General features: G+C 32.8%; 2 protein-coding genes and 1 long non-coding RNA gene across 3 annotated transcripts; all 3 read left to right on the top strand.

Annotated features, from left to right (window-relative positions):
* The first annotated feature begins 4,897 nt into the window (after window positions 1-4,897).
* LOC127731586 (uncharacterized) lies at window positions 4,898-12,775 on the top strand. The gene is made up of 4 exons (XM_052240336.1): window positions 4,898-7,760; window positions 8,247-8,348; window positions 9,648-9,746; window positions 12,539-12,775. The coding sequence occupies exons 1-4, from the start codon at window positions 4,916-4,918 to the stop codon at window positions 12,646-12,648; spliced, it is 3,156 nt and encodes a 1,051-aa protein (XP_052096296.1). The 5' UTR covers window positions 4,898-4,915; the 3' UTR covers window positions 12,649-12,775.
* Window positions 12,776-24,874: 12,099 nt separating this feature from the next.
* LOC127731657 (uncharacterized) lies at window positions 24,875-46,850 on the top strand. Its single transcript, XM_052240416.1, has 4 exons — window positions 24,875-25,065; window positions 28,230-28,388; window positions 32,754-32,980; window positions 41,178-46,850. Exons 1-4 carry the CDS (start codon window positions 24,933-24,935, stop codon window positions 42,303-42,305), a joined length of 1,647 nt encoding a protein of 548 aa, XP_052096376.1. The 5' UTR covers window positions 24,875-24,932; the 3' UTR covers window positions 42,306-46,850.
* On the top strand, window positions 37,856-39,878 carry LOC127731992 (uncharacterized). The gene is made up of 2 exons (XR_007995960.1): window positions 37,856-38,805; window positions 38,968-39,878. It is a non-coding gene; the product is annotated as an uncharacterized LOC127731992 (long non-coding RNA).
* Window positions 46,851-54,047: the final 7,197 nt, after the last annotated feature.

The raw sequence follows: 54,047 nt of genomic DNA, 5'->3' as shown, positions 1-54,047 counted from the left end.
CAATATTTCACTGTGAAATACTGTCCATGAAAATATTTCTTATTAATCAAATTATTACAAACATTAGAAATAGTACACAAGCATGCAGCATGCACATTTTTAGATTTATAACTGAAATCATTTTGTAAGGTAAGTATTTTATATTTCAAATTAATATCTATTTTAAGATAAGCTAGTTTCAAATTTGCATAGATACTTTATAAATGATTAATCATAGATGAAAGAATTGTCAAATGTATGTTCCATTGTACTACATTACCGGTATACTGTATGAATATAAGTAATGTACTGACAATCACTTATTTATGTTCAAATTGAATGTACTAATAGTATTTGTAAATACAAGATTGACGAATCTTTTTTGCAAAGGCGTTTTGGAGGTACAGCAGTACAATGTAACTGGAATATTAATTTGTGTTTATATGTTATTATCAGTCAAATAAAATATCATTATCCAACATGATATATGTTGATAACCTCCCCTTCATGAGACCAAATTTCATGACAATTTGTCTATGAAATATTGTTTCAATACATACAAAATATAACCTCCCTTTAACAGGACAAAATTTCATAGTATTCATCTGTGAAATATTGTCTATATACAGACAAAATTTCACAATGAAAATTTGTCCTTCTCTGGACATTTTTTCATAGATGAGGACAATATTTCATGATGCATAGTCATGAAATATTGTCTTGGAGGACAATACTTCATAGGACAATATTTTGCTTTACATATCCACCCATTGTAATTCAAAGTAATTTCGTAATTTCTCATAAAATTACTTTATCCTGCAATCAACCTTTCTACTTTACAATATGGGTGTACAGTTAACATGAAGCGATAAATATATATAGAAGACGTTTATAGTCTCCTGGTATCCTGCATCTGTTGTGAGCTAACGGTGATATTAAAAAAAACGTTTCAAATTACTATTTACGTCACAACTCAATTTGAGGTCCTCATTGTGATCCACATTTATTAATTCAGGTTGATTTTATTAAAAAAGGCTCGTCTAGTTCGTAAAGTTGAACTGTTGGGAAATAAATTTTAAAAATTTCATAGCTGACTAAGTGGTATGGGTTTTGCTCATTGTTAAATGCCGTCCATCGTTGTCATCTGTTAAGTTTTACAAAAATCTTCTCCTCTGAAACTACTGGGCCAAATTTAACCAAACTTGGCCACAATCATCATTGAGCTATCTAGTTTAAATTATGTGTCCAATGATCCTGCCCGCCAACCAAGATGGCCGACATGGCTAAAAATTGAATGTATGGTAAAATGCAAGTTTTGTCTATTATTTTGAAAACCGTTATAAATAAAGAAAATCTGACAGAGCAAAAATGTTCAGAATGTTCAGCTTTACCTATTGTTCATTTACGTCAAAACTGTCAGACGATTTCTTAAAGAAGTTATTGCCCTTAAATGACAAATTTTACCATTTTTTTTCATTTTTGTCTTTTATCTTGAAAACTATAATTGATAGAGACAAACTTTGAAATGCAAAAATGATCAGCAAGACAAGATCTACAATTAATACAATATGGTGGTTATCGTCTGATGACTCCTTATTAGAGTTATTGCCCTTTTTTGTGTTGTACTTTATATGGTAAAAATTATAATAAATTTATAGAAACTTAAATAAGAAAATTAATTAGCAAGACAAGATCTACTAACAAGTCAAATTTTGCCGATAGAGTTAATAGACTGTCACTCTTTATAGGAGTGATTGCCCTTAAATGAAGATTTTTTCTACCCTCTTTTGTGTTTTGAGCAAAAACTAAAGAAGATAGAGAGAAACTAAACAGACTAAATGATCAGCAATACAAGATCAACAAAACAGAGATTTTTGTCATGAATTCTATTCTCGCCTACAATGTTGGAGTGTGTCATTTGTTGAATATGCATATAGACCAAGGTGAGCCTCTAGTTATATTTTAAGCGTAAATTTCAAACTGTAGGATTAAAACAATATTGGTACATTGTAGGAAAATATATGATTTGTTTCAACTCTCTGAAAAACAAGAGAAAAGCTCGATAAGCCTTGCTTTTCTTGCTGTTTCTAAAGCTGGAACAAATAAATTTGATAATTTCCTACAATGTTCAAATATTGTCTATGTATCCTGATATGGCCATTGATATTTCAATATCTTTAACAGACGATAATACACTGTTCAATGCAAATATATATCATCTGTTGTAATTTGGTTAAAAGCTCAATAGAGCTTATGTTATGTCTTTGTTTTCTAAACTGTGCAGTCTTTATAATAAAACTTATTTGTTGTATCCTACAGGGCTTTATAGTCATAATAGACAGGTGGAAGGACCTTTGATTGAGTTGTTAAATGTGCAGGAATTCAGGATTTATGATTACATTGTATCATGTGTAAACAGACTCATTATTTTCACAGGAATTCAGCATTTTCTATTTATTTTCTCAGGAATTCGGGATGACACCCTTCTTACCCCCTCTTTATAGTAGTAGGCAGGTGCTGCCTAATGAGCTCCCAAGGGTCATTTTTTAACAAACAATATTAAAGTCAGACTGTTTCCCTGTATAAACCAGTCAAAACCGTTTTGAAAAATGAAATTATTAGCCTACCTACCTACCCCAATTTTTTATTCAGCATGCTAGAGGAAAAACCAGTATTATTTTTTCACCAAAACACTTACCCTACTTGTAAACATAACCATGACCTAAAATTCATTCTCAACTAAGGTACACATGGTAAATGAAGGCTGAATTTTTTTTTCCACATAGTACCCTGATAAGTGAATAATCCCCATAAAAATAACATAATTGGTTTATGATATATTATTATTGCTAAATTTCCCTGTCAGAACTTGATGCATTAATATTTTTAAATTTTACTTAACAATATTGTTCAGAAGGAAAAAAGAAACTATTGATGAAATTGCTTTTTTTTTTTGTGTGTGTTAACTCAGCCAATTCCATTTTAGTTCACCTGACTTTGGGGTTAAGAAAGCTATTCTCTTCATTTCACATCCATTTTCAAAATCTGCTCCTTTGTAACTACTAGATCAATTTGAACTAAACTTGTCCACAATCATCAGTTGGCTATCTAGATAAGAAAGAATCCTGCCTACCTAACAACATGGCTGAAATGCAAGTTTGTTTATTGTTTTGAAAACTGCTATAGATAGAGGAAATCTGACACAGGCAGAAATGTTCAGAATGTTTAGTACTGTCAGATGACACCTTGTAGGAGTTATTGGCCTTCTGTGACAAATTTTACCTATTTTTATTTATTGAAAACTATACTAGATAAATGAGAAACTTTGAATATCAAAGTGATTAGCTGGACAAGATCTTCAAATTTGTCTGCATGACTGAAAACATAGGTCAACTCCTGGGAGTTGCCCTATAAATGACAATGTCTGCCAATTTTTGTATTTTTGGTCAAAAATAAAGCAGATAAACAAAAACTAATCAGAAAACAATGTCAATAGAACAAGATCTACAAATTTATCAAGTTAACTGAGTTTGTCAGTCAACTTCTTATAGAAGTTATTGCCCTTTAATGAATTTTACCCAATTTTCATGTATTATGCAGCGACTATAATAGATGAAGCAAAACTGATGAGTAAGACAAGATAAACAAATGAGTCATCACTGCCCAAATTATAAGTTAACTCATGAAGACAGTAATTGGCTTTAGATGACAATTTTTACCTTTTTTTATGTTGGGCAAAAACTATAGAAAATAAAGACAAACTGCTTACAGTAAAAATGATCAGCTAGACAAAATCTTCAAATATGGTCAACAAAGCTGAAACTGAAAATTCACTTCTTATTGCCTTTGAATGACAATTTTTACCATTTTTTGGGGGTATTTTAGGCAAAACTATAGTAAATGGAGAGAAAATGAAAATAGAAAGAAGGATTATCAAAACAAGATCAACAAAAAAGACATCTTAAATATGAATTAATTTGGAGATCTGTGACCATTGAAAACTAGAATAAAATTCATGAGTCTGATGATCCAGCCTGCCATCCCACATTGCCATTAAGGTAGTCAGTGATAAAATGCAAGTAGTGTAAAACATTGTGAAAATAATATAGATAGAGGAAATGTATCAAGGCAGAAATACTCAGAATGCCAAGATTTTATCAGTTTTGACCATCAAACATGCTTATTTTCCGCAAATTTTGGATGCTTATCATTAACAACTTTGTAAAAAAAATGGGTTACATTTGGATGCTAAAATTATTATCAGCCTTTGCTGCTGTATTTTGTATGCCACTTAAGCAATTTTAGAGGAAGTTGTGGTACAAGAACATTGAAAATTACTTGAAAATATCAGTTTTTTTAGTATGTAAAACTGGTTTAAGTTTACCTCCATCACATTTCGTGCCTGTACCATGGGTTGATCCTTTTTTTTTTCATCTTTGTTTTTGTGTAATTTTAAATCAGAGAAGTTGGTGTTAATTTTTGGTGGTGTCTGCCTCTCCAATATTTTATGGTAATTCCTATTATCCTTGTGTATTTTGATTAAATTCATGAATGAATGAATGAATGTTGTAAAATGCTGTAGGAATATAACTTTAATCCTCTATCAAGGTAGTACGGGGATATAAACAAAAATGAAATCATCATGCTTTTTTTCTCTGCTGTAGTACAAAATATAAACAAATTTACAGTACATTCCTATTATAAAAAAAAGGAATAATCTGAGTGATCTTCCCTTATAAGGTCAAGTTTAAATCAAATTTCTATAAAAAAAAAGATAGTCTGTATTTGTAACACAGTCATAATAATAGGATTAAGTCTGACATCTGAAACTGACAGTAACTTGTTAAAATAGCATTTAAAATCTTAACTTAAGATATTTCTGTGTTTTGATTTCTAAATTTTTCTTCTTCAGATAATAAGACAGTCTAAAGCTATAATGTCTAGCACCAAATTAGAATTAAATGCTTTAAACAAGTCAGATGATATAACCTTGTATCATGACAATTTTACTGCTGAAAAGGCTTCACAAAACAATGGAACTCAAGATTCATTAAAGTATGAGAATAATTCAGACATGTCATCACAACAAAGTTCAGATTTGCATTGTCAGACTCTAGATAAGGAAGAAACAAAACAAAATAACAAGGGACAGTTATTCAAATTAATGACATCAGGAGAAATTAGTGACAAATTCAATGAAAAACAATTTGAGGAAACAAAAGAAAAAACAGGCTTCTTTTCAAATGAAACATCAAAAGAATCAAAACCTCCAGTAGTTTTATTTACAGAAATACAGAAAAATGAAAATAAGAATTCCTTTGGTAAATCAGACACTGAATCAAGAAATGATTTAACTGAACATGATTATCCAATACACACAACAGAAAATAATGATCAAATTATAAAACAAGCAGAGTCATTACATGAAACATTATTATTACCTAATTTAGATGGACAGTATATTAAACCAGAAAGGAGTCAAATAGTTGATGGTCCACAAGTGCATTTTGCCTCTCCATTATTTGTCTATCATGAATACACCATAAGTGAATGTTCCAGTAGAACTGAGACCATGGATTCTGACAGTAGTATGGAGATTCCAGAATTAGAAATCAGATCTGATGAATCATGTACAGAAAACAAAAGAAGGGACATAAATAATGCTCCTATAACAGTATTAGAAGAATCTATGGAACTTAGTACAATTACTCATAAATCTGAGGAAATAAGTGACACTTCTATGAAAGTGTCTGAAGATGATGTTCACTCTGCTATGTGTAGTGATAAATTTGAGAATAAGAGTACAGGTAACACTTCTGTAACAATATCTAAACATACTGTTATGCCTTTAATATATAGCGATAAGTTGTCAAAAGGACGTGTACAAGTTGTTCCAATATCTTCATGTGAAAACCAGATGGTCAATGACTCTGAATGTCTCAATCTCTCCAACGATTCTTCCCAGGAAGACAAAATTATTTCAGAAGTAAGAAATATTTTAGAAAATCTAATTGTTCAGTGTTGTGACATAAACGATGAATTTTACAAAAATGATTTTGAAGTCAAATGTACAACTGAACCAAACTGTACACTTGCCATGCTCGATGTATCATTTGAAGAAAATGGACTCTCACAATTTTCACAATACGAGAAAAAAGAATTGGAGACATTTTCTGACTTAAATGGCCAAGAGACTAGACAAGTAATAGCCAAAGATTTTACCAAGTTTGATATTGATGAATTGGATGAAACTATACTTTTGAATTCCAACCAACAGCAATCATCAGATGATATTAACTTTGAAAACTCTGTATTAGAAGAACTATCATCTACAGCAAACTGTAAGTTAGTGGTGATAGAATTGAAACCTTCTGTCAATTCAGAAACTGAAAATAACATATCTCAAATGGGTGATTTGGCAAACATTTCAAACATACCAAACTACAGTGATAAAGCCAAGATTTTGAAGGAAGAAAATGAAGAAAAAGTTAATAAGATTTTGTCTCCAAAATGTCTTCAATCAATGTGTAAAATTGAAGAATCAGAAATTGAAATGAGTTCCTGTGATAATCAAGTAACATCTACAAGTTCACATTCACAGCAACATGATGAGGAGCAATCTAATTCACAATTTCAAGTATTTGATAGTGAAAATGAAAGTACTGAATCACAAACTGAAATGAACGAATCTTGCGTTCATATGGAAAAAATAAAACCATTAAATCGATTAAATGACAAGACAAACAGCCAAAAATACATTTTACATGAAAATCTTGATATATCAGAAAGAGAAGCAAGTGTGGATCAGTGCATTATCAATTTTGATAATCCAAGAAAAGGAGATGGAGATTTAAATAACAACAAGAGTGATGTACAAGAACTGTGTACAGAAGCACAAAAAGAAGGAGATAATTGTTATAGCATTAGTATCAAAGAAGTTGAGCAAAGTAATAATGTTACAATGGAAATTGCTGATGCAAGTGAAAGTTTGAAGATAGATCATGAACAGACATGTAATGGAAATGATGAACATTTGGATCAAAAACAAAATATTCTAAAAGAATTTCCAGTTGATTTTACAGACAGAAAGCAAAAATCAGATTTAATTGATGATGTCAGAGTGGATGACACAACAAGCATTGAAATATCGACAAATGTTTTGAAGAATTACATTTTGGATAAAGACCAAGAAAGTAATGTACCTATTACAGAAATTGATATTGAATTCAATGATTTATCTAATTCTAAGAACCAACAGCAGGAATTTAATCCATGTTTTGAAAGCTCTGAATCAATAGTAATTAACAAACAATTAGATTTGCACTTAAATGCAGTCATGGAGGATGCCAACTTACAAGTGCAAGAAAGCTCTAGTATCAATCAAAATGATGAGGAGAGTCTTATTAAAGTAAAGGAAAATCATTTATCTTTAAATTATCTCCAAAATAGCCTGACTAAAGGTAGATTAGACAGAAAGAGATCTGTAAAGGAGACAGGAATTGAAGATGAAAAACCATCAGCAAAAGTGTCAGTATATCATTCCATATCTGAAGGGCTTGATCAGTATAAATATGCTGAAGTCAGATTAGTGGACAAAGAGGGAATACAGCATGAGGATGGGACATTACCTGAATCTGTTGATATTAAAATTACTGAAGAATTACATTACAATGATAAAATAAAGGAATGTTGTGCTAAAGAACAAATGGATCAGACAGTGCCTGATGAAAGTGACTGTGGTATAAAGCTGGCAACAGAAACACTTTATTCTCAACATATGGGTAAGATTAATCTTTTCTTTATAATATTTTACTTATTGTAAAAAATATATAATGCTGTACCTACTAAATTTTTTTAGTTCTTTTTTCATAAGACAAATTGATAGATGTTGTGCATGCTTATGACAAATTCAGTCTTCACAATTAACCACAAGCCAGGAATGTAATAATGTTTTTGTGTCAGTGAAATTTTCCTGAAACGAGGTCTGACAAGCCATATGATTTAAAGAAATTTCTTGAAAGAATAGTTTTCCTGCTTTTAAGTTAAAAAGTTTTTCATGAAGTTTCATGTCAAGGGAGGTAAATCTGTTGATCCAGTTTCAACATTTTTAAAATGTTTGCATCATTATTGAGAATTTAGTGTACTTTGAGAAATGAAGTATATAAGTCATGAAACAGCTTTTAATCTGTTGTATAGGTTGCATAACTATGTTGATTATATGTATTAGTATATTTCAGCTCTTAAGAATTGAATCTTTATATCTTTAGATAAAAAGGAGGACACTGACATATGTACTCTGGAAATGAAGGGAGATGACATCAGTATTTTACCAGAGATGTCAGGGGATTATATTTGCAGAGAAAAATATGGTATGACACCTAAGCCTTTTGAGCTCAACTAATTGAAAAGATTATAATTTGTATAAGCTTTAGAAGTTTTCTGAACAATTGGTCTCTTGTCGTATATGTTTGTTGTATAATTTTGCAAAAATCGCAAAAATGATCAGCAAGGCAAGAACTATTAAAAAGGTTAAATTTTGCCGATATAGTTAGTAGACTGTCACTCTTCATAGGAGTGATTGCCCTTAAATGAGGATTTTTTTTACCCTCTTTTGTGTTTTGAGCAAAAACTAAAGAAGATAGAGAGAAACTAAACAGACTAAAAGATCAGTAATGCAAGATCAACAAATAGAGATTTTTGTCATGAAGTCTATTCTCGTCTACAATGTTGGAGAGTGTCCTTTGTTTGATATGCACATAGACCAAGGTGAACGACACAGGCTCTTTAGAACCTCTAGTTTATAAAATATTTGCTCTTTTTGGAGATAGTTGAACTTTGTCATTTTTGGAGTATATACTTGCATAAGAGGTGAATAGTGTTTCCGGATAACTCCTCCTACAGTGAACCATAGACCTTTGTGCTCCCATGCTCAACTTCGTGTATTTTAAAATAACACTTTGCATCTACGGGGGCATCATTTGTGTCTCCCAGACACAATAATATCTCAAAGAAAGTCCTTCATTGACTTTGTTATAGTACAGTTACCTCAAAGTTTGCTCTACAGGAGTTATGGCACTTGGTTGCTTTAACAATGACAGATGTTTATAAATGTAAGAAAAACCTGGGTTTCTTTCAGTTTAATAACTATAGTGTAGACAAACAGAAGTGTAAACATTAAAAATGACCAGCAAGACCAGATGTACATGAAGGTTAAATATGATTAATTCTGTTTCTCAGATACTATAAGCAGTAGGTCAACTATATTTGGTGTATGGAATGATTGTTTTATCTGACCTTAACCTCATTTTCATGGTTCATTTGTCAATGTTAAGTTTTCATGGTTTGGTCTCTTTCTTGGATACTATAAGCAATAGGTTAATTAAAGTTGGTGTATGGAATGATTATAAGGTTAATATGTCTGTCTGGCAGGGCTTATAGGACCGTGATTTCATTGTTGTGGAGCATTGATAATGTTGGGTAAATCCAGAAAAGGAAATTTATAAAGTGTTATTTTCATTTGTTTAAGTTTTTGTGATACTTGTTAGAAAACCTTTGATTTCACCTTTAGACGTTAGGCTTACAAAGTAAAATTAATCATAGTCAGTGAAGCAGGCAAGATATTTCAGCATGTGCACTCTTGTTTACAAATAAATGTTATAATTTTTCAGATTTTGTTGACAACTCAATGGTTCAGGCTTTTAAGTGGAAGTATGTACCTTCTATAGACCTAGACTCAGTTGTACCTAACTGTGATGGAGAAAATGAAGGTATGTGAATATTTCATCCAGGATTACCATCTTTTTGGGGCAACTTTTTATGCCCCACCTACGATAGAAGAGGGGCATTATGTTTTTCGGTCTGTGCGTCCGTTCGTTCGTTCGTCTGTTTGTCCCACTTCAGGTTAAATTTTTGGTCAAGGTAGTTTTTGATGATGTTGAAGTCCAATCAACTTGAAACTTAGTACCCATGTTCCCTATGATATGATCTTTCTAATTTTAATGCCAAATTAGAGTTTTGACACCAATTTCACGGTCCACTGAACATAGAAAATGATAGTGCGAGTGGGGCATCCGTGTACTATGGCCACATTCTTGTTTCCTTTATTTCAAATTTATTTTTTCAATTTCTATGCTGCTGTGGGGCCAATCTGAATTACCAGTAGACTGGTGCAGGAGACTGTTATAAGATGTATAGAACTATATGTCCTCATTCTACGAGTCCTAACATATAAGGAAATTCACTTATATGATCTCATCTTGATACAAAAAAATCCTGTAGGCTGTAATGGTCTAATTATGAATAGTTAAAATGCCTTTAAATTTAAATTGGTTGTTGGATTTACAGTTTTATTTAAAAAGGAAAGGTAATTTTCTATAGGATCTGATATGCATTTCTTATAGTTCATTAACATACAGTCTTCATGAAAAATTTTCAGATCACAAGCCAACTAGGCCTGTCGTGCCTGAAAAAACCATAAGCCCTGATTTTAATTTACAGGCCCAAAAAATATTGAAGAATTTTAGGGCTTTTGAAATATGATTGTCAAAATAAATAAGACAATATTTAACATTTATTCTCTCTATGGTGCATGGCTATGCATGTGCATTTCTAAATTTTAAAGCCAAACAATCATACTCTTGATTTCATTAACCTATCGTAACATTGTTGAGCCTCTGATTTTTTTTCATTGATTTTAGGTTTGTATTTTCCAGTGTAGTACAGATAAACCTTGCTTGTGTCATGCTGCGTAACTGCATCTTTTTGAAATCAGAACCAGTTACAAATTTGCAATCACTAACATTACTTTCTTTACACCAAAGACAAAACATTTTGTCAGCATCACTGTCATGAAATAGCCATGGGCACCTATTTGTCCACGTAGTTTAAAATTTTCTTGTCCTTTTTCTTCTCATACTTCCACCTAGTGTCTTCAATCTACATTGCTGATCGTTAAGCCACCTGCAATGAAAGTTACGGAAGGCAAGACATGTGTTGCTTTTCTGACTGCATCAACAATTGTTCAGTTTTCTGCTTTTCTGACTGCATCAACAATTGTTCAGTTTTCTGCTTTAATCAGTTTTATTAGAACTACTTGTGATGCCAATGATATTTTCTATTAAGTTGCAATACTACCTTTACATATCAGTTTGAAGACTTTTTTTAGGACATGCCCCCTATGTCATGGTCCAGCGGCTTTCTATTTGTAAGCAATTTTTCAATGTTAAGTTTTCTGTGTAAGTTAGTTTGATAGGATCTACTTGTGATAGATCAATGATATTTTCTATAAATGGTTATAGTTTGTTCTTATGTTTTGCTGTAACACCACTGTCCCAGGTTAGGGGAGAGTTGAGCGCTCACAAACATGTTTAACCCTGCCACATTCTTTATGTGCCTGGCCTAAATCAGGCGCCTGTAGTTCAGTGGTTGTCATTGGTTCATGTCTGTCATATTTGTTTTTCGTAAATTGTTTTGTTTTAAGTTAGGCTGTTAGTTTTCTCAATATAATTGTTTCATATTTTTCATGTCTGGGCCTTTTATAGCCGACTATACTGTATGGGTTTTTGTCGAGCCTGCGACTTTCGTCGCAGAAAGCTCGACATAGGGATAGTGATCCGGCGGCGGCGTTAGCTAACTTCTTAAAAGCTTTGTATTTTAGAAGGTGGAAGGCCTGGATGCTTCATACTTTGTATATAGATGCCTTATGTTACGAAGTTTCTGTCTGTCACATGTCCATTGTCCATGACCTCATTTTCATGGTTCAGTGACTACTTGGAAAAAAAGTAAAGATTTTTTTGTAATGTTAATTTCTCTCTTATAATGAGTAATAGGATAACTATATTTGGTATGTGCGTACCTTGCATGGTCCTCATGCCCGTCAGACAGTTTTCACTTGACCTCGACCTCATTTCATGGATCAGTGAACAGGTTAAATTTTGGTGGTCAAGTCCATATCTCAGATACTAGAAGAATAGGTCTAGCATATTCGGTGTATGGGAGGACTGTAAGGTGTACATGTCCAGCTGGCAGGTGTCATCTGACCTTAACCTCATTTTCATGGTTCAATGGTTATAGTTAAGTTTTTGTGTTTTGGTCTGTTTTTCTTATACTGTATGCAATAGGTCTACTTTATTTGGTGTATGGAATGATTGTAAGGTGTACATGTCTAGCTGGCAGGTGTCTTCTGACCTTGACCTCATTTTCTTGGTTCAGTGGTCAATGTTAAATTTTTGAGTTAAAATATATATAAATTAGTGGTTTTAAAAGCGTCTGGAACCAAACAAAATTTTTTTAAACCCATCTTGCCGGAAACCAGCCATTAACGGCAAAATCTTAAAATATGCAGTGGCATCCTGGCCAAACCTTCGCTTCACATCAGTTTGCTATTTCTTGTTTTCAATTGAACTAAAAAGAAAAAAACACACAAATAGATACTTATTTTAACCAAGCCTGTCGGGCTCCTGGTTTTGACATTTGAATTATTGAGATGTTTACATTTTATGGCTTCTTGTTAAAATTAAATTGTATAAAATGATATCTATAATTTCATTTTCTTTTTTAGCTAATCCATTATTACCAGCACCTATAAAGACATGTAAAAAGCCATACAGACTGGGTTTATCAAAAAGACAGAAACTTAGCAGCTTACATCCTAAACTCAAAAGAGTATGAAAAAATGTTCCATAGAAATCAAATTTGTATCATGATTTAAACTTTTTATATTCGTTTTTGCTATACTGTGACTATAGGTTAGTCTTTTTTTTTTTTTTACTTTATTAATTATTTCAAAAGATAAAAAACACTTTTGTATAATATAATATACAAAAAAATTAGCTAATTTTTGTATTTGATATTTACCTTTATTATTACTCTAAAGAGATTAAACCTTTTTGATTAATTTATAATAATTTTCTTGTTGGGTGTTATATGCTTTTTTAAGGATCAGAAAAAATGAACATATTTGACATAAATAATATTTACTGTAACTCATGTTTATTGTTTCTAGTCTAAATACAATAAGTATTTGTTTGTTCTGGACAAGGCACTTGGAATTCTGTTCAGACATAATGTTTCTTTTTTAATTTAATGAATGCACTTAAAAGTTTTCCCATATATGGCAGTATCAAGAGTAGTTAATGAAATTTCCATGTTTAATTTTTTGCTACAGTCTATTCAGGAAGAGATATTGATACGTTGGTTTATTTCTTAGTCCAGCATAATCAGTATCCAATTAGCAGAGTTCATGTTTTCAAATGAAAATAAAAAATCTTGTATGCCAATGCTATAGGGTATGAAGTTTCTTGCATCCATGAGTCAGTTTCACAGTCAGATCAAGTGAAAAATGTAAAGTGTCATTATTTGTCAGAAAGGGACATCTGACCATCAGCATTTATGAAGTTATTGTGATTATTGGAAGATTTTAGTGTCACTGCTTCATGGCTACTATAAGTAAAATGAAATTAAAAAAAAACCTTTTCTGTCAGACAGTGGACACCTGACCTTTGCCTAATCTTTATATCTTTCATTAAACAGTGTTAAAATTGTCATGTTACATTTAGTAGTTCTTGATTTCATAGTCATTCTATACATAAAGTCCTTTCTATAAGTCCTGATCAATAAGCAGATGAGACATTACCGTATGCCAATTCATTTTTACATGTTCCTTCTCTTTCCATTTCTTTCTATTTATTGAAATTTATTGACTTTTATTAGATCCTTTAAAAAAACACTTAATAAAATTTTAAGAAAAAGTAACCTGTGATCTATGACTGTGATATAGTTGATTTCTGTTGTTGAATTGTTAATGATAGTTAAATTTAATGTTTTTGTTCAAGTTTATTCATGACAATATTGTTTCTTATGTAACCTGCCATTTTTCGTATCTAAGAAAGCTTATTCAGTGTTGTTAACTTTATAGCGTCATTAAAAGAATCTAAAGTAAATCTATAAAGCAAATACTTTTTGACCTAATATTGCTTCTAAATAGCATTTTTTTAAATATTTTCACCAGAGTTATCGTTCACATTACATCATTTAAAATGGCAGGACAAGAACATATTGCTCATCTAGGCATAGCTGTGATATTGTAATATAGAGAATTGTTCAAGTTTTTTTCCATCTTTTTGTTAATAATTCAGTGTTTGTTTAAATTTAATGTATAACTTACATGTTGTAACTTAGTTATAGGTTTGTAATACTCATAAGATAATGATTATGAGCTTTTTCAACAATAAGATTTTGCATTCTTGTAAGATCTATACTTTTAGTCAGTCTAAGTAGAAATGCAAAACATGGGAGTTAACTCTATCAACTTTTTATGGAGGATATTTATGTTATTTATTTAAACCTTAATGATACAGATAGTGGAATTGTGCAAATGTTCATCTTGGAAAAACCTGCAGGGACTTATTTTGGATGTCAGATCAGATTGCTGCAGATAACATTGGTGAAATAGAAAATTATAGGACTGTAACAAGTTGAATTGAAACCATCTGTCCATCCTTTAAAATCACATTTGGTGATTGCTGAATGAGCAATTCTGGCCAATTGGAGCCTTTAGTATAAGCATTTGAATTTGATAACAGAGAAAAAAAAATAGAAATGAACAAAGCAAATTTACAAGATTCTTTTTTTATGAATAACAAGGCTTACAAAGCAAGTATTTTCAATGGTTGACCCCAATGTTGTTATTTGTTTTGTTTAATAAAAATCCTGTACAGTTGCTTCACTTTGTTTTGCCTTTTATTGCCATAATGCTGTACTCCCAAAACAATTCCTGCATCTACCCAGCATACCTCTTTTTTTTTTCGAATGTTGCTCACACTAGGCATTATTCATCACTAGGTAAATTGAAACCAATTCTGGCCAGTTATCATTAGATGTGAAAAAAGGAGATGAAGGGTATATGTGAGACTGTCACCCAAGAACACTTTAATGTTGCTTAAAGAACCATGAAATGAGGTAAAGGCTGGATGCCCCCTGTCAGGTGGACATGAAAATCTTACAATAATGTTCTATAAACATAATTTAGTTAATGTGTTACTCCATGAAAAATGACATATTATTGACTGAAAGCAAACCCACAATATTGATCAATGAATCATGAAGATATGGTGATAGTCCCAGTACCCCTGTCAAAAACATGCACATAATGCTACAAATCAAATGTAGTTAACATTTTACTCCAAGAGAAACTTAAGGTCAAGTTGAGGTGACCCATGTCGAACTAAAATGCACACTTGACAATAAGTCTCTACTCACTCTTTAGCCATGTGTAGTTTATCTACTACTCAAAGTTGGCCAGTGTAAGTTCACGAACACTCAACAGCCCTTGTTATATAAAAATTAGGATATGTGGTATGATTATCAATGAGACAACTATCCACCAGAGATAAAATGAAGTGGTAGTAAGCAATTATAGGCCACTGTAATGTATATACTTGTAAATAATCACATATTTATAAGAGAGAAAAAAGTTTTTCAAATGCTTAAATATTAATCCTTTAAGATTCACTGATAGCAAAGATGTCAAATGGAGGAATATTTAGTGCAGCAATTTTGTCATGTTTTGGTAGTGGGTTATAAATCATTAAAGCAATATCCACATTCGATTGCACAGTTCTTAATCAATATTTTATATCAAAACATTCTACATGAAAAATGATGCAAGTAAAAAACAAAAATGTTCGAAAAAGTAAGATTTACAAAAAAAGTTAATATGAACAAAACAAAACTGTCAATTGACCCCTTAAGGAGTTATTGCCCTTTAAAGATAATTTCACACAATTTGTTCATCATGTTTGCTAACATTTAAAAATCTTCTCTGAAACTACTGGGCTAATACTGAATGTTCCTTAGGGTAACTGGTTTATAAATTGTATCCGAAGTTTTGATCCATTAACAAACATGGCCGCCATGGCTAAAATAGAACATAGGGGTCTAATGCAGATTATCTCAAAAACTATAGCAGTTGAAGCAAAAGTGACAGGAGTTAAAGTGATGAATAAGTCAAGATCTATCTGCTATGAAATTTTCAGACCAATAGGACAACCCATTGTAGGGTTACTGTCCGAAATAGTTTATTTTTTATGAAATTTTACTGTTTTTGGTTATTATCTTTAATATTATAATAGATAGAGAGAAAGTGTAAATAGCAAAAATGTTCAGCTAAGTAGGATCTACAAATAAGTCAAATGATCAAAATAGTCAATTGCCTCCTTAAGGAGTAATTGCCCTTGAAACGTTTATTTTTTACATTTTTTCGTGCAAGTCTATTACTTTTTCAAAAATCTTCTCTGAAACTACTCGGCCAAATACTTCCAAGCTTTAACTGAATGTTCCTTAGGGTATCTAGTTTATAAAAAAGTGTCCAAAGTTTTGATCCATCAACAAACATGGCCGCCATGGCTAAAAATAGAACATAGGGGACAAAGGCAGTTTTTGGCTTATATCTCAAAAACTACTACAGTTAGAGCAAAAGTGAAAGGGAGTTAAAGTGATAAATGGGTCATGATCTATCTGTCATGAAATTTTCAGACAAGTTCGACAACCCGTGGTTGGGTTACTGTTGGAAATAAGATTATTTTTATTAAATTTTACTGTTTTTGGTTATTTTCTTTAATATTATAAAAGATAGAGAGAAAGTATAAATGGCAATAAATTTTCAGCAAAGTAAGATCTACAAATAAGTCAACATGATCAAAATAGTCAATTGACCCATTGAGGAGTTATTGCCCTTAAAAATTTTTTTTTTTACATTATTTGTGAAAGTCTAATTACTTTTTTCAAAAATCTTCTTCTCTGAAACTACTTGGCCAAATACTTAAAAACTTTAATTGAATGTTCCTTAGGGTATCTAGTTTATAGATTGTATTTAGGGATTTGATCCATTCAAAAACATGGCGGCAGTTTCTAAAAATAGGACATAGGGGTCAAATGAAGTTTTTGGCTTCCATCTCAAAAACTAAAGCAGTAAGAGCAAAACTGACATAGGTGAAAGTGTTCAACAGGTTTAGATCTACCTGTTAAGTAATCTTCAGACCAATAGGACAACTTGGGTTACTGTCCAGAAATAGTTAATTTTTAGGAAATTTTACAGTTTTGGGTTATGTATTATATTTAATATTATTATAGAAAGAGAGAAAGTGTAAATGACAAAATTGTTCAGCAAAGTAAGATCTACTAATAAGTCAAATGCCTGAAACTGAAATTACAGGTGAGCGATATCAGGCTCTCATGAGCCTCTTGTTTTGTATTGCTGACCATCGTTTTCTGTTTACAGTTTCTCTCTATCTTCTGTAAATTTTCCCCAAAACAAACGAGTTAAAAAAAATAGCGTCATTTTAGGAAAATAACTCAAATTTCATCTTTGCTGACCTATTTGCAGATCTTATGTTGTTGGTCATTATTGCTGTTTAAAGTGTCTATCTATCGTTTTAGTACTAAAATAATGAACAGTAACACAAAAAAATAGTACAAATGTATGGAAATAACTTCTATAACGAATTGACTGAAACTTCGACCATGTTGATCTATTTGTAGAACTGTCCTGTTGATCTTTTTGGCTATTTAAATTTTTACCTATTTATTCTAGTTTTCAAGATAAATTTGATGCAATAGCAAAATATTTGTACAAAATAACATTTAAGGGCACCAACTACTATAAAGAGTTGACCAACAATTTCAGCAATATCGACTTATTATGTAGATCTTGTCTTGTGGATCATTTTTGCTATTTAACGTTTCTATCTATTATAGTTTCAAGATAAAAGGCAAAAACGCAAGACATTGGTAAGAGCAATAAGTCTAATAAGGAGTCGTCTGACGATTTCGGCCATGTTGACATATTTGTAGATCTTGTCATGCTGATTATTTTTTTTTTCTTTTTAAAGTGTTTATCTATCTATTCTGGGACAACTGTGCTATAGTAGTCTCAAATTTAAATATTATAGTTTACAAGTTAATAGGCAAAAATACAAAATAAAATGGTAAAAATCGTCATTTATGTTCAATAACTCCTACAATAAGTCGTCTGACAGTTTTTATGTTAATGAACAGTAGGTCGATCTCAACATTCTGGACATGTCTGACACTGTCAGCTTTTTTTTTAACTATAGTCGGTAATATTGTCGGCAGGCGATGCCATCGGACACATTTTAACTAGATTCCCGAATAATGTCTGGCCAGGTTTGGTCAAATTTGGCCCAGTAATTTCAGAGGAGAAATTTTTGTAAAAGTTAACCGACGACTACGGACACCAGATGATGAGAAAAGCTCACTTGGCCGTTTGGGCCAGGTGAACTAATAATGAAAGCTTTATTTTAAGTCGGCATGGTGCAAAAAACAAGTAGACATAAACATAAGCTCTACTTATCTTTTGAATCACATACAAGACATTACAATACGAACAAGCATGCAATAAGCTAAATACAAACACATATGAGGCACTGTTAACATTGGATGTCTGATATAGCTAAACATATGTGAGCATGATTAAAAGCTGGCAAAATAAACTGCAGAAAATACTAGTGTGAACGAGACCGGCATAAAATATAATTAACAAATACATTAAGACCTTTCTCTTTGACATATTGACCCCCACTTTCAATAGCGTACATCGCCCATGTAAATGAAGAACTTCCATGTGAGTGAGCTTCGTTCTAACTATGCAATGGAAACTCAAATTAACATCAGGAAATCATTTCTTTCGGACTCGCAGACAATACGACCATAATTTGCTCCCGATTTTTTCTTGTTAAAGTTAAATGGAATGATAAGTAATTGTCCAATATGTTAAACAATATATATAATACCGGTAATAGATAGAGAAAATCAGAAGAGGCTACAATGATCAGAATGTTGAGATCTATCTACATCAGGGTCTGGATTGGGGTGGGGGTCTCTTCAGTACATTATTTTTTACATTTGGGACAATTTTTCTCTTTTCTTTTATTATTTTGTCCATTATTTTCTATTAGTTATATTTCAACGCCCCATTATTCTCTTTTCTATTTTGCCTATTTTTCTGTAATTGTTTTTAGCAATTTCTTCTGCACTTCTTGACCAGCATTCTCTATTCTGTACACCCCATCAGACCCTCCTACGTACTATTTCTACGAATATAGTCAGAATACTTGGCTTGTTGGAATTTTTGCCTCTGAATGACATGTTATTTTTACGAATTTTACCAAGAAATTGTATATTTACCGAGTTTTAGCATTTTTTCCAATTATCTTGCAAGTCCCACAGGCATAATACACTTGTATGAGGTCGTGATGGTGAACGGCCTGTTATTTACCGAATAGAGATTAATGGACCAATACTGCTGAAACTTGATGCTCCCCCCCCCCCCCCAAAAAAAAAAGGAAACATAAAAAATAGATAAAAATGGGAAGGGGGGGGTTAAAATATAAAGAACAGATAGAGAATAATTCATCCATTTATAAAGAATAGTGAAAAATGGCTTAAAAATCTTAAGAAAACAGACCCTTTCACATAAGATTCGAGTACGATTATCGTACTCTTACTCAGAAATCAACCAATCAAAACACTGGATTTGGTGTTTCGAGCACTGAGTAAAGTTTTATGACCGAGGGCAGGGCATAAAGTGACCAAAAATGCTAAACTACTGTTGCCTCTTATTTATAGGAGTTACTGTCCTTAAATAACAATTAAAAAAAGATAGTGTAAGTATTTCTAGCCATTTCTTAAAACTATAACAAAAAGAGAGAAACTGTGAACATAAAAAATGATCAGGAAGAAATTTTGGACTAGAACATGCATGATTTAATGAATACTACATCTATTGGTTCCAGCTAGAAGAATATACAAAATAAGTCAACACGATTAAAATTGTCAATTTATTCCTGGTTGGCCCTGAAGTATAATAGGTTACCGTAAATAAAAACTGTAAATAGCGAAAATGATTTGCAAGATCAAGGCTCTCGGGCATAAGACTTGACTTAACACTCGAGAGTACAAAATGTATGCTCGAAACACCAAATCAAATCAAGTATTTTGATTGATTAAACTCTAAGTCTGTTGTTTCGTCAATTATCTTGAAACTTAAACAGACAGAGAGAAACAGCAAAAATAAGCAAGATAAAATCTAAAGATGAAATTTTCACGGATCCTTTATTGGAATTACTGTTCTTCACTTGGCAGCTGCTACTCGGAATTTATAAAACGTCACTAGTGTCTGAGCAGAAAGTTGATGAACCAGGGTTATGTCAAAGAACGTCTCGTCCTTTTTCTTAAAAAGTTCATCGGAAGATACCAAGAACTTGTTGATACATATATTCCGTATCAACTTCACAAATAATACTTGAAGGTCTTGAATTATAGATTCTAGGTACTGACGTTGTTTATCATCTTAATTGCGTGTTATAGTGTTCTTTTATTTGTCTTTGTAAATTATAAACCTTTTCTGTTTAGTCAATTTTTGGTAATATCTTTTTGGGGTGGCCCGGTACTTATACATCCCGCCATTGTGTTATTGTGCTATGGTCATTTTTTGTATTCCTGTCTTTGATTTTTGCTAATTTGCTTTGTCTATATGCCATTTTGGTTTTTTTATGACATATTCGGGTTTTTTTTATAGTGATTAAGATTATAACACAATGTTGAATGCTGTACCCCTATTTTCGACATTTTTACCTGTTATTTCTGTTTGTTTTGTTCACACATTGTTGTCAATATAATGGAATTTTATGCGACTGTGATACAAGTGAGAGGTTTATCTAGCTATAAAACCAGGTTTAATCCACCATTTTCTACATAAGGAAATGCCTGTACCAAGTCAGTATTATGACAGTTGTTTTCCATTCGTTTGATGTGTTTGATCTTTCGATCTTGCCATTTGATAAGGGACTTTCCGTTTTGAATTTTCCTTGGAGTTCGGTATTTTTGTTATTTAACTTTTTTCTTACATTATCGACTATACTTTTTTTGTTCGCTTATGATCTTTTAAAAAGCTATATTGTATACTTATGGTCCGTATTTTCGGTAGACGTCTAGAATGCTTCCATCGAGACAGTGACCTTTTCCTGTATTCATATAAGATCGACATAAATCAGAAGCTTTATAGAAAGAATTTCCCGTTTCTCTTATAAGATGTTTATCTCGATGATTTGTTCCAAGCTTTTTTGGTGTCTAAGTGGAATGCGCTCAAAAAAACTTGAAACAATGATACAACAGATCCAATTAACACTGATTCACATCTTGACTGACATCTAAAAATTGACAATAAGGATATATACGGTTGAGGTATATGACCTAAAATGATAGTCAATATGAAAATAAGGAGATGTGGTATGATCGCCAATGTAACAACTATCCACCTAAATTCAAATTAAGTGGATGTAAGCAATTATACACTTAGGCAACCGTACGGCCTTCAACAATGAGAAAAAACCATACAGTATAGTCGGCTATAAGAGGCCCCGACATGAAAAATATGAAACAATTCAATAGAGAAAACTAACGGCCTAATTTATAACAAAACAATTTACGAAAAACAAATATGACAGACATCAAGCAACGACACCCACTGACTGATCGACTACATGCTCCTGACTTGGCACATGCACATATAGAATGTGGCGGGGTTAAACTTGTTTGCTGGCGCCAAATCTTCCCCCTAACGGGCGTAACAGTGCAACATAAGAACAAGCTATCAAATTTGAAATCCATATATAAGGTTAACTTTGTATAAAAGCAGCATACGCTTTCGAGTCGGTGTTTGACCATAAAAAATCTACTCACAAGCAGCATATCTGTCCTTGATATACCTTAAGGTATGGAGTCTTAACCAGAAAAAAATTTTGCCTCACTAGAAATAATCGTCAAGCTACGCCACTGTAATGGAAGTGTATTATATATAGCCCCTTCTGCAGCTCGGTAAATGTGACGAATCTTTTCAACTGTGCCACTCGGCGTAGACATAGCCATGGTCATCGTCATTATACATCATATACGCTTCGTGCTGTCAACTTAAAAGACCTTTTACCTTTTATATAAAAGCTGGTTGGAATATTTCCAAATTCTCACGAATTTATATTCATTTACACTTTCAAAACTTAATTCTTATTTGTACGAGTTATGTGTTGGAACCCTGTCACAAGTCTCCATTCTAATCAACACGGACTTGCAGCTATCATCTTGGATATTGCCAATCACAAACTTTTCAGACCAGTTGGAAGTAGAAAATATGAAACGGAGAAACTTTCCTTTCTAAAACTTCCTATTGATACCAAAGGTCGTGCTGCCATAAACTTTTGCAATATCCTTCATCATTTATATAAATCAATGAAATGAAAAATACCTCCCTATTTCAAAGATCGGTCTCTACCAATCATCTCTTATACCTATACCACACCTATTGCGAACAAAATTTTCAACTACAAACACGAGTTGCAAAATCTCTATATCCGTGTTTCCCATTCATATATTATTCCATTGGTCATGTTATAACGACGACCCTAACATTGTCAATAACGCTTTTCTACGAAATGTGTTAGCCAAAGGGCCGCTATTCCGTGAGTTGAAATCCATAAATTGAAAACACAACTTTAAATTAATTATAGATTCAGTTGAGAATTATATTAGACAACAGACAAAACGTGAAAAAGAAGACGTGCAAAATCTTTTCGATTGCATGGGTTAAGGCTGTGATATCGTTGATACAAATCAGGACAAAAACGTAAAGGGTGAATATGAACACTTTTGATACATCTATCTTCAAAGATACAAACGTTGATAAGCACTTATCCTATACTTCCAGGACAAATATGTTGTTGTTTGAACACTTTTGATACATCTATCTTCAAAGATACAAATGTTGCTAAGCACTTATCCTAATTCCAGGACAAATATGTTGTTGTTCCTGCAGACAAAACCCCAAAACAATATCGCTTTTATTTGTACAATAGACAAAATTCTGAACAATCATAGTTCGGTTTTATGTTTATGTTGGAACTCAACCAAAGATGAAGTACTTGGTCTTCCTTCCCCCTACATCATCGGATACATAATTTACATAAGTGTCCTTAAAAAAACATCATAATGCTGGGTCTGTCGAATGCTCCAAAATACCTCTTTCCAAACTTTTAACCATGATATATTTTATCAGCAATCAAAACCGGGCTTCAGAGTTACGGTGAAACTACATACTTTAGGGATGGCGTGAATCAGACATGGATACCAAAACTTCAAAAGAACTGTTAGAGTACTAACAATTGAAGCCCCCACCATCTGGCCTCATGCAGCAGTATACATACATCAAGACTTATATACACTTTATTTGTGTGCAATTTGTTTTAAGAAGGGATACACCATACTTTGTAAAAAAACCCTCTTATTTGAACAAAAAGTTCACTGAAAATTACATCATCAAGATCCAGGATCGTTTTTTTGGCAATATATTAATGATTTTTGGACAAGTCTTTATCAACAGACCATTGAGCTTCCTATGGGAACCAACAGTGCCTCTGTGCTTGCCAATTTGTACCTTTATTCTTATAGGAGGGAAACTTCGAACAGAAGCTTCGTTAGAAAATTGAAAAAGCTGGACAATGATGAAAGTTTCTATAACACAAAAGTGGAAAATGTTAGTGAAATTGAGGATACATTGCTGAGGGCTTTGATTAATGAGAAAAGCATTTTCTTATTTTTTTTTATATACAATCTGCTTTTGCAAATAGAATATTTTCATTTGGATCTCGGAATGTCTTGTAGTTTAGTCTGAGTTGGATACTAAAATCTAGGACATAATGTTATATTAGTTACCCTCTTCGACTGATCATATCTTAGATATACTTGAACTTCATGAGTGATCAGTGAGTTCAAGTGGGAAAATGGTTCAAACGAAACACACAAATATTCACATTAAAGAAAAAATATCTGCTATTTGTCTGTCCCCGCCTACAGTGAGACATCATGGCTGCTGTCGAGACCACAGACTATTGATGCATATTGACCCCGGTCCCTTTTTCGGCGTTTTAAGATTTTTCTTTATTATTTCAACAAACTACAGTTATGTATAAGATTGGTATATCAGAGAAAGATCACAAAAAATAAGGGAAAACTATTTTAAATATGAAAGAAAATGGAATAAAAACATATTCAGTCAATTGCTGGCATTCAGTTTTAAAAGTTGACTTTTTGTGGACGTCGCAAGGCGACGTTTCCATAGATTTTACATTTTGGAGTGAATACTTCATCTGTTGATATATATTGTGAACGCTTTGTGTATATTTAAATAATATTTACCTATGTTGAAAGACTTGCATATAATTTCAAATCATAAAAATACAAATTGTTTAGTCTCTACGAAAACTAGTAATTGTTCTGTTGCTATTTTTGCTAAATTGGTGCCATTTGGGTACTCGGAGCAATTTAGGCACTGTGACGTTATATATGTTAAACGTGACAAGACATAAAACACATAAAACAGAAAGTACATCATGCAAAGCATATCATGAGTAAATACTGGTATCAAGCACAGCAAATTATAGCGATTAATAAGCAAATCAAAGCATGTAAAAGCAAACATAAAATGCAGACAAACTGACATTCATGCAGCAGCTATTAAGCACTAAAAGAATTTCAAGCATTTAGAACAAAACTAAAAAAGTATGCAACAAAAATATAAAAGCCAGAGTCACATGATAAAATCGATATATATATATTAATCATATTGTGTGCACAGTTGGTAACAATCTAAGGATAGTTCTTCCTGAACATGCATGAAATATTTGCCACCGGATTGGACGTTAAGCAGCCAACAATCAATCTATTAATCAATCAATCAATCCAAGAATCCAAGGAAAGTAGCATCAAGTGTCCGGAAATTTCAATCAAAACCGTTGTTTACTCTTTTATTCTGGTTTCCTCTCCCCGGTCCGTCAGCTCTCTCTTGTCCACTATGGAATAGTTACCAGTCCATATGAATCAACGCCATGGCAGCTCGCTCAGCTCAGTTTATGAATAGAATGGGTCAATTTCCTGGTCCAAAAAAATTCAAACAGTATATTATTTGCCATATTATTCTAGGCGTAGTACTCTTTCTGGTATACTATAGAGTAAATGGCGGTAAGTCGGTTTATCTCGCTATGCTCGACCCAACAAGTGGACATGCTGATTTTTGGCTTTCTATTATTTAGTCCAGATAATTATGACGTCTTGAAAGTCTATTATATTTTTTTCGTTGACGCCTTACATCGACGTCGCAGGAAGGCGTCAAAGCAAAAATTTAAAATAGCCTTCCAAGACGTCATAATTATTTGGACTATCTATTACTTAGGGATCCCAACCCTTAATATAAAGCTATCTTAAACTTGCCTTATAAGCTTACCCTAACACTAGCCCTAACCTAGACCATCCCCAAACCTAGTCTATACTACATTGTAACCATATCCGTATCTACAAATCCCTTGGAGTATGCATGCACAGTATGGCCTATGGGACCCTTTCCAGCAGAACAACAAACACCGACTGGAAATAGTACAAAGAAGAGCAGCAAGATACGTCACTAACAGATATCACAACACCTCATCTGTTAGTGACATGCTTACCTCACTCAAATGGAAAACCCGTGAAGATCGGAGAAAAGCCGCAAGACTTGCAATGATGACATACAAACTTGCCAACAAGATGGTAATGTTAATACAGAAGACACTCTCATTCCACCAGACAGAATATCCCGCAATTTAAACAGCAACGGTTTCCAATTTCCAATATGTAGAACAGAAGTGAGGAAAAATCATTCCTTCCAAGAACAATAAGGGACTGGAACGCACTACCACTCACCACCACCAGTGCAGGTAGTCTTGAATGAGACGATTTAGACCGCCGTCCAGGATGTTTTTAACCTCACTGTCACTGTAAATAAAATGTATAGCACAAATCTTCACATTATTTTTTTATAAAACATTTACATGCGCATCCAAAAGTGGCAAAATAATCAGTATATAATATTGATGGTGGCAGCAAAATGGTAGAATTAGAAGTACATTGTAGGCCTTCTTTTACGTAGCAGTTTAGGGGTATCTATACTTAGAGTTTATTTATGGTTAAGGTTAGTAAGAGAATGGTCTAAATTAGGGTTAGGAATGGGTTAGGATTTTTGGATTCTGTGTCTGGGGCAATTTTCTTATTTGGCTGCCCTTACATTTTAGGATTCTGTGTCCAGAGCAATTTCCTGATTTTGTTATCTTCAGTCCGCAACCAAATCAGAAAATCGCTCCGAACACAGAATCCCAAAAGGATCTGTTATCTGTAGGTGTAGCTCTTGACACTAGAAGTTCCCACATTTACTTTAAATCGTCATTTCATGATTCAGCCACTGGATGAAAAATATATCACATGATTTTCTCATAAATTATAAAATATAAGTCGAAGCACGTTAAGTCGAAGTTGAAGGGACTGGTCAAAAGTATTCGACTTTATCCCAGGTTGGACTCATCTGAGGTTGAGTATGTTGTCTAGATATGGAATGAATGAAATATGGTATGAGATTTGTGTAAACTAGATATAATTGAGATTTCCAGTCTATGAATTATATAGGCATAAAAATTAAAAATATAGATTTACGAAATACATATTGAAAATTGGCTTATTTGGTCATATGTATTAGTTGATCAACTACACAAATGTTATAAAGATATGGGCTTGATATTAAGACAGCAATCTAGATTTGAATAAAATAGAATACATAGAGGTTGTATCTCAAACACAGACCTGCCAACTAGTCTGATTTTCATGCCTCAACCCGAATCCCGATATCGGGATCGTAAAACAAGTCAATATCCTGATTTTCACTAACTCTACCCGAAAAAATTATTGGTTACCGATTTTGAAGTTTTTCTGATCAATTTCTATTAATCTATAATTTTACTTGGCGACATATTCATGACGAAGTTTTACACGACCCTGCGCTAATCAACGGTCACAAGAGGTGTCATAATTTGTTGTTACAGGTAATCTGCTTATCTGATGGGTCATAACAATCCCAAAAATTAATTAATTTGTTAACAAAATCAGTCAGTCAGCGTTTAATTTTAATCATTTTATCATACGATCACAATTTGCAACGTTTACCGTAGTATTATGACAAAATCGTAATTAACTGAAAGACGAAAACTGTAATGAACTCATTAGAAAACATCGTTTATCTTGAAATCCGTTAAAATTTTTGAAATCAGACGTGTTTCTGTCCAGTTCTGATTTAAAATCGACGCCATTTTGTATTCACTTCTACTGTGTATAAGCCTCCGCCGGTAACAGCACCTCTGAACACAAAGAAAGATAACTAAAATTTTATCCATTTTCTCATTAATACTGATAGACTTACTCAAAATCTGTCTTCATCCTACTAACTTTAGGACAATTAGGTTTAGGTCCTTTGAGTCATGGTGCAAAGATAAGAAGGTCTTTGGAGGGGGAAAAGGGGGTCTTCACTTTGTATCCTTTATTTTTTTTTAGGCCATTTTTCTCTATTAAGTTATATTGCCAATTAATAAGTACAAGAATCATGCAAATAAAAGAAATCAAGGCTTATTAGCTCATCATCAGTATACCAAAAGAAAAAAGAAGAAATATGAGACTATTTCAAGAGTAAAAAAACTGCACACAGAAACGCCGCAAAAATTGTATCCCTTAAAAATCTGGTCGCGCACTAAATCCCCCATGGAGATTTTCAAAAGTTGGCAGGTCTGGAAGCATTATAACGATAGCTTCTTAATAAAAAAAGCTTAAATGTAAAGGAAGTTAACTGTTATCATGGTTATTGTTCTTAATTGACTATCATGCATTTTTTCGTGAATGTTCATTCAAATATCTACCTAAAAAGCTTCATATATGTGTTGAAGCTGATATTTTATAATACATTTTTATATATTTTTCCTGCTTTTATTACAAATTGTTGTTTATTGTAAACATTGTTTGTCTTACTTTCCAGTTTTGAAAATGACTTAAATTTCTCAAATACAATATTTTGCACCAACATTATCCTAATATGTAGCCTATTAACCAACTCTGATCCCTTACACATATTACCTTCCTAAATAACGCTTTGTTAGTGGCATGTCACATGACCTAATGTAAGAAAGATTATGGTCAACAATTTTTGGCAGGTTTATTATATAATTATCTACGGTTATATTCCCCTAGCAGAAGTTGACGTCTCTAAATATTTTGTTTCAAATTATCAACAAACTTGAACTTTGAAAAACAAATTTGTTAATCCTCTTTTGCAGGCATAATACCTTTTTTTCTTCACAACCGGTTACCAGTTCTGAAGAAAGGTCCAGGGACTCCAACATTGTATTATTTCACCAGTGCAGATAATGATGGTGTCAATATTAAATGGTTTCATGGAGCTAACAGCAGGCAAGCATTACGCAAGGCAATGAAAGGTATGAAACATATGAATTTAAAGTCAAATGTTACTTTGAATAAAAAAAAAGTTAAGTATATTTAATATACTTGCATGGCTATGTTCTACTTTAAAACATGTGTTCATAAACTTTCTCGAAAAAAAATCCTATATCTTATCAAAATCTTCAGAAATGTGCTGCTATTGAATTATTGTCTTCCTGTACTCTAATTGCTCGATAGCTTTTCTTTATGCAGTGAACCTAACCGTGAGACCTCTCGATAGAGCCTCAGCAACTGCACTGCGCAAATGCGATGGAAAAACAGTGATTAAAAGAATGTAAACAAACATGCACTGATAGGTAAATAGTGTTAATTGATTCTGAAATAACAATTTAATACACCAAATCATTTAACTGTTATGAAAAAGTTTGATTAGCAAATAGAAACGCAGGGAAAATTTATTTTTAAACAAAATAAACACAGCAATTGCTGACAATCAATTTTTAATAATTTTTAAACAACGGGTTAATATTCTATTTATTTATTTTTAAACACCATCTTGTATGGAGGATACTTATTTTTCATTCATTTTCAGTGTAATATATCTTAAAAATTACTGTATAATTAATACTATGTATATATCATAGGTTTGAATGTTGTTTTCAATATAGACTTGTATTATAATTAAGATCCATTTATTACATCAGTGATCCGTTTATTTGGCAATCGCCAATGGCAGTCAGCAGAGATTAAGAACATTTGTTGTTCGACCTGTTAGTCAAATGCGTTTTGTTAAAATATACTTTTTCATTTTTTTGGTCTTTTGGAAAATGTTGTTTGTGCTGTATTTAGACCCCTCTAACAAGAAATTTGTTTTGCATGCACACGTATAAAAATTGCGGTTTTTATACGACCGCAAGTCGTATATTGGTATGACGTTGGCGTCGTCTTCGTCTGGCGTCGTCCGGCGTTGTCCGAAGACACATTGGTTTTCGCACTCTAACTTTAGTTTAAGTGAATGGATCTCTATGAAATTTTACCATAAGGTTCAATACCACAAAAGGAAGGTTGGGATTGATTTTGGGGGTTATGATACCAACAGTTAAGGAATTAGGGGCCAAAAAGGGGCCAAAAATAAGCATTTTTGTAACTTCCAGACATAACTTGTGTGTTAGTGTATGGATCTCTCTGACATTGTACCACAAGGTTCCATATCACACAGGGAATGCTGGGATTGATTTTGGGGGTAATTGCCTCAAAATATTAGGAATTAGGGGCCAAAAAAGGGGCAAAAAACAAGCATTTTCTAGTTTCATGACAATAACTTGTGTGTAAGTGTATGGATCTTTCTGAAATTGTACTACAAGGTTCCATATCACAAAGGGAAAGCTGGAATTGAGTTTGTGGGTAATTGCCCAAAACGTTTAGGAATAAGGGGCCAAAAAGGGGCCAAAAATAAGCATTTTTCTAGTTTCCAGACAATAACTTGTGTTCAAGTGTATGGATCTCTCTGAAATTATACCACAAGGTTCCATATCACACAGGGAATGCTGGGATTGATTTTGAGGGTAATTGCCTCAAAATATTAGGAATTAGGGGCCAAAAAAGGGGCAAAAAAGGGGCAAAAAACAAGCATTTTTCTAGTTTCATGATAATAACTTGTGTGTTAGTGTATGGATCTTTCTGAAATTGTACTACAAGGTTCCATATCACAAAGGGAAAGCTGGAATTGAGTTTGGGGGTAATTGCCCAAAACGTTTAGGAATAAGGGGTCAAAAAGGGGCCAAGAATAAGCATTTTTCTAGTTTCCAGACAATAACTTGTGTTCAAGTATATGGATCTCTCTGAAATTGTACTGCAAGGTACCATACCACAAAGGGAAGGCTGGGATTGAGTTTGGGGGTGATGAATCATAAGGGGGTTCAAAAAATTTGGGGGGGGGGGATTTTTTTTTTTCTCCTTTTTTTTTCTTTTAAAATTTTCCATTTTAAGTTGGTTATTTCTGTTTTATATTTTAAAGCAAATAATAATGATATGGTAGGAGATACACACCAAACAGGATGTGTGAATTATTATATAATAAGTATTGTGCAATAGCAAGAAATTTTCAATTGCACAATAGCAAGAAATCTTCAATTGCACAGTATTGCGCAATAGCAAGAAATCTTCAATTGCACAGTATTGTGCAATAGCAAAAAATATCCAATAGCACAATATTGCGCAATAGCAAGAAATTTTCAATTGTACAGTATTGCGCAATAGCAAGAAATATTCAATTGCACAGTATTGTGCAAAAGAAGATACTTCGTATAAATTGCTTATTTCTTGACCAATTTCAATGGAGTTTTATTCTTGAATTCTTGGGGTTCTTTAATATGCTGATTCTAACCGTGTATTAAGTTTTTGGATTTTGGGCCTCGTTTTTAAATTGGTCCACATTGAGGTCCAAAGGGTCCAAAATTAAACTTTGTTTGATTTCATCAAAAATTGAATTATTGGGGTTCTTTGATATGCCGAATCTAACCGTGTATTTAGATTCTTAATTTTTGGTTCCGTTTTCAAATTGGTCTACATTAAGGTCCAAAGGTTACAAAATTAAACTTAGTTTGATTTTAACAAAAATTGAATTCTTAGGGTTCTTTGATATGCTGAATCTAAACATGTATTTAGATTTTTGATTATGGGCCCAGTTTTCAAGTTGGTCCAAATTGGGGTCCAAAATTAAACTTTGTTTGATTTCAACAAAAATTGAATATATGGGGTTCTTTGATATGCTGAATATAACCATGTATTTAGATTTTTGATTTTTGGGCCCCATTATCAACTTTGTCCACATTGAGGTCAAAAGGGTCCAAAATTAAACTTTGTTTGATTTCATCAAAAATTGAATTCTTGGAGTTCTTTGATATGCTGAATCTAACCATGTATTTAGATTTTGGATATTGGACCATAATAGGTGAATGTCCAATTAAAAAATTTTAAGTTCTTAGACCACATTCATTCTGTGTCAGAAACCTATACTGTGTCAAATATTTAATCACAATCCAAATTCAGAGCTGTATCAAGCTTGAATGTTGTGTCCATACTTGCCCCAACTGTTCAGGGTTCAACCTCTGCGGTCGTATTAAGCTTCCCCCTGCAGAGCATTTTATTATCCAATGCAATCATAGGTTTGAACGTTTTTTTCAATTTAGACTTGTATATATATGCTCCAAAACAGGCCCTTTAATTGGATTTAATTAAGTATTCGTATTCCCTATGCCATGTATATGTTTGCTTTTTTGTTTCTGCTTTTTTCTATGATGAGGGCCTCAGGGAAGATTAGTAATATAGCTAACTGTGTAACCCTCTTAAAATAAAGAATTGTTGTTGTTGTTGTTGCTATTACTGAGCAATTATGACTACATGTATTATCATCTCACTTATTTTTCACAAGCTCCAAGTGTCTGTGTTGATTGTTTATTAAGGTCCCGTTCAATAAACTTTGGCAATAAAACACGAAACTTAATTAGCAGGGAAGGTTTTCACCGAATGAAATAATTTTTGTCGATTATGTGTTCTTAGTTCGTAATAATTGTAAAATATCTTGAATTGAGGAGTCAGTTTAGTATATATATACATGCATTAATTCAAAAACTTCAAGAAACTTGTTTCATATGACTCTAAGAAAAAGTATTGCTGGTGCTCAAACCTGGAAAAGAAGATCTTAAAAATGAGGCAAATTTTGCAATTTTCCATTTATGCAAGAGGCTTGAATGTCTTAAGCAAATATGTGAGATGAAATCTCAATATATTATTTCTGATATTTGACTGACTAATATCATGTGAACAATAAAATGTTATTCCATATTGATAGCACTTTAGTAGGTTTTCTATATGAATGGGATTTTGAATAAATAAGCATATTCACCTGCCGAAAAAGTATATTCACCGTGCAAAACGTCGCATGCTTTTACGTGCATAATTTTTGTAAAAACGTTTGATGTACAATTGATATAAGTAAATAATTGCCATAACATATATTTCTCTCGGAATATGGAATAAAACAATTACTGTCTTTTGTTTCGGTAAATATGTGGTTTAATTTACTTTTTGACCGTTGGCCTCAGTGAATATCAGTTTTTCAAAAGTCAATAAAACTACATATTTACCTCATCAAAAGACAGTAATTGTATATTATTTGATACATTGAGAATAAAATGCCATTTTCAGGGGTCTAAAAAGATGAAGTTACTGTCTTTTTTTATTGTTTGATGCTATAATTTATCAGTAAATACTGTTATATAATAAAATAAAAAGTGTTTTAATTGCATTTCATTGATTTAAATTGTATTGCTGATGTTATCAAATAAAAGCAATGTGTTATTCACTTTATAATTAAACATGTTTTTAATATCTTATAGGTGACACACAAATGGTTGAAGCAGATGTGATGCTTCAGGGCCAAGGAACAGATAAACAGAGTTTAGAACCAATAATGGCTAAGTTACCTGATACTAGTAGTGATATTACACTGGAGGAATGGTTAACATTATTTGTTACTACCAAAAAGAAAGGATTAAAGTTAGACTTTCAGTCAACAGATGCTGTAGAAATTACTTTGGAGAAACTGAAGGCAGTAAAACACAAAGTAAGATTATTTAAAAATACTGGAAACCAACCAACTTTTGCAACTAATTTATTATTGTGACTTTGGTGAGTAGGAAAATAACATAAATATGTCAAACTTGTATCTTCCCTTATTTAGATACATCAAGTATATTTGAAAATTGCAAAATTGAATCGCCTTGAACTAGACTAGAAAGAGCTAAATGCTAAATAAAGTATCTGCGAAAAATAAGTTGGTTTATGGTTGATAGTAAATAAAAAATTATTTCGCTGACATCTATTGAAATTTTACTCATGAATATTAGACTTTAGTAAATTTTAAAACAATTTGGATAAAAAATGGCAAAAAAAAAGAAAAATGTTTGGTATTTTTTGCTTTGTACTGATCTATTGAGGTAAGCCATTTGCAACAGATTTTTATACGACCGCAAAAAAATTTTGTGGTCGTATATTGGTATGACGTTGGCGTCGTCGTCGTCGTCGTCCGGCATCGTCGTCCGAATACACAATGGTTTTCGCACTCTAACTTTAGTTTAAGTGAATGGATCTCTATGAAATTTTACCATAAGGTTCAATACCACAATAGGAAGGTGGGGATTGATTTTGGGGGTTATGGTACCAACAGTTAAATAATTAGGGGCCAAAAAGGGGCCGAAAATAAGCATTTTTGTAACTTCCAGACATAACTTGTGTGTTATTGTATGGATCTCTTTGACATTGTACTACAAGATTCCATATCACAAAGGGTCGATGATGGGATTGATTTTGGGGTTAATTTCCTCGAAATTTTAGGAATAAGGGGCCAAAAGGGGGCAAAAAACAAGCATTTTTCTAGTTTCATGACAATAACTTGTGTGTAAGTGTATGGATCTTTCTGAAATTTTACTACAAGGTTCAATTTCGCAAAGGGAAAGCTGGAATTGAGTTTTGTGGTAATTGCCCAAAACGTTTAGTAATAAGGGGCCTAAAAAGGGGTGAAAAATAAGCATTTTTTAGTTTCTAGACAATAACTTGTGTTCAAGTGTATGGATCTCTCTAAAATTGTATTACAAGGTACCATACCACAAAGGCAAGGCTGTTATTGAGCTTGGTTTGGGGGGAAGGGGGGGTGATGAATCATAGGGGGGGGGGGTCAAAAAAGGGGTAATTATATTTTTTTCGTTTAAGGAATAAGGGGAAAAAAGGTTAAAAAACTAGGGTTTCCATTTTAATAGACAAATAATTGAGTAAAGAACATTATTTAAAAGCAGTGTAAGGTTGGTAATTCAAACTCATTTAAATATCTCACCTGCACTATGTTTGAATTATGTAAATTGGAAATTTGCCAATTATTTTAGTATAATAAACTTCATTGGAAATTTGCCAATATAAAATTTTGCTGATGAAGGTTTTTTGTTTACCTTTAGTCTGACTATGATGTCATTTTCTATTTTAATAGCCTTATGATGTAGTTAATTTTTTTTTAATACTTTTATGATGTATTTTAATGCGCTTTTATGGTTGCAAATTTATTGTTTTAATACAATAAACTCCATTGGAAATTTACCAATAGTTTGTTTATTTTTAGCTATGACTATGATGTCATTTTCTATTTTAATTTTAAGGTTACAAATTAATTTCAGTTTTAAATATTATTGTAAAATGTTTGCCCAAAACATTTATTAATAAGTGGCCAAAAAAGGGGGCAAAAATAAGCATTTTTTTAGTTTCCAGACATTAACTTGTGTTCAAGTGTATGGATTTCTCTGAAATTGTACTTAAAGGTACCATACCACTTAGGGAAGTGGGTCAAAAAATTTTTGTGGGGGGGGGGGATTTTTTTTCCCTTTTTTTTTTCTTTAAAATTTTCCATTTTAAGTTGGTTAATTCTGATCACAAAGAGAAAGTTGGAATTGAGTTTGGGGGATAATTGCTCAAATGTTTAGGAATAAGGGGCTAAAAAAGGGGTTAAAAATAAGCATTTTTTTTTAGTTTCCAACAATTAATTGTGTTTAAGTAATTGGATCTCTGTGAAATTGTACTGCAAGGTACCATACCACAAACTGAAGGCTGGGATTGAGTTTGGGGGGGCGTGATGTGTGAAAATTTTCCACTTAAAGTTGGTTAATTATTTCTGATTTAGATATAAAAGCAAATAATAATGATGTGGTTTGATTTTATCAAAAACTTAAATTGAAGTTATGTATATTGTAAATTTAGGTTACATTGGAATTTAAGAATTGGCTTTGGGGTAGGGTTATGGCTCAAACCTTTAAATAATAAGGGAAAAAAAGGTGAAAAAACAAGGGTTTCCAGGTTAATAGATAAATAAGTACAAAACATTATTTAAAAACAGTGTAAGGTTGGTAATTCAAACTCATTTAAATATCTCACTTACACTGCTTTTAAATTATGTAAATTGGAAATTTGCCAATAACTTTATTGTTAATAAATGCATTGGAAATTTGCCAACAATTTTAGTATAATAAACTTCATTGGAAATTTGCCAATATAAAATTTTGCTGATGAAGGTTTTTTGTTTACCTTTAGCCTTGACTATGAAGTCATTTTCTATTTTTATAGCCTTATGATGTAGTTGAATTATTTAATACTTTTATGATGTGTTTAAATGGGGTTTTATGGTTGCAAATTTATTGTTTTAGTTTAATAAACTCCATTTAAAATTTGGTAATAAAAAAAAATTTTGTTTATTTTTAGCTATGATTATGATGTCATTTTCTATTTTACTTTTATGGTTGCAAAGAAATTTTTATTTTTAGATATTACTGCAGTGTTCCAGCTTGAATCTCAGGGCAGAAGGGTGCTAGTTGTCTGAAAGGGCACTTTAGCGTTATAACCCAGATTTTAAGGGCAATGTTGGACAGTGTATAAATTACCTTGAATATTGCTAGGCTCAGCTGGAGAACATTAGTTGTATTTAAACCATATTCAGAAATTAATGTGTTCTTGATGTTGGTTCCAGTAAGATTTTTTTTTCACCAAATTATCATACCATGAAGCAAAGCATATCATTTTGATGTTAATCTAACATACTTGTACATTTGGTATGGAAAATAATCATCAGAAATTTTCAATGTTTTATAACTTATACCAAAATAAACAAGTAGTTTTGAAAGATGGAGTTATACATGCAAAATTGAATGTTGATTTTAATTAAATTATCTAAATTTAAATTACTTGTTCAAACATATAGTATATATGTTATTGAGAGTTATTTATTATCATTTGAATTGTTACAAAAAAGTATTTTTAAGTGCACACCAAAGTGCTCCTCAGTAAGGAGTTTTATAAATATAACAGGTGAGACAGGAGATGATCATATTTTATATTGATGTAATAATATATTGCAGAAGGTATAAACAGTTACTTTTTTCTCCATCATTGTTAAAAATAAATTTGTTGAGTGCTCCTATGTCAGGAGGATTATAAAATACAAGATGTATTAAAAACAGGAAGTGAATCTTGTTATGTTCAAAGTACAAATTTCTTTGATTCCTCTTTAAATTTCATACTCATGGTTTTGAAACAAAACATTTTTTACCAATTAAGTCAAAACTATGTATGCCTTTAAAATTGTTTAAGATTTTATTTTTTATGTTATGTCTACTGAAATAAATTTTTTCAGGTGTACATGCTGTACATAAACATTACAAATGGATAACATGTGGACATTTCATTCTGTATTAAATATCTAGTATTTGTTCAATTATCTTAAATCCACTAATTAGCAGTAAACAATCATTAACAAAGGTGATAAAACTGCCAAAGCACTAGGTATTTAACTTAATCCCATTGTCAGTTAATTAGTGTTACACAATCAGGTAACAATTTTACCGGAATCGCCGGTAGGCATGAAATTTGGAAATTTAATTTTTTTGAAAAGGCAGAGGGATGCATTCTTTTACTTTGGAGGGCAGAAGGGCGGGGGTAAGGGCACCAAGGGCGGGCCGCCCTTCTATTTAGGGCAGGCGGGAACACTGTACTGTTAAATGATGCTGATTAAGGTTTTTGCTATGTTTAGCCATGACTATGATGTCATTTTCTATTTTAATATCTGTCATGATGTATTTAAATGGGCTTTTATGGTTACAAAGGAATTTTATTTTTAGATATTACTGTAAAATGTTGCTGATTAAGGATTTTGTTTATTTTTAGCCCATGACTATGATGTCATTTTCTATTTTAATACCTTTATTATGTAATTTCCATTTTTAGATATTACTGTTAAATGATGCTGATTGAGGGTTTGAATGCTGGGATTGATTTTGGGGGTAATTGCCTCCAAATTTTAGGAATTAGGGGGCAAAAAAAAAGCATTTTTCTAGTTTCATGACAATAACTTGTGTGTAAGTGTATGGATATTTATGAAATTGTACTACAAGGTTCCATATCACAAAGGGAAAGCTGGAATTGAGTTTGGGGGTACTTGCCCAAAACGTTTAGGAATAAGGGGCCAAAAATAAGCATTTTTCTAGTTTCCAGACAATAACTTGTGTTCAAGTGTATGGATCTCTCTGAAATTGTACTGCAAGGTACCATACCACAAAGGGAAGGCTGGGATTGTTTTTGGGGGTAATTGTCCCAAAATGTTAGGAATTAGGGGCCATAAAGGGGAAAAAAACATGCATTTTTCTAGTTTCATGACAATAACTTGTGTGTAAGTGTATGGATCTTTATGACATTGTACTGCAAGGTTCCATATCACAAAGGGAAAGCTTGGTTTGAGTTTGGGGGTAATTGCCCTAAACTTTTAGGAATTTGGGGCCAAAAAGGTGCAAAAAACCCAAGCATTTTTCTAGTTTCCAGACAATAATTTGTGTTCAAGTGTATGGATCTCTCTGAAATTGTACTGCAAGGTACCATACCACAAAAGGAAGGCTGGAATTGAGTTCGGGGGTGATGAATCATAAGGGGGTTCAAAAAATTTGGGGGGAGGGATTTTTTTTTCCTTTTTTTTCTTTAAAATTTTCCATTTTAAATTGGTTATTTCTGATTTATATATAAAAGCAAATGATAATGATGTGGTTTGAATAGGTAAATTAAAAAATTTTAAGTTCTTAGACCACTTTCATTCTGTGTGAGAAACCTATGCTGTGTCAAATATTTAATTACAATCCAAATTCAGTGCTGTATCAAGCTTGAATGTTGTGTCCATACTTGCCCCAACTGTTCAGGGTTCGACCTCTGCGGTCGTATCAAGCTGCGCCCCAGCGGAGCATTTTATTATACGACCGCAAAAAAATTTTTGTGGTCGTATATTGGTATGACGTTGGCGTCGTCGTCGTCGTCGTCGTCCGAATACACATTAGTTTTCGCACTCTAACTTTAGTTTAAGTGAATGGATCTCAATGAAATTTTACCATACGGTTCAATACCACAAAAGGAAGGTGGGGATTGATTTTGGGGGTTATGGTACTAACAGTTAAGGAATTAGGGGCCAAAAGGGGCCAAAAATAAGCATTTTTGTAACTTCCAGACATAACTTGTGTGTAAGTGTATGGATCTCTCTGACATTGTAACACAAGGTTCCATATCACAAAGGGAATGCTGGGATTGAATTTGGGGGTAATTGCCTCCAAATTTTAGGAATTAGGGGCCAAAAAGGGGCAAAAAACGAGCATTTTTCTAGTTTCATGACAATAACTTGTTTGTAAGTGTATGGATCTTTATGAAATTGTACTACAAGGTTCCATATCACAAAGGGAATACTGGGATTGATTTTTGGGGTAATTTCCTCCAAATTTTAGGAATTAGGGGCCAAAAAGGGGCAAAAAACAAGCATTTTTCTAGTTTCATGACAATAACTTGTTTGTAAGTGTATGGATCTTTATGAAATTGTACTACAAGGTTCCATATCACAAAGGGAAGGCTGGGATTGATTTTGGGGGTTTTCCCTCAAAATTTTAGTAATAAGGGGCCATAAAAGGGCAAAAAAAACATGCATTTTTCTAGTTTCAGGACAATAACTTGTGTGTAAGTGTATGGATCTTTATGAAATTGTACTGCAAGGTTCCATATCACAAAGGGAAAGCTGGAATTGAGTTTGGGGGTAATTGCCCTAAACGTTTAGGAATTTGGGGCCAAAAAGGGGCCAAAAAACAAGCATTTTTCTAGTTTCCAGACAATAACTTGTGTTCAAGTGTATGAATCTCTCTGAAATTGTACTGCAAGGTACCATACCACAAAGGGAAAGCTGGGATTGAGTTTGGGGGTGATGAATCATAAGGGGGTTCAAAAAATTGGGGGGGATTTTTTTTTTCATTTTTTTTCTTTAACATTTTCCATTTTAAATTGGTTATTTCTGATTTATATATAAAAGCAAATAATAATGATATGGTTTGAATAGGCATACATGTGAACCTCCCGACGGGAGTACAATAATCCCGTTTTCAGGGGTCTCCTCCCGACCTCCCGTTGAAGAGGAAAAAATCACGTGTATGAAATTTTTCATGAATGAAAAATTTCTGACCAACATATCATCTCAGGCATCTGGTGTAACTGACATTACCTGAAGTTATATTTTACCTGTAAATCAATTAACATGCATAATTATATGGCTTCACTTGTCAGCTTGGGTGTCAAACATACTGGTAATCAACGATTTTTACCTCAGGCTAACTGCCATTGTGTAACAAAAACTGTGTATTTATTGGGTTACTTCCCTTGATTTATCCTGTTTTAAGTTACTTTCCTTTTAATAATGAAAATTTTTAAAAGAATATAAATAAAATATAAATTGAACAAATAATCATAAAAGGATGGTTATTAAATGATTTTAAATGTCTTAGGACAAATAAAAAAATAATAATTTGAAAATTATTTGAGGATTCTATACTTCCTTTCAAGGCTTAAATTGAAATTTATATAATAACTATGACCCTAATTTTACAGATAGAATGATTTTCTGAGTTTGCAAATAAGAACTATTTGCAAGAGAAAAAATAAAAACTATTTGCAGATAGCTAAACAAATGTTCTGGTTGCAATGATTGTTTTATAGAATATGAAGTAAAAAATTTAAAGAACATACTGGAAAAAAACAATGTTAGATTGAACATGTAGAATATAAAGATGGAGAAACTTTATAAGTACAAGGGTACTATAAACATAATAAATTGGATGGAAAGTTGAAGAAAACACACTTTAAAAGACCATTTTTACAGCACACGGTTACATTTACAACAAAATTAATGTCGATTAAAAACCTCCTGATCTGAGTCCTAATCTCCTGACCAAAATTTCCCAATCTCCTGATCTGAGTTTCACAGTCCATCACATGTATGAATAGGTAAATTGAAAATTTTTAAGTTCTTAGACCACTTTCATTCTGTGTCAGAAACCTATGCTGTGTCAAATATTTAATTACAATCCAAATTCAGTGCTGTATCAAGCTTGAATGTTGTGTCCATACTTGCCATAACTGTTCAGGGTTCGACCTCTGCGGTCGTATCAAGCTGCGCCCCAGCGGAGCATTTTATTTAGTTTGTTCTTATGTTGTGCTGTTACACCACTGTCCCAGGTTAGGGGGAGGGTTGAGCGCTCACAAACATGCTTAACCATGTCACATTCTTTCTGTGTCTGTCCCAAGTCAAGAGCTTGTTAGTTGGTTCATGCCTGTCATATTTTGTTTTTCAAAAAATTTGATTGTTATAAATTAGGTCTTGATTTTCTCGTTTGAATTGTTTTACATTTTTTATGTCAGGGTCTATTAAAGATGACTATATGGTATGGGTTTTTCGCATTGTTGAAGGTCATATGGTGACCTATAATTGCTTATATCCACATTATTTGAACTCCAGTAGATAGCTGTCTCATTGGCAATCATACCACATCTCCTTATTTTGATATTAAAAAGAAAAGTATTGGTATAGTGTATTTAAGAAAATTAATAGAAATTTAAGAAAAAGATGAAGAGTTATTAATCAGTTCATGTGAAGCATTAGCTATAATCCAATCTATTAGCCTCATATGGTATTTAATTGTTGGCTTTTCAACTAAAAACATGTATATAGTAAACAGTAAGCATGTTTTGAGAGTCTGTAATAGTCCTAGTGTTACAATTAAGTTTTACATCAAGTATTCTTTGATTTATCATACACATTACAGAAAATATATCCCGTTGACATCTCCATAAATATTTAGAATTTTAAGAAGAATTGAATTGTTAATATTTGTTTTATCGAAATCAAAATTTAATAACATTATTCTTTATTGTTTTAGCTACAAGTTCCAGTGTGGTTACATGCAAATATTATAAAAGGTCCTCTAGGCCATGAACCTAAAGTTGATGGTATCCGATTCATCAAACATATCCAAAGATTGTTTCCTGAATGTACACTTTCATTAGGATGGACAACAGGAACTCATACAGACTTAAGTCAGATAGGATATACATGGAATATGACCCTTGACATGTATCACTTTGTGCATGCACACGAGATTGAACCTCCCATTGTATTTACAGTTAGAGCTTCATTGATAAGGAACTCTGTACCTCAGTTAAAATGGCTGACAGACAACACTAGGGGTTCTATATTGGTCTTACAACCAGAGGAGGACAAACAACATGTGAATAAGGAGCTCATGCATATAGCTTATAGGTTTGATCCAGCAACATCTTTCTGGGATATCAGTAACCCAGATCTGGATGAATACCTCACTAAGAATCGCCATCTATCCAAAGACGAGTTAGATCCGTTAGTTCACATGAGAGACAATGTTGCTTTCAGACCCATGCAATGGTTAAAAATGGGACTTCATGTTCAGCAGCATTCAGTACTAGGTAGTGAAGAGGCCCTAGTTCTTACTAGTAAAGCTGTTTTTGTTTTAACTAAAGGTAAATTTCGTCCATCACCTCACAATATCTTGCACGGACGAGTTACGTTTATAAATAGAAAGAATAGACCAGTTGAACCAGGAGAAACAGGACTTAATATAGTGGTACGATCTTCAAAATATAATGATTTTGAACATATTAATGGTATATTTTGTTTCCTAGGCATGGATGGACAAATGAAAGTTGAAAGTCGTGGAATAAATCCTCCAATAAAAAAAGGTCATCAGAGATTTTCTCTGAGTTCAACAGATTGTTATGGATTCAGTGTTTCAGATGCAGGTCATGAAATTATATTTACTGTTGATATCCTTAATGATTGTGAAACTTTCCAGAGTGTCAAGCGTGAACGAGGAAAACATGCTATTTTAAGGGTTCCTGTCCCAAGAGATATTGGTGATGAGATGCATCCATTTATTGTTAAATTAGAAGATAGTAATAGATATGCTGTTATTGATGAATTGCATGTTGAATATAATCCAAAACGTGAACCAGTGAATGTTAAAATGAGTTGAAGTAATTGTCTTGTAGATATTTGTTTTTTGTCGAGCCTTCGACTTTTGTCGAAAAAGCGAGACATAGCGACCCTACATTCCGTCGGCGTCGTTGTTGTCGTCGGCGGCGTCCACAAATATTCACTCTGTGGTTAAAGTTTTTGAAATTTTAATAACTTTCTTAAACTATCCTGGATTTCTACCAAACTTGGACAGAAGTTTGTTTATGATCATAAGATTATATTCAAAAGTAAATTTTGTAAAAAAAAAATTCCATTTTTTCCGTGTTTTACTTATAAATGGACTTAGTTTTTCTACCAGGAAACATTACATTCACTCTGTGGTTAAAGTTTTTGAAATTTTAATAACTTTCTTAAACTATCCTGGATTTCTACCAAACTTGGAAAGAAGTTTGTTTACGATCATAAGATATAGTATCCAGAAGTAAATTTTGTTAAAAAAAAATTCCATTTTTTCAGTATTTTACTTATAAATGGACTTAGTTTTTCTGCCAGTTAACATTACATTCACTCTGTGGTTAAAGTTTTTAAAATTTTAACAACTTTCTTAAACTATCCTGGATTTCTACCAAACTTGGAAAGAAGCTTGTTTATGATCATAAGATAGTATCCAGAAGTAAATTTTGTAAAAAAAAAATTCCATTTTTTCCGTATTTTACTTATAAATGGACTTAGTTTTTCTGCCAGTTAACATTACATTCACTCTGTGGTTAAAGTTTTTAAAATTTTAATAACTTTCTTAAACTATCCTGGATTTGTACCAAACTTGGACAGAATCTTGTTTATGATCAAAAGCTAGTATCTAGAAGTAAATTTTGATAAAAATTTGTTCAATTTTTTCCGTATTTTACTTATAAATGGACTTAGTTTTTCTTCCAGTCAACATTACATACAGTCTGCAGTTTAAGTTTTTAAAACATTTATTAGATTCATAAATTATCCTGGATTTTTACCAAACTTGGACAGAAGCTACTTACAATCAAAAGATAGTATAGAGAGGAATATTTTTATTAATTTTTTTCCTCATTTTTGTTGAGCCTGCGATTAACAGCAAAAGTAGGCGAGACACTGGGTTCCGCGGAACCCTTACGAATTTTTTTATAAATTTTTTAATAAAGTATTTTGTTTCTTTTGAATTTATTCCATCTAGTTTAGAACTTAGTTGAAGTTGAAAATTATTTCCATTTTACTACCTATAAAAAAACTTGTGTTTGACAATCGTTTTGAAATTTTAGAAGATCCCTGCTCTTGGAAATGACTGATATAGATGTATCAAATTTTGAATCTTTGGTTTTAATTGGATTACAATATTGCACATTTGTGCATACCTTTAGATATCAATTTTCTATATCTCTTAAATTGAAATATAGTGTGCTGTTTTTTTTTTTATTGTTGTATAACTTCTCATGTATGTTTTATTCAGAAAAAATTAAGGTATTATTTATTCCTTAGTAAAAAGATTGTCATATGACAGTCAATGTTAATTTGTTATTCAGTAGCAAAAGAATATGCCCTCAGGTTAAGGGGCAAGAGCAAAATTTCTTGAACTTCACTCCAAGTTCCTGTTTTTTTTTAAATACTCTAGCTTATGAAACATGAATATCATGCTCTGTTTTATTTATAAAAAGCATTCATACTGAGATTCAGAATTTAGCAAACAATACAAAAGTGCCATATTTTATTGAAAATAGTATATCTACAACTACAGAATACTTTTTAACTTCTATATGTTGAAAGTTATAAGATATGAATCCAGTGAAGGCTTCTAATGGAATTCAGTGGGGCTGGTGCTGATACCTATTTCTCATTTTTATCAAAATTCAACAATAAAATAAATGGGAAATCAGACTTACGGTAAACTGTGTTTTGAAGAAAAAAAAATTGAATTAAACACTTTTTGTAAGTTATCTGTATCATGTGTGCTGAGTTTTTCCCAAAATTTTAAGTATTGAATTTTTACACCACAATATTAGTCATTTCCACAGTAGAAGTGTAGAAGTAGTTTTATATATATTCATTATAATTTTTTTTATTTTTGAAAACTTAGTGAAATGTTTTTGTTCACTTAACGTACACTACATGTAATTGGAATTGTTTTGTTTCTACAAGGCTTAGTTTTAATTATGATTTAAGGCACAAGTTTGATCCAGCTTGTATGCACTTGTACATTTCTTCATGTAGACTTTCATTGTTGTAAACTTCCTTATAAAGTGCATCTACTAACAACTGATTTATGTGTGTGATTTATTATCCAACCTTGTTTTTATACGCCCGTTTAGGGGACGTATTATGGTATACCATTGTCCGTCTGTCCGTCCGTCCGTCCGTCTGTCTGTCCGTCCGTCGTCAACATGTCGGACATTAACTCAAAAACGCTTTAACCAATTTGCATGAAACTTTGGTGAATTGTTTATATCTATTGACGTGAGCTCCCTTTCGATTTTTATAAATTTATGATTTTACTTTTCCGAGTTACAGGGTTTTATTCATAAAAAAAGGGGGGATTTTCCAGTTTTCGGACAAAAACTCAAAAATGCTTTCTGCAATTCTTATGAAACGTTGGTGAATTGTTTGTATGTATTGATGTAAATTCCCTTTAAAATTTTATAAATTTTACATTTTACATTTCTGAGTTATGGGGTTTTATTCATTAAAAAAAGGGGTGATTTTCGAGTTTTCCGACAATAACTCAAAAATGCTGTCACCAATTCTCATGAAACTTTGGTGAATTGTTTATATCTATTGATGTAAGCTCCCTTTCTATTTTCATAAATTTCTAATATGACATTGAGAATTAATTGAACTTTATTTGTTTATAGTCTGACAACAGATTTACTAAGTATTGCACAACAGCAAGAAATCTTTAATTGAATATAAATTCAATTCATATAACAAATTTCAAGTTCTTTGACTACATTTATTCAGAAACCTATAATATGTCAAATATTTAATTACAATCCAAATTCAGACCTGAATCAAGCTTGAATATTCTGTCCATTTTTGCCCCAACTGTTCAGGGTTGGACCTTTGCGGGCATATCTAGCTGCGCTCAGCGAAGCAGTTTATTATTCAACTTTTGCTCAATTTGAAATATATTCTGTTTTGGTAAGTAAGCTTGAATATGCATCATATGTTGTTATTCACTAACCAAAGTGCAATATATCATATATCATATTCATGTACCATAGTTTTAGTGGAAAATGAACAAGCATTTACATTTTTGTTGCTAAAATATTAGATATGAACATACCCGTTAGCTAGTCCCCGATATTAAAAAAAGGTCACATTGCTTATTATCCTAGTACTTCTTCTGACATACTGGTAATCCTTTTTTACATAGGATCATCAGAACTGGTGTAGTAGTTATAATACTGTGTCTGCTGAAATTTAGAAATTCAGAAATTTGTCCTGGTGTTGAAAGTATGGGAAACAAACAATTTATTTATTTTGTAACTTAATATTTTTGATTCCATAGAATAGAGATGGACATTGGATCATTATATATACCAACTTGAACAAAAGGAGGGATGCAGTTAGAGCTGATTTATATACCATGTCTCAGTGATATCACTAGCTTGTTGTAATTTACATATTTCACAAAAAAAGTTAGTTTAGGCATGATAGTATATACTTTTGAAGAAATTGAAATCTTTTGGTGCAGGATTTCTTTTATATGAATTATAAAGAGCAGTTTTCGAAACTAGGCAATTTTTGCTCTTGCATAGTTTTTGGTTTTTTTTACCCCACAGCTAAACTGAAAGGAAGTATTTTAAAGTAGCTAGTAATTATCTGAAAGGTGAAATTAAGCAGATTAATTCTATAATTAAGGGTCAAACATTTGACTGATCATACCCTATTTTAATCATGATGTAAGGCATAATGACAGTGTAAATATATGCATTGTGTTATCATAATTTGGACATTGATGTTATGTTGTTTTTTTTTAAGAATGTTGGATCATTTTGAAATAGTTGTGATGCCACAGATAATTATGCCATATTTGTTACTTGGACTTGGACTTTGGAATCAGCAATATTGTGAAAATGTTTACAACCATCAAGAAAATGTGTACATTTTATTCGAATTTAGATTTGTTAAATATAATTTACATAGGAAGGTTGCTCTTTTGTTGATATTGTATTAAATAGAGGTTTTTGGATAGATCTTTTGGGTGTCTTTGTATGCCTGTATTAAATGCTTATGATATAGACTATTACTGTGTTTAAGACATGGCTATTTATGTTATGATGATTTATGTTACACTTATTCTAGACTGTTTATTAGATTTATGATTATATGTAAGATGTCCTTTTATTCATTATATGTACACATTTAGATTTAGAATTTTCTATTTTTGTTTGTTTTTACACCAGTGTTTATCCATGAAATGGACATATTTGTTTTCTTGGAATAACTGCTTTATTATTCATGTAATTATATCAGACATATCATCTATGCATTGTATAACAATTCTCTATACTATACATTCCTTTTATATACAATTTGAGTATTTATTTTTACAAATAAATAATAATTTTCAATCTTTTTTGGTAGTTTGAGAGTGCATATTAAGCATTACTGTGGATTTATTATTATTTTTTAAATATTGATATTCTTGAATTTTGTGGGTAAAGGTAAACCACCAGTTCAAATGTTCAACAAAGTATAAATTTTCTATAGACTTCAGACTTAGGTAAACCAGGAAATGAAATCTCCACGAACGCACATTTTCCCCTCAATCCTAGAAAATTGGTAACGACAAAAATAAATGAATCTACAGTACAAGGAAACATTTAATGTGACACTTGTACATTGATAGCAAGAATCAGTGAAATGAATTTACAATATACCTTACAAGTCAAAACAGCTTGTTGAAGAAATTGCATCACATCACGAAAGATGGCTTCCCATTTGTGCCTTTACTGAAGGCTATTGTTTGTGCACATTGCAAGGCTACTTCTGAGTTGGCTCTAATACTATAACCTCTGTTTCATTTCTCTATCTTCCTCTTGACTTTAGGAAACATCAACAAAGTTATGGTGGTTTTAAAATTGCATCATTGGAAGGAAATGTGTGCAGCCATTAGTAAAATCTCTTGAAAAACATCAAGGAGAAGTAAAATGTAAAAGGAAATTTATGTTTGTTGTTGGAAATATAACCAAACTAGTTTTTGTTGCCTGCAACAAAAGAATGCAAGACATAAAGATCACAACATGGTGGCAGCAGTGGCTTTGAACCATTTGTATTAAGCTTTATATTTCAGAGGGAATAACCCCTGGAAGCTTCATACCTAGAATACAATTGCCTTATGTTACGAAGTCTCATCTGTCATATGTCTGTTATTCTTGACCTCATTTTCATGGTTGAAAAAAAGTTTTGTTTTTTCATGAGAATTTCTCTCCTATTATAAGTAATAGGATAACTATATTTGGTATATGGGTTCCTTGCAAGGTCTACATGTCTGTCAGACAGTATTAACTGACCTCAACCTCATTTAATGAATCAGTGATCAAGGTTAAAAGTTACGTGATTTTGTCTGTTTCTCAGATACTAAAAGCAGTATGTCAACTATACTTGGTGTCTGGAATTATTGTAAGGTGTACATATCTGTCTGGCAGGTGTAGTTTTTCCTTGACCTCATTTTCATGGTTTATTGGTCAATGTTAAGTTTTTGTGTTTTGGTCTGTTTTTCTTATACTATAAGCAATAGGTTAACTATATTTGAAGTATGGAATAATTGTAAGGTGTACATGTATTTTTATTACATTAAATACCCCACCTTCATAAATTTAGATATTAGTCCACTTGCTGCATTATTCAAACAGAATCCAGCCAGAAAAAAAGAACCATACCCCTTTGACAACCTCTTCCACCTGATGCATGCGCGCCATAAACCTTCATAATTTTTTCCTTCACTTCTGGTGCTAGTCAGTTAAGGTTATCTAGGCCTAGCAGGGTATCTCATACCATAACTAGGCCTACTGAGATACCAATGTCTCCTGTTTCTTTCACAACAAGTATGCTGGAGACTCTTCCAGCTGGTATCAGGAGTGACCCCTTTTCCAGGACTAGGTGGCCTATGAATTTTGCCTACCCTCCTATGCCTATGGGTATGCCCAACTTGCCTCCTTATCCTCAGCCCTTTGATCCGTTTTGGGCTCAGAATCATCCTCTTTTAAGGATGAGATGAAGACTTGTACCACTTATCACAGGATCCTCCCAGACCTCCTTGACATCTGGTTGAAGATGATACTGTTTCCTTGGCTCCCAGAAGCCAGGAAGGTCACTTTCTTGATGACCAAGGTGCTTCGTCTGATAGTGACAGTGTTGGGAGCACAGAGGGAGATGCTGTGAACTCTCAGGAGCCTTCTTCAGGCAATCCCTCTGAATCTCTTAGGAGTCTAGTTTATTCCATTCGTAGGGATATGTCGGATATGCCCATGTCTTCTCCACCAAGGGTTTCTTCTTTCCCTTCAGATTTCATGGCTTGATCTGGTTTGGTCAAGCCAGATTTGAAGGGGTATAATTCTTTTCCAGAGTCGGGTCATTTCACAACAGCTTTGGAATTTGTTCTTTGGCTTAGAACCATGGTTACACTATCAAATTGAGATTCATGGATCTTCCTTTGGTAAGTCTGCTCCAGTCTGTGATAAGGCTTTTTCTGTTTTACTGGGTTCGAAACCTGTGGAGGGCCTCAGACTCTCAGTCTTCATATGTAAAGTTGGAGAATAATCTCAGGTTTCTAGCTTATGTTGTTGAGACAGCTGAACACTTTTTGGCGGTAGCTGCATCTCTTTTAAAGGAAAAGGGGAGGAATTTTCAGACTAGATGTCTATGCTTCTACAGCTAGACAAGAGTCTTGGAACTTCTCAATTCCTTCTTCTTGGCACCTTGGCCAATTTCACTCTTACTAAAAGACGGGAGATTCTTGCGACATCGACTGTCTCTGAAGATTTCCAGGAGAGACTTCTTAGTTCTCCTCTGTCTAAGGACAAGTTGTTCTCCGTTTCCTTGGATCAGCTACAGGAGGAGGTGAATAAGGCTCCTCCTGTTGTCAAGGTGGATAATAAGGTTACTGATGGGAAAAGATTTGTCAAGACCGCTCAGTATAACAAGTCTTATTCCTCTCATCAGCCAAAGGCTCCTCCTTCCTCTTCTTGTCACAGTATAAGAAAGATCAGCTGTTCGCCTTTCAGGTGACAAGTAAGCCAAAGTTGTAAAGGGTAGTTCAGAAGGGTGTGTTGGAGGAGGCAAATCCTCCTTTTCGTCTAGGGTTTTATTACCGGCTTTTCTTGGTTATAATTCTGTCAGTGAGACATGTTCCAACCATCGGTGTTTCAGAAGATCACTCTTCGTTGGGATCGTCCTCATATACTAGTAGGTCTTTTTGTCACCAATCTGAATCGCAAGTTGGAGGCTTACGTTTCCTCTATTCCAGACGAAAAAGCTTGGGCAGTAGATGCTATGACCCTATCTTGGAGGGGAATGTTCAGTTACATGTGTTCTCCCTTTCGTCTTCTTCCCAAGATCTTGCACGACATTCAGAGGGATCGTTGCAAGACCATTCTTATTGCTCCACATCGGCCAAGACAGTCTTGGTTCCCAGAACTACTTCTTCTGTGTTGTGCAAAGCCATTTCGAATTCCTCTAAAGGACGATCTATTTTCTAAGTTCAAGGGAAGAAAGATTCATCAGGGTCTAGAAAATCTTCATCTGCACTCTTGGTTACTGTCAGGAATTCCATCAGAAAGGGAGGCTTTTCTGGAGGAGCAACCAAGCGTATCTCAGGGTCAGTCAGTCTGCAGGAGCCGTTTATGACTCAAAATGGTCAATTTTCTGTTCTTGGTGTCAGTCTAAACAAATTGATTCTCTCTCAGTTCCTGTGCAACAGTTAGCGGATTTTTTTCCTTGATATTTTTTTAAGAAAAAGGTTACACTCCGTCTAATATAAAGGGATATGTATCTGCCATCGCCAGAACTAAATGTCTTTCAAACGGCTCAGACTTTGGCGATAATGAGTGTTTGTCCTTGTTGATTAAAAACTTTTGATTTGATATACTTCGTCAAAGGCGTTTGGTTCCTTCTTGGTTCTTGGGTTTAGTCTTGAGGGTTCTTCAGTTTCCGCCTTTTAAACCTTTGCATTCAGCCTCATTCAAGCATTTATCTTATAGATGTTGTTTTCTCATAGCTTTGGCGACTGTTCGTAGAAGGAGAGAGATTCGTGCCTTGTCAATTTCTGAGTCTTGCTTCCGCTTTGCGGCTGATCAGACCTCAGTAACACTTCTACTTGATCCTTCTTTTCTAGCTAAGAATCAATTACTTGATAAAGGTTCTGGGTTAATCACTATTCCTGCCATTAATCAGGTTTTGTGTCCTGTGAGAACTTTGCATTTGTACCTAGCTTCGTCAGCAAAATAATGACCTGCTGGCTCTTCTAGGTTGTTCATTCCTATCAGAAAAGGAATTTCTGACATCTCTGCTAAAACCTTTTCTACCTGGATGTGCAATACTGTCATGATAGCATATAAGTCTGCTAAACATAATGTTAAAGCTCATGAAGTAAGAGCCTTAGCCTCTTCTTGGAACATTTTTAATTCCTCCCCGATGTCGGAAATCATGTCAGCTGGTTTTTGGAGGTCAGGTAGTGCCTTTTATAATCACTATTTACGCTCTATGTCCCATCATTGTGACAACCTCTATTCTTTAGGACCTTTAGGGCTTCTCAACAGGTTGTTTTTCCTCCTACTAACAAGGGGGATTCAGCGCTTCGTTAAATTCTGTTTATCTAAATTGATGAAGGTGAAGTATTTAATGTAATAAAAATCAAATTTTTAGAATTAAAATTTAGTTTTGTAAATTAAATACTCACCTTCATAAATCAGAGGACACGCCCCTTCTCCTTCATCCCCCTTGGTGCCTGGCAATTCAAGGAACAAACAATGCATGAAGCCGGTTAATGGCGCGCATGCATCAGGTGGGAGAGGTTGTCAAAGGGGTATGGTTCTTTTTTCTGGCTGGTTTCCGATTGAATAATGCAGCAAGTGGACTAATATCTAAATTTATGATGTTAAATAAATATTTAATTTACAAAAAAAAAAAATCAATTAAAAAATTTGATGTCTGACAGATGTCATGTCCTTGACCTCATTTTCATGGTTCATTGGTCAATGTTAAGTTTTACAGTTTAATATAAAAATAAGGAGATGTGGTATGATTGCCAATGAGACAACTATCCACCAAAGTTCAAATAAAGTGGATGTAAGCAATTATAGGCAACCGTACGGTCTTCAACAATGAGAAAAACCCATACCGTATGGTCTGCTATAAAAGGCCCTGACATCAAAAATATGAAACAATTCAATTGAGAAAACTAACGGCCTAATTTTCATAACAAAACAATTTACGAAAAACAAATAAAACCGACATGAACCAACGACAACCACTGAACTACAGGTTCCTGACTTGGGACAGGCACATAAAGAATGTGACGGGGTTAAACATGTTTCTGAGCGCTCAACCCCCCCTAACCTGGGACAGTGGTGAAACAGTACAACATAAGAACAAAATAAAAATCAGTTCAAAAAGGCTTAACTCATCAGATGGATACAAATAGACATACATCTAAAAAAAAACACAGAGTGGACGTGGACGGGTACTTATACATCCCCACAACAAAAAGACACTTAGTACAGATCTGAGAGTTCTCGCAGTTACTGACAGCTAGTTCAAAGCCAATAACAATTAATAAAAAAATCATGTATCTACGACTAAAATATCAATCAGTACACACCCAACATCCAATGGATTTAGTGTAAAGACGTCATTAACAGTCAGAGAAAAAAATGACCTTGTGCAATTCCAAAATAAAGGTATCGACAGATTATAGTACTGTGAAAGTACGTATGTGTAATATTAAGTATGGTTTTAATTTACTGGTAACAAAATCAATATTTATACCAATAAAAACAATATTCAAAAATTTAATTACAGTGTTGAATAGGTAACCTTTTAGAATAAGTTTTTTTAAAGGTAAGTTTACCCGGATCGTATCTAAATTTCCGGGCTCGGTATACAATATCACCGTAAAATTTAAGATGTGCTATTCCGTTTGAACTGATAAGTTTTCTACATGTACAGCCAAACTTGCAGACCAAATCTTTGTATCTATGGAAGAATTTAGTAAAGGTTTTAAGTAATTTGTGGTAACGAAATCCCTGACTTAATAGTTTACTAGTAATACATAGATTACGTTCATTGAAATCCAAAACGTCACTACAGACACGAGCATAGCAAACGAGTTGGGAATATAAACACCGTAAGACGGATGCAAAAGGAACATCACCGTCCAAAAAGGGAAAATTGACAATAGGAAAGAAAAATCATCCCTTTTGTCGTAAATTTTTGTAGTAGAGTTTCTGGTGTAATACTGAAATATCTAAATCTAGGAAAGAACAGTTATTGCTGTTAATATTTGATTTATTTAAAATAAGTTCCTTTGGGTAAATTTCAGCAGTATATTTAGAGAATTCTTGATTATTTAACGAAAAAATATCATCAAGATAACGGTAAGTGTTGTTGAATTTATCATTTAAATGGAAATTAGATGGTTCTTTACTGAGTTTGGCCATAAACTGTGATTCATAACAGAAAAGGAACAAATCTGCTATTAAAGGGCACAATTGGTGCCCATATGAATACCTACAACCTGTGGATAAACTGTATTGCGAAACGTACATAAATGTTGTCAAGAAGAAAATTTAGTGCTTTAATCATCTCATCACACCTCCAGTAAGTATATCTAGCATATTTACCTTTCTCATTAGAGAAAAAAGGCTTTATATGAGTTGCAGCAAATAAATTTGCAACAATATTCATCAAACGACCGTTTAATTAAATAGGAAAACTTTTGTTTGATAAGAGTGTGTGGAAGTGTAGTATAAAGAGTGGAAAAGTTAAAACTGTCAACCGAATCAAAAGGATCATCAAAAGCACGTAAGTCTGCTTCTTATATTCTATAGGCAATAAGGTCAACTATATTACATGCATGGAATGATTGTAAGATGTACATGTCTGTCTATCATGATTCATCTGACCTTGACCTCATATTCATTGTTCGTTGGTCAATATTAAGTTTTCATGGTTTGGTCTGTTTCTTGTAAACTATACAGTCCGCCAAAAGTTAAGCACCACCTATTTTTATTGCATCGAAATTTTTTTTCTTTTAAAAAAATCAGTTAATCCTCGAAAAAGAGAAAATATTCATGTAGCAATTTTGCTAACATATACCATAAACAAACCATAGACTTAAGCGTTCATAGAAAAAGTGAAAATTACACAAATCAGAAACGGAATTTAAGTTTCACTGTGATTTTATTTTTTTACAACAATTAATCACCCAATATCATTAAAAGTCTCTACAAATAATCTTTGGTATGTTCGGCTAATTTAATGTCAATATTTGAGTCAATAGGATGTGTAACACCCTCTCTTCCGGTACAGTTCCATAGCACGGAGTCTCATACTCTGTACAAGCCTTCTGAACTTTAGTTGAGCAAACTTATTCCATTCAGCACGATTGCGCTTCTTAAATCGCTAAGATTTTGCAAAAGTGGATCTCTGCGATTCAGATTTCTGCCAATGGCATCCAAGACATGTTCGATAGGGTTCATGTCTAGAGACATGGAAGGCCAAAAGATAGTGTCAATGGTTTCTTGCTTTTTGTACTCTTTGTACTCGGTTACAA

Source organism: Mytilus californianus, unplaced genomic scaffold (genome assembly GCF_021869535.1).
Source record: "Mytilus californianus isolate M0D057914Y unplaced genomic scaffold, xbMytCali1.0.p SCAF_1, whole genome shotgun sequence".
NCBI classification, from domain to species: domain Eukaryota; kingdom Metazoa; phylum Mollusca; class Bivalvia; order Mytilida; family Mytilidae; genus Mytilus; species Mytilus californianus.
This window is presented reverse-complemented; position numbering and strand designations above follow the sequence as displayed.

Coding starts and splice junctions, on each gene's coding strand:
- LOC127731586 (XM_052240336.1), top strand. CDS start 4,916: ATGTCTAGCACCAAATTAGAATTAAATGCTTTAAACAAGTCAGATGAT. Junction 8,349..9,647: donor TATTTGCAGAGAAAAATATG/GTATGACACCTA, acceptor ATAATTTTTCAG/ATTTTGTTGACAACTCAATG. Junction 9,747..12,538: donor CTGTGATGGAGAAAATGAAG/GTATGTGAATAT, acceptor TTTCTTTTTTAG/CTAATCCATTATTACCAGCA.
- LOC127731657 (XM_052240416.1), top strand. CDS start 24,933: ATGGCAGCTCGCTCAGCTCAGTTTATGAATAGAATGGGTCAATTTCCT. Junction 25,066..28,229: donor ATACTATAGAGTAAATGGCG/GTAAGTCGGTTT, acceptor CCTCTTTTGCAG/GCATAATACCTTTTTTTCTT. Junction 32,981..41,177: donor TGAAGGCAGTAAAACACAAA/GTAAGATTATTT, acceptor TTATTGTTTTAG/CTACAAGTTCCAGTGTGGTT.